Genomic DNA, 72,089 nt, shown 5'->3' on the forward strand with positions numbered 1-72,089 from the left:
GTGGTGCCCTATTTAAAGTGAATGCGGTTGTCTCTAATGCCTAACCCATAAACGATAGTTGTAATTCGATAAGAGACATCATGGTATGCACCATATCCAATAGGGTGCAGTTATGATGTTCGGACACACCATCACAATATGGTGTTCCAGGCGGTATTAGTCATGAAACAATTTCCACAATTTCTTAATTGTGTGCCAAACTCGTAACTCAGATATTCATCTCTATGATCATATCACAGACATTTTATCCTCTTGTCATGACGATCTTCAACTTCACTCTGAAATTACTTGAACCTTTCAATAATTCAGACTTGTGTTTCATCAAGTAAATATTCTCAGCATCTACTCAAATCATCTGTGAAGTAAGAACATAACGATATCCACTGCGTGCCTCAGCACTCATTGGACTGCACACATCAAATGTATTACTTCCAACAAGTTGCTCTCTTGTTCCATCTTACTGAAAACGAGGCCTTTCAGTCATCTTGCCCATGTGGTATGATTTGCATGTCTCAAGTGATTCAAAATCAAGTGAGTCCAAATGATCCATCTGTATGGACTTTCTTCATGCATATATACTAATAGACATGGTTCGCATGTCTCAATCTTTTCAAAAACGAGTGAGTCCAAAGATCCATCAACATGGAGCTTCTTCATGCGTTTTATACCAATATGACTCAAGTGGCAGTGCCACAAGTATGTGGTACTATCATTACTATCTTATATCTTTTGGCATGAACATGTGTATCACTACGATCGAGATTCAATAAACCATTCATTTTAGGTGCAAGACCATTGAAGGTATTATTCAAATAGATAGAGTAACCATTATTCTCCTTTAATGAATAACCGTATTGCGATAAACATAATCCAATCATGTCTATGCTTAACGCAAACACCAAATAACAATTTTCAGGTTTAACCCCAATCTCGATGGTAGAGGGAGCATGCGATGCTTGATCACATCAACCTTGAAAACACATATCGTCATCTCACCTTTAGCTAGTCTCCGTTTATTCCGCAGCTTTTATTTTGAGTTACTAACACTTAGCAACCGAACCGGTATCTAATACCCTGGTGCTACTAGGAGTACTAGTAAAGTACACATTAATATAATGTATATCCAATATACTTCTGTCGACCTTGCCAGCCTTCTCATCTACGAAGTATCTAGGGTAGTTCTGCTTCAGTGACCGTTCCCCTCATTTCAGAAGCACTTAGTCTCGGGTTTGGGTTCAACCTTGGGTTTCTTCACTAGAGCAGCAACTGATTTGCCGTTTCATGAAGTATCCCTTCTTGCCCTTGCCCTTCTAGAAACTAGTGGTTTTACTAACCATCAACAATTGATGCTCCTACTTGATTTCTACTTTCGCGGTGTCAAACATCGCGAGTTGCTCAAGGATCATCATGTCTATCCCTGATATGTTATAGTTCATCACGAAGCTCTAATAGCTTGGTGGCAGTGACTATGGAGAACCATCACTATCTCATCTGGAAGATTAACTCCCACTCAATTCAAGTGATTGTAGTACTCAGACAATCTGAGCACATGCTCAACGATTGAGCTTTTCTCCCTTAGTTTGCAGGCTTAAGAAACTTGTCAGAGGTCTCATACCTCTTGACGTGGGCACTAGTCTGAAATCCCAATTTCAGTCTTTGGAACATCTCATATGTTCTGCGACGTTTCAAAACCGTCTTTGGTGCCACAATTTTAAACCGTTCAACATTACGCACTGAACTATCACGTAGTCGTCAAAACGTGTATGTCAGATGTTCGCAACATCCACAAACGACGCTCGAGGTTCAGCACACCGAGCGGTGCATTAAGGACATAAGCCTTCTGTGCAGCAATGAGGACAATCATCAGTTTACGGACCCAGTCCGCATAATTGCTACTATCAACTTTCAACTAAATTTTCTCTAGGAACATATCTTAGTAGAACTAAAGCGTAAGCTACGACATTATTTGCAAAGACCTTTTGACTATGTTCATGATAATTAAGTTCATCTGATTATTCAATGAACTCCCACTTAGATAGACATCCCTCTAGTCATCTAAGTGATACATGATCCGAATCAACTAGGCCGTGTTCGATCATCACGTGAGACGGACTAGTCATCATCGGTGAACATCTCCATGTTGATCGTATCTACTATACGACTCATGTTCGACCTTTCGGTCTCTTGTGTTCCGAGGCCATGTCTGTACATGCTAGGCTCGTCAAGTCAACCTAAGTGTTTTGCTTGTGTTCTGAGGCCATGTCTGTACATGCTAGGCTCGTCAACACCCGTTGTATGCGAACGTTAGAATCTATCACACCCGATCATCACGTGGTGCTTCGAAACAACGAACCTTCGCAACGGTGCACAGTTAGGGGGAACACATCTCTTGAAATTTTAGTGAGGGATCATCTTATTTATGCTACCGTCGTTCTAAGCAAATAAGATGTAAACATGACAAACATCACATGCAAATCATAAAGTGACATGATATGGCCAATATCATCTTGCGCCTTTGATCTCCATCTTCGAGGCGCGGCATGATCACCTTCGTCACCGGCATGACACCATGATCTCCATCATCATGTCTTCATGAAGTTGTCTCGCCAACTATTACTTCTACTACTATGGCTAACGGTTAGCAATAAAGTAAAGTAATTACATGGCGTTTTCATTGACACGCAGGTCATACAATAAATTAAGACAACTCCTATGGCTCCTGCCGGTTGTCATACTCATCGACATGCAAGTCGTGATTCCTATTACAAGAACATGATCAATCTCATACATCACATATATAATTCATCACATCCTTTTGGCCATATCACATCACATAGCATACCCTGCAAAAACAAGTTAGACGTCTTCTAATTGTTGTTGCATGTTTTACGTGGCTGCTATGGGTTTCTAGCAAGAACGTTTCTTACCTACGCAAAAGCCACAACGGTGATATGCCAATTGCTATTTACCCTTCATAAGGATCCTTTTCATCGAATCTGATCCAACTAAAGTGGGAGAGACAGACACCCGCTAGCCACCTTATGCATCAAGTGCATGTCAGTCGGTGGAACCTGTCTCACGTAAGAGTACGTGTAAGGTCGGTCCGGGCCGCTTCATCCCACAATGCCGCCGAATCAAGATAAGACTAGTAACGGCAAGCAAATTGAACAAATCATCGCCCACAACTACTTTGTGTTCTACTCGTGCATAGAATCTACGCATAGACCTGGCTCATGATGCCACTGTTGGGGAACGTAGCAGAAATTCAAAATTTTCCTACGTGTCACCAAGATCAATCTAGGAGATGCTAGCAACGAGAGGGGAGGAGTGCATCTACATACCCTTGTAGATCGCGAGCGGAAGCGTTCAAGAGAACGGGGTTGATGGAGTCGTACTCGTCGTGATCCAAATCACCGATGATCCTAGCGCCGAACGGACGACACCTCCGCGTTCAACACACGTACGGAGCGGGGACGTCTCCTCCTTCTTGATCCAGCAAGGGGGGAGGAGAAGTTGATGGAGATCCAGCAGCACGACGGCGTGGTGGTGGAAGTAGCGGGATCCCGGCAGGGCTTCGCCAAGCGCAAGCGGGGAGGAAGAGGTGTCACGGGAGGGAAGGAGGCGCCAGGGCTTGGGGTGCTGCTCCCATGCGCCTCCCCACTATATATAGGGGTGGAGGGGCTGGTTTCTTGCCCTCCAAGTCCATTGGGGCGTTGGCAAAGGTGGGGGAAAGAAATCCCATCATTTCCCTTCCCCACCGATTGTTATCCCCCTTTTTTAGGGATCTTGATCTTATCCCTTCGGGATATGATCTTATTCCTTCTAAGGTGGGATCTTGGTGCGCCTTGACCAGGGGTGTGGGGCCTTGCCCCCACTACCCACGTTCATGTGGGTCCCCCCATGCAGGTGGGCCCCACTTCAGAACCTTCTAGATCCTTCCCGGTACAATACCGAAAAATCCCGAACATTTTCCGGTGGCCAAAATAGGACTTCCCATATATAAATCTTTACCTCCGGACCATTCCGGAACTCCTCGTGACGTCCGGGATCTCATCCGGGACTCCGAACAACTTTCGGTTAACCGCATACTAATATCTCTACAACTCTAGCGTCACCGAACCTTAAGTGTGTAGACCCTACGGGTTCGGGAGACATGCAGACATGGCCGAGACGACTCTCCGGTCAATAACCAACAGCGGGATCTAGATACCCATGTTGGCTCCCACATGTTCCACGATGATCTCATCGGATGAACCACGATGTCGAGGATTCAATCAATCCCGTATACTATTCCCTTTGTCAATCGGTACGTTACTTGCTCGAGATTCGATCGTCGGTATCCCAATACCTTGTTCAATCTCGTTACCGGCAAGTCACTTTACTCGTACCGTAATGCATGATCCCGTGACCAAACACTTGGTCACATTGAGCTCATTATGATGATGCATTACCGAGTGGGCCCAGAGATACCTCTCTGTCAAACGGAGTGACAAATCCCAGTCTTGATTCGTGCCAACCCAACAGACACTTTCGGAGATACCTGTAGTGCACCTTTATAGCCACCCAGTTACGTTGTGACGTTTGGTACACCCAAAGCATTCCTACGGTATCCGGGAGTTGCACAATCTCATGGTCTAAGGAAATGATACTTGACATTAGAAAAGCTCTAGCAAACGAACTACACGATCTTGTGCTATGCTTAGGATTGGGTCTTGTCAATCACATCATTCTCCTAATGATGTGATCGCGTTATCAATGACATCCAATGCCCATGGTCAGGAAACCATAACCATCTATTGATCAACGAGCTAGTCAACTAGAGGCTTACTAGGGACATGTTGTGGTCTATGTATTCACACATGTATTACGGTTTCCAGTTAATACAATTATAGCATGAACAACAGACAATTATCATGAACAAGGAAATACAATAATAACCATTTTATTATTGCCTCTAGGGCATATTTCCAACATAAATGCCATGTTAAAATGATTTATTTCATAACTAATTAACCGTAGCTCCGAATTTAATAAACTTTATATGTAAATGGGGTAGAAAAATGCCTAGCTTAACATGGTGCACTTCATTTTGCTGTTTAACAACATTAAAATTGTGTTTAGGGCAGAACAGTAGAAAATTCGAAATATGCATATGGGGATTTTCCGGAATTGTTGTTTGTTGTTCCGGCCTCATTTAAATTTGCCTAGATAGTTAGTTTACTTATGCTTCACCTCTTGCCATGTTAATCAACATTTCACATTGTTGAATACATAAATGAAAGAGAACTAAATAATTGATGTGGTGTTTCGTCAATATGCAACTTGTTACATATTGAGCTCCACTTAATTTGTAGTGTTGTTTGTTGCACTTTGCCATGCCATGCTCATTAAATCGGACATGCATCATACTTGATTGTGCATCATGCCATGTGTATGTGGTGGTTGTTTACTATGTTGTTTGTTTCTTTCCGGGTTGCTTCTCTCGTTAGCTTCGGTTTCGTTCCGGAGTTGTGAGGATTTGTTCGACTACATCCGTTTGTCTTCTTCATGGACCCGTTCTTCTTCCTAGCGGGATTTCAGGCAAGATGACCATACCCTCGAAATCACTTCTATCTTTGCTTGCTAGTTGTTCGCTCTATTGCTATGCCGCGCTACCTACCACTTGCTATATCATGCCTCCCATATTGCCATGTCAAGCCTCTAACCCACCTTTCCTAGCAAACCGTTGTTTGGCTATGTTACCGCTTTTTCTCAGCCCCTCTTATAGCGTTGCTAGTTGCAGGTGAAGATGAAGTTTGTTCAATGTTGGAACATGGATATCATGAACTTTGTTGGGATATCACAATATCTCTTATTTAATTAATGCATCTATATACTTGGTAAAGGGTGGAAGGCTCGGCCTTATGCCTGGTGTTTTGTTCCACTCTTGCCGTCCTAGTTTCCGTCATAACGGTGTTATGTTCCTTGATTTTGCGTTCCTTACGCGGTTGGGTGATTTATGGGACCCCCTTGACAGTTCGCTTTGAATAAAACTCCTCCAGCAAGGCCCAACCTTGGTTTTAACATTTGCCACCTAAGCCTTTTTCCCTTGGGTTCTGCAGACTCAAGGGTCATCTTTATTTACCCCCCCCCCCAGGCCAGTGCTCCTTCGAGTGCTGGTCCAAACCGAGCGATGTCCGGCATCCCCTGGGCAACCAGGGTCTATGCCAACCCGACGTCTTGCTCATCCGGTGTGCCCTGAGAACGAGATATGTGCAGCTCCTATCGGGATTTGTCGGCACATCGGGCGGCTTTGCTGGTCTTGTTTTACCATTGTCGAAATGTCTTGTAAACCGGGATTCCGAGACTGATCGGGTCTTCCCGGGAGAAGGAATATCCTTCGTTGACCATGAGAGCTTATAATGGGCTAAGTTGGGACACCCCTGCAGGGTATAAACTTTCGAGAGCCGTGCCCGCGGTTATGTGGCAGATGGGAATTTGTTAACGTCCGGTTGTAGAGAACTTGACACTTGACTTAAATTAAAATGCATCAACCGCGTGCGTAGCCGTGATGGTCTCTTTTTGGCGGAGTCCGGGAAGTGAACACGGTTTTTGGGTTATGTTTGACGTAAGTAGGAGTTCAGGATCACTTCTTGATCATTACTAGTTGACGACCGTTCCGTTGCTCCTCTTCTCGCTCTTATTTGCGTATGTTAGCCACCATATATGCTTAGTGCTTGCTGCAGCTCCACCTCACTACCTTTTCCTACCCATAAGCTTAAATAGTCTTGATCTCGCGGGTGTGAGATTGCTGAGTCCTTGTGGCTCACAGATACTTCCAAACAGTTGCAGGTGCCGATGATACCAGTGCAGAGGACGCAACCGAGCTCAAGTGGGAGTTCGACGAGGAACGTGGTCGTTACTATGTTTCTTTTCCTGATGATCAGTAGTGGAGCCCAGTTGGGACGATCGGGGATCTAGCAGTTGGGTTATCTTCTTTTCTTTTGGCTTTGACCGTAGTCGGTCTATGTGTGTACTCTGATTGATGTATGATTTATTTAAGTATTGTGTGAAGTGGCGATTGTAAGCCAACTCTCTTTATCCCATTCTTGTTCATTACATGGGATTGTGTGAAGATGACCCTTCTTGCGACAAAACCTACAATGCGGTTATGCCTCTAAGTCGTGCCTCGACACGTGGGAGATATAGCCGCATCGTGGGTGTTACAAGTTGGTAATCAGAGCCATCCCCGACTTAGGAGCCCCCTGCTTGATCGAATCGCTGACGTTGTTGAGTCTAGAACAAAAATGTTTTGAGTCTTAGGATTATATATATCGGAGAGTAGGATTCTTTTTACTCAGTCCCTTCGTCGCTCTGGTGAGGCCCCCTGACGTAGAAGTTTTGACTCTCCTCTCCTCAAATTTCAGGAATTTTTTTTAGGATCACGCGGGTATCTTGGAATCGTTCCGATGGTTTTGTGACGAGAACATTGTTCTTGGTGCCTCCTGACATTTAGGGGTTGTGGCAGTGTCCCGGGGAGTTGAGCTCCGAGGTGTTGTCGTCACAATTTTATCGTTGCAGTTCTGGAATACCTGAGTTTCGCCGACATCGAAAATCTCTTTTATGCAGTTGTTGGTGAGATCACCTCGACGCCACCCAGTACTGGGGCGGGAGTTCGGGAGTATTGCCATAACTCGTATAACGGATGCTTTTCGAAGGTTGAGGTACACGATTTCCGGAGTTTTCTTGGTTATGTGTTGACGGATGGATACAGCTGGATCTAGGGATTGTTAGTTTGGGTGATATATTTTGTGTCCCCTGTATCCCCAACACCTGATTGCATAACCAGAAAGTTTCGGGAGTTTATAGGTGGGAATTCAAGTAGCTCTTAGAATATCTTTCCGACAGATGCAGGATATGGGATTGGGTAAATCTCTATCATATGTATTTGTTCGAGCTTATTTCCTAAGCCAATCCTTTGTTTTGTTATAATTTGGGGTATTCGAGTTGCTTCGGTGTCAAGTGTTGATTCCCTACCTTATTCTAGGTGGTGTTTCTCATATTCCAATGTGGATACTAATCCTTCTTGATCATCGAGATTGCCATCTTAATTCTATTTCAACCCGGTGCGTTTCTCTTCGAGATGATCCCATCATTCTCCCCATCCGCAAGATCAATTATAAGTTTTCTCAATGGTGTTTATTCCATCTGCCCCAAGTTGCCTTTGTTTTTCCCGCCCTCCCACCCTCTTTCTTCAAGGACTCTTATATTTTAATCAAGTATCCATTTATTCATGTGAAGTCTCTTCACTCTTTTCAATCAATGTTCTGATCCGATGATTTCCCATGAAGATACTAACGAAGCTTCAAGTTTATCATTCTTCATTCTTTTCTTCTCCGGTGGATTCAATTCAAGTTTTTGGTGTTAATCACATTCCTTTCCTTGTTTCAAATGCTTTTCCATGCCGGTGCACCTCTTAATCGTTCATCTCTCTTTATTCATATCCGAAGTGATGAAGATATCTCAGAAGATTCACATTTCCATTCCCAATCCGTTCAAGCTATCTCGAGGTTGTTATCTCTTTTGAGCCATTTAATTCGACCGGCGCAATCTTTCTTTTAAATCATTCCAACGTTGTTTCTTTTGAGTGGGCCCTAACCCACAGGTCTTTTCCCAGGATCTTACCTGACTTTTCTAATTTTCCCGGAGCTTCTAAAATTCTTTTCAAAGTTTGACGTAAGAATGGGTTATCATCAGTCACATGTCTTTCTCCAAGATCTTTCAAATTATTTTCATCGTTGGTTCAACCTTTCTAATTTTCATTCCGGAGTGCCTAAAAATTCATGGTGGTGTTTCTTGTCATCATTCTCAACATTTGAAGACCGAAGAAGAATTTCTCCTAAATCTTGGTCCGTTCTCTTGAAGATTCATAGTTCTAGCTTATGCCATCCTCTCATAATTGTTTTCGATTGCGAGAATTCTTTTCATACCCATCCGGAGCATTTCATGAGTTGTTTCCATTTCTTTCCTCCGAAGGCCATCATTTCAGAAGATTTATTCATTCTCAACATCCAGCTCTCGTTCTCCAAATCATACCGGTGCATCATTCAAGTATTACCTAAACAGCTCGGGATCTCTGCGTTCACTTGTATCTAAATTCTCTCAAGCATCTTCGTTCATTTTCCAATTCTTCCCGGTGTTTCTTTATCTTCTCTTCGTTCATTTTCAATTCTTACGGTGGTTCGTTCAAGATTTCTCTTCCTTCGTTATCATATAGATTCATTTGTTCTTTCCAATCCTACCGGTGGTTCGTTGAAGACCTTCTCAAGTTTGCGCAATATCTATCTTAATCCTTTCTACGAGAGTAAGTAGTATGCCAAATCCATTGCTTGTCATCAATTTAATTGGTGAAGAATAAGCATCATGTAATTCTTATTCTTGTGTTATCGAGTAAATTCTATTCCTTATTCCGGAGGTTCATCAAAATTCTTGGTTTCAATTGCTTCATCTTTTCTTTCCGGAGTTTCAAAGTTTCCTCATTATATCGTCCTGAAGCTCCATCTAAATCATTGCAAGACTTCACCTTGTTCTTTCAACTTCTCTTTTCTTTCTATCATCCTTTTGTTTAACGGAGTTCTCCATGGAGGCTCTACATGGTGCTTCGTCAAGGATTCCTTTCATTCTTCAATTGTTCTTCAAGATTTCTCTTGGAACCAAGATCCGTCAAGCTATACTCTAAAATAAACATGGTGCTCAACACATGTTTGTCTTGAGGAGTTCAAGCATTCTTCATCTCGCATTCCGAAGTGCAATTCTTTCTACCTTATCTTTTGAGATGGTGTTATTTCATTCTTGATAATTTCCCTTCGCGTTTCATGATTCACAAGTTTTCAAGAGTGACATATTTAAATCCATCATTTTCTATTCGTTCAAGAGATCTTTTCAACCAATTAATCTTTTTGTTGGAGTTGTATTGGGTTATATTTCACCTATAGCCTTCCCTAAGGAATGTAGCTATTTGTGGTGTTTATCAATGATCAAATTTTCTCCTTCTCATCTTGGTGAAGAAGTTTTCTTCTCCTTGTTGATCTCAATCCAATCAACTGTTTCCGTAGTGGCAGAATTTCGCCTCTATCTTGAGAAGTTTTCTATAAGCCCACTACAAGCTTATTCGTTTCGTTGTTGGTTTTTCCAACAACTCCGTTCTATCCTTATTTTTAAGGATGCTCTCTCAAATTCACTTGAAGTAGAACATGTTGTTTTTCTTCTCCGTTCTTTTCATCCCATTCTTTCATTTCTTCCAGAGGCATTGTGATGCTACTCTCTTCGACTCATCATCTCGTTTTGCCAAGATCATGTTCTTTTCCTTGCTAATCCATTTAACCGGAGTGTGGTGTTCCCTTTTCAAGTTCTTTTCATCTTATCAAGTTTCCTTCTCCTTTTTCAACCGGAGTGCTGTCAAAATTATGTCATTCTTGTTCCTTGGCTATCTCGTTATACCGGTGTGGTTTCATATTCTTTTGGTTCGTTAAGCCCTTGTTTCATGTCTTTCAACCCACAAGGTTCTCATAATGTTCCTTGTTCCCCTTTTCTAACGGAGTGTTTGTAATCTCGTTCATCTCCGTTGTATTCTTTTCTCAAAAATTGTTTTAACCTCTCAAGGTTCTTTGGTTTCACTCATTTGTCAAAGAAGCAACTTAGCTTTACCTTTTCTCTTCCTCTTCCGTTTCTCTCCGGTGCCATCCTAGATCTCGGGACGAGATCCTCTTGTAGTGGTGGAGTGTTGTAACGCCCCGAGACCGACGCTCCAGACGCCTTCCACATATTTTCGTGTTCGCCGTGTGTTTTATTTTATTTGTTGCATTCATCATTGCATCATCCGCATTGCATCCGCATGTTTTCTTAAAACTCTTAGTTCGTTCGTAGTTTCCGCGTCTCTCCGTTGTCCGTTCCGAGACCAACTGTGTTTTCGATCCCCTTTTGTCAAACCACATAACCTCTCTCAGACCCCCTCACGTGCGCGTCCGAAACCTGCCCCGGACCTGACCCGCTCAGTCATCATCGTTTGATTCGGATCATCCCCAGATATCCCTCAAATATCTTTGTTTTCTTCATTGGACTCCCCAACCTATTTATCTCGACCGTTTGATTTTAATCGGAGGGTCCGATTAGCCCCTGACCAAAAATCCTTGCTATATATACTGCCTAACCCTAGATTCTAGGAGCCTTGTCCCATCAATCCCATCACGCCGCCGCCACTACTCCAGTCCCCTCTTCCTCGGGATCCCCTCCCGATCCAGCCCACCAACCAGCGCAAGGCACTTTTTCCCTCGATCCCGAATGGATCGTGTAACTGCTCGAGGCCCCGAGCAGGAGCGCTCGGCCTCGTCCCCTCGCGCCATCGCCGCCGGCAACCAGCGCTTGTAGCCTCCTCCCCGCCTTCGTCCGTCCAGCCACGCCGCCGGCGGACCCGCAGATGAGCGCCGTCCCTGCTCCTTTACCTTCCTCCTCTGCTCTTCTCTCTCCCTCACATCCCGATCCCTCTCTCTTCAGGTCAAACAGGAAGCCGTCATGGGCGCCCCCCTGCCGCGAGGAAACGATGGCCTCCGGCCCTCCTCCAGTCGTCTTCAACCCCAGGCGCCGCCGGTAACCTCACCCTTGCCTCGCGCTCCTCTTCTTCCTCGTTTTACTTGCGCCGCTCTCCGTGCCTCCTCTCTTTTCCCTGCTGCTCCTCTCTGAACTTACCCCGCCGTGGCCGCCTGTCTGCAGGTCGCCGATGCACCCGACGGGATGAAGCTGCCGGTGCCCCTGCTCCAGCCCTGTGTCACCTTCCCACGCACCGATCCCAACCCCACTGACCCGCACGGCCACCCCGCGCCACGCCCGTGCGCCGGTGTCCTCTGCATCGAAGCCCTGCTTCGGTTGCAGAGAAGAACGAGCGCCTCGACCCACCCTGCAATGTAGCCTCGCTAGACCATATCGACCACCCGGATCCGTGCCTCCGCCGCCCTTGCCCGTTCCGGTCGGATCCCGCCGGCTGGGCCCCCTCCCCGGCCACCGGTGCCCTCGCCGGAGACCACCTGCGCCGCCCGCCAAGTCCCCTGCTTCACCCGCTGCTGCCTGCTTCATTCACAGACGCACGCAGCCACACCGACCTAGCACATCCGTTGACCGCTTCGTCAACTCGGCCTCCCGTGCCAGGTCGCGAGGCCTAGCGCACCAGCCTCTGCACCGAACGGGCCTCAGCCCACTAGGTGAGGCCAACCCCAGCGCCCAGCCGCCCCTGTTGCGGCCCAGTTCTTGTTTTTTTCAGTTCAGCGATTTTATCTAATTTCCAGGAGACTGCAGATTTGTAGAAAAACCCTCCATGTTCATGCATCTAATAACTAATTAACCGTGCATCGGTTTAAAATGATTTAAATATGTAAAATGCTTAGAATTTTATCTAGTTTCACATTATGCCACTTTCATCCATGTTAAAAATCTTTAAACTTGCTGTTTGTTTAAATTTGTATAAATGCCATGTTAAAATGATTTATTTCATAACTAATTAACCGTAGCTCCGAATTTAATAAACTTTAGATGTAAATGGGGTAGAAAAATGCCTAGTTTAACATGGTGCACTTCATTTTGCTGTTTAACAACATTAAAATTGTGTTTAGGGCAGAACAGTAGAAAATTCGAAATATGCATATGGGGATTTTCCGGAATTGTTGTTTGTTGTTCCGGCCTCATTTAAACTTGCCTAGATAGTTAGTTTACTTGTGCTTCACCTCTTGCCATGTTAATCAACATTTCACATTGTTGAGTACATAAATGAAAGAGAACTAAATAATTGATGTGGTGTTTCATCAATATGCAACTTGTTACATATTGAGCTCCACTTAATTTGTAGTGTTGTTTGTTGCACTTTGCCATGCCATGCTCATTAAATCGGACATGCATCATACTTGATTGTGCATCATGCCATGTGTATGTGGTGGTTGTTTACTATGTTGTTGGTTTCTTTCCGGGTTGCTTCTCTCGTTAGCTTCGGTTTCGTTCCGGAGTTGTGAGGATTCGTTCGACTACATCCGTTTGTCTTCTTCATGGACCCGTTCTTCTTCCTAGCGGGATTTCAGGCAAGATGACCATACCCTCGAAATCACTTCTATCTTTGCTTGCTAGTTGTTCGCTCTATTGCTATGCCGCGCTACCTACCACTTGCTATATCATGCCTCCCACATTGCCATGTCAAGCCTCTAACCCACCTTTCCTAGCAAACCGTTGTTTGGCTATGTTACCGCTTTTGCTCAGCCCCTCTTATAGCGTTGCTAGTTGCAGGTGAAGATGAAGTTTGTTCCATGTTGGAACATGGATATCATGAACTTTGTTGGGATATCACAATATCTCTTATTTAATTAATGCATCTATATACTTGGTAAAGGGTGGAAGGCTCGGCCTTATGCCTGGTGTTTTGTTCCACTCTTGCCGCCATAGTTTCCGTCATACCGGTGTTATGTTCCTTGCTTTTGCGTTCCTTACGCGGTTGGGTGATTTATGGGACCCCCTTGACAATTCGCTTTGAATAAAACTCCTCCAGCAAGGCCCAACCTTGGTTTTAACATTTGCCACCTAAGCCTTTTTCCCTTGGGTTCTGTAGACTCAAGGGTCATCTTTATTTACCCCCCGGGCCAGTGCTCCTTCGAGTGCTGGTCCAAACCGAGTGATGTCCGGCGCCCCCTGGCCAACCAGGGTCTATGCCAACCCGACGTCTTGCTCATTCGGTGTGCCCTGAGAACGAGATATGTGCAGCTCCTATCGGGATTTGTCGGCACATCGGGCGGCTTTGCTGGTCTTGTTTTACCGTTGTCGAAATGTCTTGTAAACCGGGATTCCAAGACTAATCGGGTCTTCCCGGGAGAAGGAATATCCTTCGTTGACCGTGAGAGCTTATAATGGGCTAAGTTGGGACACCCCTGCAGGGTATAAACTTTCGAGAGCCGTGCCCGCGGTTATGTGGCAGATGGGAATTTGTTAACGTCCGGTTGTAGAGAACTTGACGCTTGACTTAAATTAAAATGCATCAACCGCGTGCGTAGCCGTGATGGTCTCTTTTCGGCGGAGTCCGGGAAGTGAACACGGTTTTTGGGTTATGTTTGACGTAAGTAGGAGTTCAGGATCACTTCTTGATCATTACTAGTTGACGTCCGTTCCGTTGCTCCTCTTCTCGCTCTTATTTGCGTATGTTAGCCACCATATATGCTTAGTGCTTGCTGCAGCTCCACCTCACTACCTTTTCCTACCCATAAGCTTAAATAGTCTTGATCTCGCGGGTGTGAGATTGCTGAGTCCTTGTGGCTCACAGATACTTCCAAACAGTTGCAGGTGCCGATGATACCAGTGCAGAGGACGCAACCGAGCTCAAGTGGGAGTTCGACGAGGAACGTGGTCGTTACTATGTTTCTTTTCCTGATGATCAGTAGTGGAGCCCAGTTGGGACGATCGGGGATCTAGCAGTTGGGTTATCTTCTTTTCTTTTGGCTTTGACCGTAGTCGGTCTATGTGTGTACTCTGATTGATGTATGATTTATTTAAGTATTGTGTGAAGTGGCGATTGTAAGCCAACTCTCTTTATCCCATTCTTGTTCATTACATGGGATTGTGTGAAGATGACCCTTCTTGCGACAAAACCTACAATGCGGTTATGCCTCTAAGTCGTGCCTCGACACGTGGGAGATATAGCCGCATCGTGGGTGTTACATCGAGGTCCTTGCCAGGAGCATGCTTTAGACGGGGCTCCTCTCCGACTCCGACGAGCCCGTCACGCTGGCGGACGATGTCATCGACGCACTCGCCGCCTCCTTCACCGCGCTGCGCATCTCCGACGCGCCTACGACCGACGAGTACCCAGTGAGGTACTTGACTTTTCCCACTCCCCCTTTCCCTTGGCGGCGGCGCTCTCACCGGGGAAATGGACCTCTGCGTGGACGTCTTCATCACCGACACCGGCGCCGCTTCCTCGTCCAGCGCGGCGCGGAAGGCCGCCGAAGCCAGGGCCGCAGCGGGGCGGGCCTGCCCGCCCAACCCACTGCGCCACGATGCAGAGCCTTCGCGTCCACATCGGCACCGACATCGACGCCTCCGACGTCGCCGAGGCCCGGACTCGCCTTGACGAGGACCGCCAGCGCCCACTGGACCTCACCGAGATGCTCGCTGCGACGTAGCGCTGCCTCGACTCCGCTCTGCTGGAGCGAAACGCCGCCTACGGCTTCACGCCGGACGCGCCCGAGCCGAGCCGTGTCGCCGACATGCGGGCCTGGGGCGGCGCGATCGGGCGCGCTTTCGGCGCCATCCCTCCCGTCTATGAGATTCCCGTGAAGAACATGCGCGCTGCCCGGGCGGCCGCGGTCGGCCTGGACCAGCTCACAGGCGAAGAGCTGCAGGATCGCCTCAAGAGGGTGAATGACCTCCTGGCTGCGGCCAACGCGCAGCAGGACCGCGTCAACCAACTCGCCAAGCCGGCTGGATCTGGCTCCGCCCGCGTCGCAGGACCCGGCGACATCCTGCACACGGCATCTTCACCACCTGGCGAGGCGCACTCCGGCCGCACCCGGACCCGGCGCAACCCAACCCCGACGACCGCCGGCGGCTTGGGCGACGAGCCGGTCACGGAGGTCTGACGCCGACTCGACCCTCTGCTTCAACCCGGCCGACGTCTTACTGAAGCCGACCCAGCCCCCCGCAGTGCGGTCACCGACCAGCTGGGCCCGCGCACCATCGACGACACCGTCGCCCGCCACCGCCTCGACCGACTCGCCCTCTCCCAGGAGCTGGAGGAGACCGGCCCCATCGGACCGGCGTGCTTCGGGCCGCGCATCCGGGGTGAGCCCTTTACTAAAGGGTTCACGCTCCCCCGCGACACCCCAAGTACAACGGCACCGTGAAGCCGAAGGACTGGCTCACCGACTACACCACCGCCATCGGCATCGCCGGCGGTAACCACCGCCTCGCCGTGCGCTACGCGCCTCTCATGCTCTAGGGGTCGGCCTGCACCTAGTTGAACAGTCTGCCGGCAGGCAGCATCAACGCGTGGGCCGACTTCGAGCAGGCCTGCGTGCGCAATTTCACCGACACTTAAAAGCGACCCGGCCGCCCCAGTCAGCTCGCCATGTGTGTGCAGGGGCCGACGGAGATCGGCCGCGAGTACCTCGCACGCTGGACCGAGCTCCGGAACAGCTGCGAGGGCGTCCACGAAGTCCAAGCGATCCAATACTTCGTCAACGGGTGCCGGGATGGCACTCTCCTCAAGCACAAGCTCTTACGCTCCGAGCCGGCCACCATGGCCGTGCTCATGGTGACGGCGGACAAGTACGCCAACCCGACTCCGCCATGAAGATCCAGGAGGCGCTGGACGAAGCCGGCAAAGCAAAGCCGGTTCTCCCCCTGAAGCCGGCCGGCGAAGGCAGCCGGTAGCAGCACAATCAGTAGAACAACAAGCGCAAGGCCGATCAGCCGGCCCAGCACTACGACAACCGGCTCGTCGCGGCCGCCGAGCAGGCGCCCACGACCGATCCGGCTGCCAAGCGCTGGTAGACCGGCAAGACGACGTGGCAGCCCACCATGAGTTTCGAGGAGATGCTCGACGCTCCCTGCAAGCACCACATCGGCGCAAGGCCTTCGACGCACACGCTTCGGCAGTGCGCCATCACCAAGCGCCTCATGAGGGGCGACATCCCGCCTCCTCCGGTCCCGGCTCCAGGAGCGGGACAGCCGCCTCCACCTCCATCGCCGCCACCAGCTGGCGGCGCGATGCGCGACGACGCCTACCCGACCCAGAATGCGACCTACGTCGTCTTCACCAGCCTCGGCGACAACAAGCGCAGCGAGCACCTCCTTCGGCAGGAGGTGAACACCGTCGTCCCGGCCAAGCCGAAGTACATGCACTGGTCGAAGCACCTGGTCACCTGGACTCGGGAGGACCACCCGGTCGTCATGCCAAACCCGGGTGGTTACGCCCTCGTCCTCAACCCAACCATCGTCGCACCTCGGCGCACGTGCAAGTTCTCCCGGGTTCTCATCGACGGCGGCAGCAGCATCAACATCCTCTATCGTGACACCATGACCAAGCTCGGCCTCGAGGCCAAAGACCTGGAGCCAACCCGTACGATCTTCCACGACATCGTTACCGGCCTCTCCTGTTCCCCGATCGGCCGGATCCGGCTTGACGTCCTGTTCGGCGACAGCAACCACTTCCGACGCGGTCCGATCTGGTTCGAGGTGGTGGACCTGTCCAGCGCGTACCACGCGCTGTTGGGCCGGCCCGCGCTCACCAAGTTCATGACGGTCCCCCACTACGCCTACCTGAAGATGAAGCTGCCGGGTCTGAAGGGCCTCATCACCATCACCGGCAACTACCGCAAGTCCCTGGAGTGCGCCCGAGATGGCGCCAAACTGGCCGAGTCGCTGGTCGTAGCCGAGGAGCAGCGCCAACTCGACCGAATCGTCGCCTTGGCCCAAGAGGCGTCGGCCGCGCCGATCCCGGCCGAGGAGCCGGCCGACGAGGCCTCGTTCAAGCCCTCCAAGGAGACCAAGAAAGTGAAGTTGAACCCAGAAGACCCCAGCTGCAGCAAGTACGTTGTCATGGGCACCCGCCTCAACAGCAAATAGGAAGGCGAGCTCGTCGACTTCCTCTGTGAGAATCGGGATATTTTTGCATGGACCCCAAAGGACATGTCGGGTATCCCGAGGAAGTACGCCAAGCACAAAATCTACGTCCGCAAGGACGCCAAGCCTATCCGTCAACCCCTGCGATGTTTTTCCGAAGAGAAGAGAAGAACCATTGGTGAAGAGGTCGCCAAGCTCTTGGCGGCCGGCTTCATCATGGAAGTGTTTCACCCTGAGTGGCTGGCCAACCCAGTCCTCGTCCTGAAGAAGAACAAGACCAGGCGCATGTGTATCGACTACACCAGCCTGAACAAGGCCTGCCCCAAAGACCCGTTCGCCCTCCCGCGGATCGACCAAGTCATCGAATCCACTGCCGGGTGTGAGCTCCTGTCCTTCTTGGATGCTTACTCCGGCTATCATCGACCCGGCCGACGCCCTGAAGACATCCTTCATCACGCCCTTTGGGGCGTATTGCTACATCACCACGTCGTTCGGCTTGAAGAACGCCGGCGCCACCTTCCAGCGCTGCATGCAGAAATGCTTGCTGCCGTAACTCGGCCACAATATCCACGTCTATGTGGACGACATCGTGGTGAAGACCAAGCAGCACCTCACGCTCCTCGACGACCTGAAGGAAACCTTCGCCAACCTGCGCGAGTACAAGGTCAAGCTCAACCCGGAGAAGTGCGTTTTCGGTGTCCCGGCCGGAAAGCTACTCGGCTTCCTCGTCTCGGAGCACGGCATTGAGGAAAACCTGAAGAAAATCAAGGCCATCGAGCGCATGCACAAGCCGGCTCGGCTGCGCGATGTCCAAAAGTTCACCGACTGCTTGGCCTCCGTCAGCCAGTTTCTCAGCCGGCTGGGCGAGAGGGTCTTGCCCCTGTATCAGCTGATGAAGAAGACGACGCCATTCGAATGGAACAACCAGGCGGACGAGGCTTTCCGGGATCTCAAGCGCATGCTCTCCACCGCACCAGTCCTGGCCGCACCGGCCGAGAAGGAGCCGCTGTTGCTCTATATCGCCGCGACCTCGCGGTCGGTTAGCACAGTGATGGTGGTTGAGCGACCAGAGAAGGGCAAGGTCCAAGCCGTCCAGCGTCCCGTCTACTACCTGAGTGAGGTGCTCTTCGCCTCGAAGCAGAACTACCCGCACTACCAGAAGATGTGTTACGGCGTGTACTTCACCAACAAGAAACTGAAGCAGTACTTCTAAGAGCACGTTGTTACCGTGGTCAGCACGGCCCCTCTCGGCGAAATCATCGGGTGCCGGGATGCCTCTGGCCGGGTCGCCAAGTGGGCGCTCGAGCTAGCCGGCCACACCATCCTCTATGAGCCCCGCACTACGATCAAGTCCCAAGCTCTGGCCGACTTCCTCGTCGACTGACCGAGACCCAGTACCTGTCGCCACCGCCGGACTGGACGCACTCACGCATGCACTTTGACGGCTCGAAGATGCGTCTCGGCCTAGGGGCCGGAATTGTGCTGTCTTCTCCGAAGGGCGACCGACTCAAGTACGCACTGCAGATCCACTTCGCCACCTCCACCAACGTCGCCAAGTACGAAGCCCTTGTGCACGGCCTCTGGCTTGCCACGGAATTCGGCATCCAGCACATCCTGTGCTATGGCGACTCGGACCTGGTGGTGCAGCAGTGCTCCGGCGAGTGGGACGCCCACGACTCCAACATGGCGAGCTACCACTTCCTCGTCCAGAAGCTGTCCGGATTCTTCGCAGGCTGCGAGTTCCTCCACGTCCTGAGCGCAGAAAATGAGGCGGCCGACGCGCTCGCCAAGATTGCCTCGTCCTGGCAGTCCATCCCGTCCGGTGTCTCCCTCGAGCACCTGCACAAGCCGTCCGTCAAGCCGTCTCCGGACTCCGAGTCCATCCACGTCCCACCCGACCCGGCCGCGCCTCAACCTGGCCCGGGGACTGCTCCGCCCGACCCGACCGCGCCTCAACCCGGCCCGGGGACTGCTCCACCCAACCCGGCCGCGCCTCAACCCGGCCCGGGGATTGTCGAACCCGGCCCGGGGACTGCCAAAACCGACCCGGGGGCTGCTGAACCCGGCTCGGGGGCTGCCGCCCCAGAACCCGCCATGGTGGCCGTCTTCACCGTGGTGACGGCACCATCATGGGCTCTGCCCATCTCAGAGTTCCTGGAGAACGGGGTCCTCCCCATGGACGAGACTGAAGCTCGGCAGGTGCAGCGCCGAGCGTCCGCCTACAGCATCATCAACAACGAGCTCGTCAAGCGTAGCTCCACCGGCGTATTCCAGCGCGGCATCGAGCAAGACAAGGGCATTGAGATCCTCCTCTACATACACCAGGGCGAGTGCGGGCACCACGCCGCCTTGCGGTCCCTGGTGGCCAAGGCTTTCCGCCATGGTTTCTACAGGCCCACGGCCCTCGACGACGTAGAGTCTCTCATCCTCAAGTGCGAGGGATGCCAGCGCTTCGGCAAGCGCGGCCACCAGCCGGCGTCGGCACTCTGGACCATCCCGATCGCCTGGCCCTTCGTGGTCTGGGGAATCGACATGGTGGGGCCCTTCAAGACCGCTCGAGGCGGCATGACGTATCTGCTGGTGGCGGTGGACAAGTTCACCAAATGGATCGAAGAAAGGCCAATCAAGAAGCTGGACGGGCCAACGACCGTCCGGTTCGTCAAGGACATCGCGGTGCGCTATGGCATGCCAAACAACATCATCACGGACAACGTCACCAACTTCGTCAAGGGCGCGCTCGCGCAGTACTGCTCCATCTCCGGCATCTGCCTCGACCTGGCTTCCGTTGCACATTCGTAGTCCAACGGCCAGGTCGAGCGGGCCAACGGTCTCATCCTATCCGGCATCAAGCCGTGACTCGTCGAGCCGCTCATCTGTTTGCCCGGCAGCTGGCTTGACGAGTTGCCGGTCGTCCTCTGGAGTCTCCGAACAACATCGAACCGGTCGTCCGGGTTCACCCCATTCTTCCTCGTCAACGGAGCAGAAGCCGTCATCCCGACCGACGTCGAGTTCGACTCACCACGCGTCACGATGTACACTGAAGCCGAGGCCAAAGAAGCCCGCGAAGACAGTGTCGACCTGCTCGAAGAAGCACGTCTCCTAGCGCTCAGCCGCTCAATCATCTACCAGCAAGGCCTGAGGCACTACCACAGCAAGAAGATCAAGCCTCTCGCTTTTCTGGAAGGAGACCTCGTCCTCCGACTCGTCCAAGAGCAGACCGGCCAACACAAGCTGTCCTCCCCATGGGAGGGCCCCTTCATCGTCAGCAAGACTCTGTGTGATCGCAACGCCTACTACCTCATCGACGCCCGCAAGTCAAACAAACGCAAGAGAGACACCACCGGCGAAGAGACAATCCGGCCGTGGAACGCAGAGCTCCTCCGCCCATTTTACAGTTAGTCATGTACAAGTATGTATCGCTGCCTTTGGTAATCGCATGAAAACTATGGGGTCCCCGAACGACGCTCGGGGGCTGCCCTTTTCGACCAAGCTTTTTCCGTCTCTCGCATTCACGCATTATCTATCTCTGCGTCAAACCCGGCCACCGGTCTGACTCGCTCGACCCGGGGGCTCGGGGGCTGGCCGGCTTGGCCACTACCCGCCGCCTTTCCTTAGCAGTTCCTGACGCACTGGGATCGCCGCGGCCTTCCACTTCGCCCTAAGCCACAGAACCGGCTTCGACTGTCGGCTGGCAAGCGCGCAAGGCCAGAGCACCAGCTCGCCAAAAACACTAAGTCAAGGGCTGCCGGGTTACCCAACCCGGCCACGCCACCTTAGCTGCTGCACGACCGGCTGCTCGCCAAACTGGCTTCGCCGGATTGCCGGCAGCCGGCCCAGTGGGTGTTTCGCTCGCGCTCAACATTTCGAGCGCCCAAGTACTGCGCACTTCTCTCAAAGGCCATACCCCTTGTCACGGACCGGAGCCTTGGCCGTCAGACTCACAGGGGGGAGCCCAAGGGGGGAAACCACAAGAAGACGGCTCGACGGACGGAAAGCAAAGGCACAGGCACCCGCGAGGTTCATGCATACCGCCGGGTTGATCGACCCGGCCTCGTCACTTGTAACACTGCCGCACGACCGGCTGCTCACCAACCGGTTTCGACCGGATTCCTGCCAGCCGGCCCAGTGGGTGTTTCGCTTGCGCTCAATGTTTCGATAGCTCAAGTATTGCGCGCTCCTCTCAAAGGACGAACTCCTTGTCACGGACCGGAGCCTCGGCCGTCAGACTCGCGGGAGGGAAGCCCGAGAGAGGAAAGTCGCAAGAAAACAGCTCGAAAGACAAAAAGCAAGAGCGCAAACATTCACGAAATTTATACTTCACCAGTTCAAATTTAAAACAGCCCCAAGGCCAGAATTCATTACACCCGGATACCCCCAGTGGGTGGGTGGACCTGCTACCTAACAGATTTTTTTACTAAGTTAAAAAAAAGGCAGCTTCAGGCATTTCCCCCGGTGGCCTCCGGGTTTGCCGAGGTGCCAGTGTCTCCCTCCTCGGCGCCCACGTCGCGGTAGACGTCCGTATCCTCGGAGCTGTCCTCCGGGTCGTCCAGAAGCAGGCCGTAGTTGTCGGCAGGCACAACTCTGCCATCTTCCGCCCGCTGCGGCCAAAACTCGGCATGGAAGGTGAACCCGGCGATGTAGCTGGCCCGAGCGGCGATCCGGCCGGCCTCCGCCTGCAACTGGCTCTCCGAGCCGGCTCGCTGGCCCATCAACGCGTCCAGCGACAAGTCCAGATGCCAAGACATGGCAAACCGGAGCGCCATCTCGGCACCGGCGCGGGCGGCGGAAACGCGTTAGTAATGGAGCCGATCCGGCCCCGCCTCCAACCACTGCGCCAGCCGCGTGAAGCTGTTTGGCGCGACGGAACCCGGCCAGAGGGCCGCCATCATCGCCACGCCGGCCTCAGAAAGCTGCCCCATCTGCTCGCTCAAGACTCGCAGACGGGCCTCGGCGGCAACCACAATCTTCGGGAAGGTCCAGGCCACCCGCGGATCAGTCCCGGAGCCGACGATCCCCTGTGGGTCGCGCTGAAAGCGGACCGACTCCTCCGCCAGCTGGCGCGTCTTCGGGAAGGCCCCTGTCAAGAAGAAAAGCAAGTCATAAGAAAATTCACAAAGGACAAAAAGCCGGGGTCCCAGCCCGGCAAAACCCAAGGAAAGCACTTACTGGAGAAGGACTCTTCCAGGTGCTGCGCTTCGAGCAACGTACCACGCCGCTCCAGGGCAAGGGTGCGGTCGCGCTCTTGCAGCGCCTTCTCCAGGTCAGCGACCTTGGCAAGGGCCGCCTTCAGCTCGGCGTCCTTGACCTCGGTCGTCCTCTCGGCCTCCTCGCGGCGACGGGTTCCCCCCTGCCGGGTCTCCTCCGCCGCGGCCACCAGCCCCTTCAGGCGCTCCACCTCGGCCTGGAGCTCGCCCTTATCGTCGGCCATCTTGCCGCGTTGCTGGTCGACCTCGGCAAGGGCCCGCTGCGCCTCTACAACCTTGGCGGCTTCCGCCCTAAGGCGCTCCACCTCGGCCTCAAGATGACTCTTGTCGCCCGCCAGTTGCTCCTGCAGCCGGCTGGCTTCGTCTAGTGCCCGCCGGGCTCCCGTTGCCTCCACCCTCGCCTTCGCCGCCTCGGCCCCAAGCCGGCTGGCGTCGGCAACAAGCCGGTCTTAGTGGGAGCCGACCCGAATCAGCCGGGTCCTCTAGGACAGCACCTCGGCTGAAGAAGAAAGGTTCAGAAACAAAGTACTATTTTAAGATTCGACCAAACTGCTATGCAGTTGGCCTAAATCTCGGGGGACTACACCCAGTGGGTGCGCTAGCGCGCCCCCACTAAAAGAAAACACACAAGAAAATACCTGCCGCAGCGCGGAGCTCCTCCTCCTTGGCGGCAAGCTGCTCCTTGAGCCGCCGGTGCGCCTCCAGGAGCCGGTTGAAGACGCTGACTCGGTAGGAGTCCAGTTGCTGCAGAAGGCAACAATCAATACAAGACATCAGTTTAAGATTCGACCCAACTGCTATGCAGTTGGCCCGAATCTCGGGGGCTACACCCAGTGGGTTCGCTGGCGCACCCCCACGAAGAAGAAAAGCAAGGAAAACTTACAAACACGGCGCGCTCCAGCTCCTGCGTCGCCTCCACCTCGGCATGGGCAAAGGCCTGGATCCGGTCCGTCCGCCCTCGCAGGCGTCGAGTCACGGCGGCCATCGCCGCCTCCTCCTTGGTCGGAGGTCCGAAGAAGACCTCGCCGGTCCCGCTTCGCGTCGGCTGCGTCCCGGTGGCCCGACGACCCCCCGACCTGAGCACCAGGGCGTGCTCCCCGCTGGCCTCGCCCCCTGCGGTCGGCGCCCTCTCTAGCGCCCCCGCCGGCACCATCACGACCGGAGCGGCCTGCGGCTCCACCACCAACGGCGCTTCGCCCGTTAGCACCTGGGGCGTTCCCTCCGGTGCCATCCGCGGCGCCTCCTCCAAGACGGCGTCGCCGCCGCCTCCGTCGGCCCCCGCCCGCTCGACCACATCGGTCCGCGGCGGGATGTCGTCCCCAACGACCATGACCTCCCGGTCGAGGTCCATCACATCCGCATGACCGCCTTGGCCATGCTCCCCCTCCGACGACGGCACGAAGACCACCGCCACCGCCATCGTCCCCGCCGGCATCTCCGGCCACGCCGGCTCCTCACCGGCTCGCGCCCACGCCGCCGCGGCGCTAACCCAGGCCTGGGTCGACGCCGCCTCCAGCTCCGCCTCGGCCCGGTTTCGGTCCCGCCAGGCCAGGCCTTCAGTGTCGGCCGGGTCCAGGCCAAGATCCAGATCCGCCCGCTCCTCCTCCTCCTCCTCGTCCCGGCCGACGGTGTCGGATCGGCTCTTCTGGAACGCAGCACCGTCGCTGCATGCCGCGTCTGCCGCCACCAGCACCAGCGAGATCGGTGACCTGAAACCCAAGGCAAACTAAATACAAGCCAAGCAGAGCCGCTCGGCCACTCGGTTCAAGCAAAAAAGAAGCTAACCCCGGCACCACCGGAATGACGGGCCTTGCCACCCTCTCCCGCGGAGCACTGCGCCTCCTCTTGGCGGACGGCTTTGCGCCCCCGTCGGGTCCGCCGCGCGCTTCACGGCCGGGGCCCACGGCGTGACGTTGTCCTTCCCGTGCGGACGGCTCGCTGCCGGCGCCCCTCGAGACGACCCGGCTCTGGCTGCGTCGCCGCCTCCTCCACCTGGCGCCACTGCGACGGTAACTCGCGTCAGCCTCTCAAGACCGTCCCGTGGCCGGCGACTCAAGAAGTGAACGCAAGACTTACCGGCTCGGCGCCCTGCGCCCGCCCCCTCCCCTCCGCCGTGGGCCTCGGGGTCCTCCGAGGCGACGCACACCACCTGCGTCCGCGCCCGGTCGTAAGGATGCCCAATGGCGTTCAGGAGCACCTCCTGCATCGCGTCAGGGTGAATAAGAAGATGAGCAGCAGCAAAATATGGAGACCAAGGACTCACCGTCGGTGCCGGGTTCACGCGGCTGTACGGGGGTTTCCCGAACTGCCAGTCATCCCGCGATGTCGTTAACCCGGCGCGCGACCTAGTCCGCCCCCAGCCGCAAGTTCGCCATGCAGTTGGGGTCCTGAAGGCTGGTCATCTGACCGATGAGGTGGTTGCGCTGCTGCAGCGGCAGCACCCGTCGAACGATGAAGGCGGTGATGAGGTCGGTGCCGGTGAGCTCCTCCCGCTCCTTCATCACCGACACCCGCTCGCACAGGTTGAGCACCTCCTGCGACGGGTGCTTGGGGTAGTACGCCCAGTTCTATTTCCCCCTCGGCGGCGAGTTGACGAAGGGCGGCAAGTTGATGCGGTCCGCGCCGAGGTTGCGGACGTAGAAGAATGAATTTTTCCACTTCTTGGCAGAATCCTCCAGCGGCATCTTCGGGCAGTCAGCGCCCGACCGCTTGGAGATGATGGCGGCCCCACACTCGGACATCTCTGCGGACCTCGGCCCCTGCTGCTTCAAGGAGAAGAAGCGTACCCAGAGGTCGATCGAAGGCTCGACCCCCAGGTACCCCTCGCAGCGGGTGACGAAGCCCGACAACTGCACGATGGCGCCGGCGCCAAGATGATGGGGCTGGAGCCCGAAGAACTCCAGGAAGTCGCGGAAGAAGCCACTCGCGGGAAGCCCGAACCCGCGCTTGAAGTGCGGGAAGAAGACCATGCGCTCCGTGCTCTCGGGCCGCGGCTCCCGCTCTCCCCGCGACAGGGACACGGCGACCTCCGTCTCCCTCGGCAGGCACCTGGTGGTGCGAAGATAGGCGACATCATCGAGGGTGACGGTCGAGCCCATCCACGAGCCCGACGGCAGCGCCATCGACAAAGATACGAGAGAAGAAAGAAGAAGGTGGCTACAAAGCTCTGCTCAAAGCAACAGGCGTCGCGTGTGCGGCGGTCGCAAGAAGCAGATGAGGGAAGACGAAGGCAGGGGGCGCGAGCAAGAATGATTTCTGCCGCCCCCTCCTCGCCCCAATTTATAAGCCGTGGTTTGAAACGTGGGGGAGTGGGATCGTTTGCGCCCGCCTCTCCCACTTCCCCGCAATAACTGCGCACGTACGCGCGCAATAACTGCCTCGAGAATGGCAACCGACTTGCGGACGCCGCAATAAATCCGCGCGCATGGGCCGAGGGCGTGCGGCCGCGGGCCCCAGCGCATCGCCCCGTCCCATCGCGCGCGTGGCCTGTCAGGCCCCTTCGGCTCCCAGGCAGCACGTGGCGCCCGCACGAAGCCCAAAGATTGCCTCATAGATTCGGTGGACTCCTCGGTTTCCCGCCGCTGCCAGGATGCCGCGATCCGGCTTCCGGAAGCCGGCACACAGTGGGTGTTGCCGGACCCGGCGGTCACAAAATTCGCCTCCTTCAAAGGGGGAAACTGCGAAGGCCCTCCCATCCGAAGACGGCGGACCTTCACAGCTTCGGGGACTACTGTCGGGGGGATGAAACCCGGGCAGGCAACGGAACCCGGATCCTTTTCAAAAACGACGGGGCTGGCATCGCCCCTCAAGCTGACTCACGCTCGGCCGGGTCACTCGACCCGGCCAAGCCCCTAGACCCGGCATAATCCTTGACCCGGCCGGACTCCTCAACTCGGCCCCAACAACCAGTTCAAGACGGCCGAATCCGGAGCACCAAGACTTCCCCAACAGGCCAGCTCCACCCTTGGCGTGTTCTCCAACCCGGCCACGGGTCAGCTCCTGTCCCATCCCGGCCGTACGATGGGACGAGTCTCCACCTACCGATGATGAAGACAACAGTGCCCCGCCCATGCCTCTAGTCAGCCGGGGTGTGGCAACAGTGCCCCCCTGACCAGGGCTGGCGTGGCCACAGTGCAACCATCGTCATCCATGACGCCAGCAAGCGGCGACCTAATGGAGCGCCATTGTAGCCGACTCAACCCGGCCACTCCCTGACGATCGACAAGACGGCCAACCGTACCCCCGTACCCGGCGGGCCCCATGCCCGGAGAACCCGGCGAGCCCTGACCCCCAGCGGGTCCCAACGCCGGCTTCTCGGACAATGAGAACCCGGCCCCACGGCCTTGTAACATTACCATTGTACCCCTGGGGGGTTGACCTATAAAACCCCCCGGGAGCCCTCACGCATACAGAAAACTCTCTCACTCGCACAGGCGATCACTCACCCATACACACGTAGCAAGCAACACCCAAGGAGAGGGAGCAGCCTAAGCTTTGGCTCGCCTTCCTTCTTCCCCCATACAGCTCTAGGAGCAACTCTGTACTGATATACGTCAACTACACTCGGCAGGACTAGGGGTGTTATCTCTCCGGAGAGCCCCGAACCTGGGTATGTCTTGCATCCCGTGCTCGCTCATGCCGACCTCGCCTTTGAAGATCACCAGTGCCCTCGAGCCTCCTCCTATCTTCAGCCATCCCTTGGCATCTGCCGCGCGCCCACCATGACACGTCTCGTGGCCAAGGGTTATACCCAAAAGGAAGGTGAAGACTTCTTTGATACTTACTCACCTGTGGCTCGACTGACCACTATTCGAGTACTACTTTCTCTAGCGGCCTCACATGGTCTTCTCGTTCATCAAATGAATGTGAAGACTGCTATCCTAAATGGAGAGTTGGATGAGGAAATTTACATGGAACAACCAGATGGGTTTGTAGTAGATGGTCAGGAAGGAAAAGTGTGCAAGTTGTTGAAGTCTTTGTATGGACTTAAGCAAGCACCCAAGCAGTGGCATGAGAAGTTTGAAAGAATTTTAACAACTGCAGGCTTTGTTGTAAATGAAGCTGATAAATGTGTGTACTATCGCCATGGTGGGGGCGAGGGAGTTATCCTTTGCTTGTATGTTGACGACATTCTGATTTTCAGAACAAATCTAAATGTTATTAAGGAGGTCAAGGATTTCCTATCTCGTTGTTTTGAGATGAAGGATTTAGGAGTGGCTAATGTCATTTTGAACATCAAGTTATTGAGAGACGATGATGGTGGGATTACATTGCTTCAATCTCACTATGTGGAAAAGATCTTGAGTCGCTTTGGCTATAGTGACTGCAAGCCCTCTCCAACACCATATGATGCGAGTGTGTTGCTTCGAAAGAATCGAAGAATTGCTAGAGATCAATTGAAATATTCTCAGATTATTGTCTCGCTTATGTACTTAGCCAGTGCTACAAGACCTGACATCTCTTTTGCTATTAGCAAACTGAGTCGGTTTGTCTTAAAACCAGGAGATGTGCATTGGAAAGTTCTAGAGAGAGTTTTGCGTTATTTGAAAGGTACTTCAAATTATGGAATTCACTACACTGTGTACCCAAAGGTACTGGAAGGGTATAGTGACTCAAACTGGATCTCAGATGCTGATGAGATAAAGGCCACGAGCGGATATGTATTCACTCATGGAGGTGGCGCTGTTTCTTGGAAGTCTTGCAAGCAGACCATATTAACGAGGTCAACAATGGAAGCAGAACTCACAACACTAGATACAGCTACAGTCGAAGCAGATTGGCTTCATTGGCTCTTGAATGACTTGCCAGTTGTTGAGAAACCTATACCGGGTATCCTTATGAACTGCGACAATCAAACAGTGATCACGAAAGTGAGTAGCTCAAAGGATAACATGAAGTCGTCAAGGCACGTTCAGAGAAGGTTAAAGTCTGTCAGGAAAATGAAAAACTCCGGAGTTATTGCATTGGATTATATCCAAACGCCTAAAACTCTGGCAGATCCTTTTACTAAGGGTCTATCACGTAATATGATAGATGATGCATCGAGGGAGATGGGTATGAGACCCACAATATGAGTAGTTCACAGTGGTAACCTAGTCTATGTGATCGGAGATCCCGTGAATTAGACGTGGAAGACAAGCTGTTGATCAACTGAGAGGAGAGTATCCTTACTATTAACAATACCACTCCATGAAGATGCAATACTCTCCTAATCTGCATGGCAGGTTGATGTATATCTTAATGTGCTCTAAGTGGCTCATTGAAGCAGAGATGTCGTCCTGTAGAACATCTTTTGAAGAACGCACCTATATGAGTCTGATTATTAAATGTCACAATCTATGAGAGTAGGGTTCTCTCTAGTAAACTCATGAAAGGTCTCGGAGTATGACGCATAAGCTCCACCCGCGGGGAAGACCCACGGTAGCCACGTATCGGTCAAGGCTTTATGTGAAGCTAGATTCGCAGAAAACTTGCAGTTCAAGGCCCAGTCCACGATTCAAGTTGCTTACTAGTGTAGCATAGAGTTCTAGGTGGAAGTTCAACTTAACAGTCTTCACTGCAGTACCGATATATAAAACAGTGTTTTGGAACCAAAGGCAAATTTTGTGTGCCTCTGGGATCTGGTGGGGGATTGCTAGAATATTGTCTATTTTGGGCCAAGCCCAATAGCAATTTCAGAAATTCCTAATAAATCGTAAAGGCCCACGCAGCCCATTCGTGCAAGGCAAGAGGTGGAACTAAAATTTAGTCCCACATTGCTAGTTTAGAGGGAGTTGGACCTCTTTATAAGGAAGACTCTTTCCCCACATGTATGAGGATGAGAACAAGAGGGACATCCACGCGCGCTCCTCCTCCGCCGCCCGCCTCGGCACGACGCGTCGTGGGTTGTGGGAATGAGCTGAGCCGATGTCTAAATTTTTGCCATGCACAACGGGTATACGAAAGGTCACGCGGAAGCTGAAACGTTTTTGCTGTAGTGAAGATTGAATACGAACGGTGCACCTCTTCGCCTGCTGCCTGTTCGTTTCGTCTCCCTCATTCCCTTCAGCTCCCGGCGCAGCCTCTCGCCTCCTTCTCTTGCACCTATAAAAGGGAGGCCGCTCCTCCCAGAGAGACGCACCAGAACTTCTTCTTCCTCTCGCCACAAGTTCCTGAGCACTGCGCTGCTGCTATGTTCTTCCCCATCCCGGCTTGCGGCGTGCACCGCAGGTCGGGACAGTAGGCCTTCAAAATCGCACCTCTTTGAGTCCTGTACGGGAGAAGGGTGATAAGGTTTTTGGGGAGCGCTTCGCGCGACTACTGACTTTTTCGTCACGGACGCCCCGGACTCCGACTACTTCCCCGACGACGACTTCTTCCCCGACGTCGACAACCTCCTCGACGACATGGCTGGCGAGGACACCGACCCCAAGTCGCGCTTCTGCTGCTGCTGTCCCGTACGTGTTCTTCCTCTTTCTATTAGAGGCCCTTGCTACTGTTCCTTGTTCTAGTGTTTGCCCTAGATATGTTAGGCTCTATTTTATATATGCAACTTGCTATACTGTCTGCTCTATATATGTTTAGTTACAGTTCATATAAGAAGATACTGTTTACCTTCTCTTTGTCAAATCGCATGACTTGTTTTATCACTATTATACTAGTCGTGCTTTATCTAGTATTTCTGTTAATAAAATCATTCGGTAAGTTGCTCATATTTTCAACAAAAATGTCGGCCGGAAGAGAAGGGGGAGTGGACTGTGCTTTGTTTTGACTTGCCTTCTTCAGACACAGCAGTCAGAACCCAGAAGCTTCTACCCTACCTCTCATCCTATCTTCACTACTACAACGAACCTTCTTCAGACACAGCAGTCAGAACCCAGAAGCTTCCACCTCTCATCCTATCTTCACTGCAACGAGCAGAATGGCATCTTTGGAGACCAGATGGGCCGACGAATTCAACACCTGTATCCATGGTTTGTCTCCTGCTGCTGCTTCACGCCAACACGTAGGAATGGGAAGAATTCTGAAAGACGTATTTAAATTGGGAGCTTGTCTAAGCTCTGTCCGGTGTCGCGCTGCACATGGAGTGTCATGCTGAGGAGATACACCATAAACAATTAACGGGAGCATCTGAACTGAAATGTTCGCATATACAGTATGGCCAGAGGTTCCTGATCATGGTTATACTCCATGGAAATCATTAGTTCATGTTTCCATCATACTCTTGTTGTTTTGGGGGTTGCACAAGTATTCTCTCGCTCCATGATTTCTTCCCCATAAATGAGAGAATCCAACATGTATTTTCGAGGCCATCGTATTCCAGCATTGCATAGTATTTAGACCTCCCATCATGAATGCATTGAACATTCCTTAACCGTCGAAACATATGCTACTTCCTTCGGTAAGTTGTACTAAAGCAGCGTCAATTAATAATTTAATATGGATAAGAGGGAGTAGCATAGTTTCGCTGCTAGTTTCTACTCCCCATCCTCTAATATTCGCGCCGGAAATAGGAAGAGGGCTAGACGATAATTCCAACTATGGCTGGTCAGACACAAACCTCACAACTTCCCCACGGAGAAAAAGAAAAAATGTCGCAATGTCATTCCCTCTGTATGTAGAAATGATATTGTTTATAGCAATGAAACCTCCGCTCCCATGCAGGTTATTTACTGTTGTACGCACTGACTTCATCTGTGATTTTGCACCGCAACAAATAGAGTACCGACCGTTATTTACGACAGTGCGTATGTGGTTAGAGTGGATGACCAGGGAGTTTATTACCCAACATGAGTGACAACATAATCCCTGGATCAGACCACCACCTCCATCGAAATATGCATAGTGCCGATCTTATATGACTTTACTCTTGTCATTGTGTCCTTATTTTGAGTTGTCAGATTGTTGATTTTGGCTTTGTGCATTCTTATTTTGCGTTACTTTGTATAGCTTGATGCTATTAATAAAAAAGAAAAATAACATTTTCATAATTTCCTAGTATAGGTTCAGCCCAACTTTCAACAACCTCATTCCAAACTGAGATTTGTCCATATCTCCCCACCAATGATACCACTCGGAGTAGGGCGTGGCTAGAAATCAGTCAGCTGCAAATTTTGTTTGAGGTCAGTCGATTCTTGAACCGTTGGATGCGAAATCAATGGCACACGATCTTTCTTCAACCTCCCGACACATCTCCTTCCTTGAGCCGCCAGCCACCACTAGCCTAACCGTCGGCCCCGCCGCCCACCCGCGCCGCCTCGCCACCCCGCCCTCCCCGAAACCACTCCCCACCGCCGGTCCTCCGCTGCCCCGGCCATCCCTCTATGGCCCCCTTGCTGAGCTTTTTCTCCGGCAAATGCCCACACCACCGCCCCACCGCCGCCCCCACCACCGCCGTCCACCACCGCCACCACCCTGAACCCTAAGATAGATACTGGGGTGGTGACGGCGAGCCCCTTCCTTCTCTCCGGCGAGGCCCTCCCTTCTCCTTCCTTCTTTCAAAATTCGAATTCAAATCGGCTGACTGATGTGTAGCTAAACTACTCGGAGTACATCGGTAAGCAACACATTGTACACTTTCTCGGAGATGCAGCAGCAACGTCATGCTCCCTTTGAGTTTAGTTTTGTACCCAATCCAGAAACGGTAATTGGTTATGGTTCCTAGGTGCATATGCATCCATTGTCTAAATACACATTTTAAAAAGTTGAAAAATTCCGAACAAAAATCCTGCGTGTATATCCGGACATTCTATGTGCGTGCACAAAGTTTTCGATGAAAAACGAGGTTTTTGTGGTTTGTGTAAAAAAGACAATTGCTGATGCTTCATTATAACTATTCACGAGGCATTTCTTTATTTTTTTACACAAGCCACAAAAAACGTCGTTTTTCATCGAAACTTTGTGCACGAACATAGAATGTCCGGATATACCCGCGGGATTTTTGTTTCGAATTTTTCAACTTTTCAAAATGTGTGTTTAGACAATGGGTGCATATGCACCTAGGAGCCAAAACACCGCTAATTGGCTATGGCTCCTAGGTGCATATGCACCCATTGTCTAAATACACATTTTGAAAAGTTGAAAAATTCCGAACAAAAATCCCGCGTGTATATCCGAACATTCTATGTGCGTGCACAAAGTTTTCGATGATACCTTCAAACGGCATTTCCCCCAGCAGCCATGTCAGAGCTCCAGGTCTGCAAGCTGGGGTTTCAGATCACCTTCCAAGAACCTGCCCCCAAAACCATGTCAACAAACTGCGGAACACAAGGCCCTGCACCTGCATGCTGCTCCGTCCAAGACCTCCCCTTCTCTTCTCCCTGGATGCAGCTGTAAGCTGACTTGCCCGCATGCTGACTTTTTCTGCAACATTCAGAGAGATTCTCCATCCAGAATTCCAGATGTCAGTTGCTCATCGCACCCACGCCCAATGATTCCTAGAACAGCAGAACTCACCACCCTCCAATCATTTTCTAAGAGCCACCAGCCACGCGACTGACATTTCCCCCCAGCAAATCAAGATCCGTAAAGAGTGGGCGCGCGCATGCACGCGAGTCACAAATATCAAACTGAACTGAACCGGAGAACGGCACAGCCAGGCCGTCTCCTATATAAGAGCCCCTCCTGGCCGTCATCTTCTGCACATCAACACCAAGGCAAGCACCAAGTCTACTCCTCCGCAGCTAGCTCTAGCTTTAGCTTCTTCCATCTCCTACATACAGATCCATTCCGTGGATCGATCTCTCCAACGATGCCTCGGCTGCTCCTCTTGTGCCTGGTGTCTAGCCATTTCGCGGTGACCGCCGTCATGGCGCGGCAGTTCCCCGTCTTCCTCGTCGACGGCGGCGCCATGGCAGCAGACGCTCCGTCTGCTTCTGCTTCCGACGCTTCGCGTCTGCATAGGCACTCCCTTTTGGAGTCCAGGTTCGCAGGGTCGCCGATGGGCTCGTCTGACCACGGACTACGGCACGGCCCCTTCGACAGGCACTTCGCCGGGGGCAAGATCATACTCGGCGGCCTCGCGGTGGCGATCATCGCCGCGGTCTTCTGCTACATCCGCATCACCAGGGCCAAGAAGATCGTCGAGCCAAAAACTTAGACTTCTTTCTCTTCCCTGGTTAATATCATACCTTGAACACTTCTTTTTCGTCTTTCTTTGTAGCGAGGACATGACATGGGGGAAAAAACAAATGTAACCCACGTAGATTTGTTGTAACATGCAAAGAACAGTTAATTACTGGCGATGACTGATGACACAGCGTGATTCGTCTCCTTTCTTGCAGGTCCAGTGTGCTGTATAGGCCTTGCTTTAAATCCTTTTTCATACCCTGATGTCTGGAATCATGGTGTGCTTGAATTAAATGCATGAGTGAATGATGCATGTCAAGTTATTATCATTGCATGGTTAAGTAGTAGTAGTACTCTTTGGGTTGAGTACTTTATAAAGGGCCTATAGTTGGACGGTGATGAGTTGCCGTCCTAGTAGAACCTAAAAGATATGTTGCTTCTGATCTAGAAGTTAATGCAGGCATGTGATCTTTTTATCAGTTGCCCCTGAAAAATTAGCTATCTATTAGAAAACCCTAAACTTCAGCTAAACCCGGTTTAAATATTAATACTAGTAATTTGAACTCCGTTTATCAGAAGCATTTGGAGTATTTGTCTAAGAAACTAGCAAATCAGATTTGTGTCTGCTATTATCTAACTTTGCTCCATTATAGGCAGATAGCACCACTTAATTATCAGTAAAAGAAAAGAGGGCGCTCTTCTAAGAAACTAAATGTCTCTAAACATAAAGTTGGTTCATCATGAGAGGCATGTTCTGGAATAGCAGAGGTCTTGGTGACTTGGCTAAACACAAACACATTGCCGATTGTGTAAAGGATCATTTGTTGGACTTTGTGGCTATCACTGAGTCAGGTAAACGTGATTTTCCAACACATGTCTTGGACCACTTTTCATGTGGTTTTGATTACGAATGGCACGTCTTACCGCCGACCGGGAGGTCCGGGGGAATATTGCTAGGTATTAACTCTACATACTTGCAACTATTGTCCACGACAAAGGGGGAGCATCATATTAAATTCCACCTTCGAAATAAGTCCGACAACTTCATCTGGAGTCTGGTGGCTATATATGGTGCCGCTCAAGAGGAGTTTAAGTCTGCATTTCTAAAAGAGCTGGTTAATACCTGTCGAAACAATCCTCATCCCATGTTAATCGGGGGGGATTTCAACATCCTTCGATATCAGCAGGAAAAAAACAACGATCGGTTTGACACTAGGTGGCCTTTCCTCTTTAATGCTGTTATTGACAGCCTCGATCTGAGAGAAATCACAATGTCTGGTCGTCAGTATACCTGGGCCAACAACCGTTCGGTGCCGACCTTTGAAAAACTGGACCGGGTGCTAGTTACCACTGACTGGGAATACAAATATCCCCTAGCATTGGTTCGGGCACTTGAAAGAATTGAGGCCTTATCGGATCACGCTCCGTTGCTAATCAATTTTGGACAACCAATCCCGAGTTCGAATCGCCACCAGTTTAAATTTGAACTGGGATGGTTCACTAGAGAGGGATTTCAGGAGCTAGTTAAGAAAGTGTGGGCACGCCAGCCCCGCGGTAACACACCCATCCAAAGATGGAATAATCGAATCCGCTCCCTGCGTCGATTCCTTCGAGGATGGGCCAAGCATACTGCTGGAATTTATAAAAAAGAAAAATTGCGTTTGTCTACCCTAATTGATTCCCTTGATAAAATAGCGGAGGTGAGGCCTCTGTCTGCTGTTGAGATCGAGCAAAAAAGCAATCTTAACGAGCAGATTGCCCACCTACTACGTGAGGAAGATATTAAATGGTACCAACGTAGCAAGGCGGATTCGTTAGTGCTAGGTGATGATAATACGAAATACTTTCAGATGCTTGCCAATGGCAGACATAGAAAGAAGCGTATATTCGCCCTTGACCAGGAGGAAGGCCGAATAGAGGGGGACGTACCACTTAGAAATTTTATCACTAAGTTTTACAAATACCTTTTTGGGCCTTCAGCCGAGACTAATTTTCATCTAGATGAATCCGTTACTCATGACATCACTCAAGTTACGGAAGCGGAAAATGAATTCCTAACCTCTCCTTTTTCTGAGGAGGAAATTCGAACCGCTGTGTTTCAGATGGAACACAACAAGGCACCGGGACCGGATGGCTTTCCCGCAGAGTTCTATCAATGCTTTTGGGACGTCATTAAGGCAGACTTGGTTCAGTTGTTTAACCAACTGCATTTCGAGGACCTTGACATTTCTCGTTTAAACTTTGGGGAAATTATCCTACTGCCTAAGATTAAGGAGGCTAGTCGTATTCAACAATATCGACCGATTTGCCTTCTCAATGTAAGTTTTAAAATTTTTACGAAGGTAGCGACTAATCGGTTGAACGGTGTAGCTGACCATGTCGTAAAACCCACACAAACAGCATTTATGCAAGGTCGCAACATTTTAGATGGAGTGGTCGTCCTGCACGAAACTGTACATGAACTGCACCGGAAAAAAATGAACGGTGTCATTCTTAAAATTGATTTTGAGAAAGCCTATGACAAAGTTAAGTGGCCCTTCTTGTTGCAAACCTTACGCATGAAAGGGTTTTCACCAAAATGGTGCCGCTGGGTAGAGAGCTTTGTCTCTGGCGGTAGTGTGGCCATAAAAGTTAATGAAGACGTTGGCAACTATTTTCAGACAAGGAAGGGGCTTCGCCAAGGCGACCCCGCGTCTCCTATTCTGTTTAACATTGTGGCCGACATGCTAGCTACCCTAGTGGAGCGGGCCAAGCTGGATGGTCAAATTAGCGGGGTCATCCCACATCTAGTAGAAGATGGTCTATCCATTCTACAATATGCCGATGACACGATTCTTTTTATGGATCATGATCTTGATAAAGCAAGAAGTCTCAAGCTGCTCTTATGTGCCTTTGAGGAACTTTCTGGTCTCAAAATTAATTTTCATAAGAGTGAACTTTTTTGCTTTGGAGATGCTGCAGAATCTGCACCCGAGTATGCCGACATTTTTGGATGCCAGCTCGGGCAGTTTCCGATTAGGTATCTGGGTATCCCCATACACTATCGGCGTTTAACTATCGCTGAGTGGAGGCATGTGGAAGAGAGACTTGAGAAACGTTTAGCCAGTTGGAAGGCCAAACTCTTGTCTTATGGGGGGCGATTGATCTTGATCAATTCTGTCCTAAGCAACATGGTTTTATACATGTTGTCATTCTTCCACCTGCCGAAAGGGGTTCTACAGCGTCTAGATTACTTTAGATCCAGATTTTTTTGGCAGTGTGATAACGAAACCAAGAAATATAGACTGGCTAGGTGGAGCGTATTATGCAGACCTAAAAGCCAAGGGGGCCTGGGAATCCAAGACCTTGAGATTAAAAATATCGCTCTTCTCAGCAAGTGGGTCTATAAATTACTCACTGAGAATGGAGTATGGCAGGAAATCATTCGCAACAAGTATGTGGGATCCAATGCCATTTCTCAAATTCATTGGAAACCTGGGGATTCACATTTTTGGAGTGGTGTCATGAAGGCCAAGGAATTCTTTTTCCAATTTGGGACCTTCTTGGTTAGGGACGGTGCTCAGGTTCGTTTCTGGGAAGATACCTGGCTAGGGAACACTCCCCTAATGGTGCAATATCCGAGCTTGTACCGGATCGTCCGACATAAATTTGTCACGATCAAACAAGTATTAGGACAGGAAAACCCCGATATTTCTTTCCGTAGGGATCTTTTGGGCACTCGTCTGACAGCATGGAATGAATTACTCACTCGCCTGGAGGACATTCAACTGTCAGATGATCCGGACACTTTTCGATGGAACTTGCATCAGAATGGCAAATTTTCGGTCAAATCCATGTATGATGCAATGGTTCATTGTGATGTTCCTGTAGATAACAGGAAATTATGGAAGCTAAAAATTCCCCTAAGAGTGAAGATTTTCCTCTGGTTTCTTAACAAAGGAGTCATCCTAACTAGAGATAATCTGGCACGACGAAACTGGCATGGCTCCAAGACATGTGTCTTTTGCCAACATGACGAGTCTATCAAACACCTATTTTTTGAGTGCAAGTTCGCTCGGGCAGTTTGGGCTACGGTCCAAGTAGCTTCGAATTTATATCCACCACGTAGTGCACGGAATATGTTCGGCAACTGGTTACGGGGTATAGATAAACAATTTTCTGCACATATTCTTGTGGGAGCGGCGGCCTTATGCTGGGCAATGTGGCTTACCAGGAATGATGTGGTTTTTAACAATAAATGTGTCTCATCTCCTATGCAGGTTATTCATGTTTGTACACGATGGCTCCGTACTTGGTCTATCCTGCAGAAGCCGGAAGACAGGGACATTTTTATGATGGCGTCTACACGGCTGGAGCGTACGGCCAGGGAGGTTTTCTACCCCCATGGATGGCGGTGTGATTTACGGATAGGATCTACCGCTCCTTAGGCTGGACACGATTTATTGCTTGGCATTGTATCAAATTATTTTATTTTTAGGGTGCTCTGGATTTTTTGGCTGTGTGCATCTAGCTATGCAGAGGCCGGGCTTTCTTTTGACATGATTGTATCATCTCGATATATCTATTCAATGAAATGTCCTTTATCGAAAAAGGAAAAGGTGGCACCAGAGTTGCAGGATCTGGATGGAGTACCACACATCGATCTGTTCAGCTACAACATGTGCAATAATTCTAGACCAAAACTGCTCTACGTACGATGATTTTCCCATCCGACCCGTACGACCAGAGAGCAACGATCTCTAACTACTATGGCCCACAAACTGAATTATGTATGATTTGGCTCTAATCGTACAGTGTTGGACAGGCAGTCTGTCGTACGTATAGCAAGGTCGATTCTAGACAACTAACCCACCTAGCTAGTTCTGCTTTCTGGTAACGAGGAGAAGATGGACTGACTCGATCAAAATGCTAGCACGGTTGCTTTTTAGTATCTTCTTAACCATCATTAATTCAACATTAGCCTTTCAGTTGGGTCAATAGGTCGACCTTTGTCGAGGCCGGCGAGTAGCACCCCAATTTGATTCGCAGTGATATTCCAACGTGCTTTACGCCGTGTTAGAGAGTTAGGCCCAACTCAATTTGTGGTTGTTGAACTGCACGTCTCACAATGAAATAATAGGGGGAAATTACAAAATTAACGCTTAGTGACAAGTTTAACATGAAATGATCCTAGTCGAAAACTCTTTCATGATTTGACCATTTTTACCACCGCCGGTGAAGGTTGAGTACATGGGCTAACATCATAGTCAAACCTTCTTCGGAAGTGGCGGTCGGGGGCGATTTAGAAATTTTTGGCTATTTTAGGAAATTTCTTGGCGAATTCAAGAAGGTTCCATAATTTTTCTCTCTATATATTCTATTGAATTTTCAGTTTTCTTCCGAGTTTTCATTTCCTTTTGTCTGTTTATTTTTTCTTTACCTTTTATATTTATAATTCGTGAACGTTTTACATTTTCTTTAATAACTTTCTATTCATTTTGCAAATTGGCGAACTTTTTCAAATTCATGAACACTTTATAAGACTTGTGAAGAATTTTTAAATTCTTGAACATTTTTTTCATATTCATGTACCTTTTTTCCAATTCATGCACATTTTAAGAGCATTTTCAAATTTGTGAGTATCTTTTGGGAATATGTTTTAATTTCATGAAATATTTTTCAAATTGGTGAAAATATTTTAAATTCGTAGACAATTTTCTTAATTCATGATTTTTTAAAATGTGCAGACATTTTCTCGCGAATATTTAAAAATGCTTAAAGAAATGAAAACCAATAATATAAAACGAACAAAATAAAAACCATTCACACTTTTTTAGTACACACATGCACACTCGTGTTAGTAAACAGATGTACTTTAAAAAAAAGAGCAGATCAGGTGCTAGGTCAGTGAATGAGGGCGTAGGGATTTTATGGGCCGGTCCAAATTGAGCGATGTCAAGCTAATGAGTGTGAGCAACGCCGCGTTGGGCTAACAAACCAGACCGGCCCAATAACAAGCTATAAGAACGTAGCCACCAATATTACACGCATGCTTCAAAATATCGGATATCGGGTTCGTATCGGTTTGGCTTCGACATATCGGATATCAGATATCGGGTGATATACAGACGATATGTAGATATATCGGAGAAACCAAGTCTAGTTTCTTTTCATTATTCTTGTTCAAAACATTTACTTTTAGTAAAAGAAAATGTATGGTCTCAATGCTTTAACATAACACTTTTAGATTCCTAGTTTAGTAACTTGTTGATATAGAAACTAATAAGGAAGGACTCACAAAATCCTTACTCTATGATTAAAAAAATACAATATATATGCATTTGTACAAAACATTGTGCATGACTTTGATAATATATAATGAAGTTGTAAATGCATAATGTTATTTCACCGCTTTCTAAAAAAAATTGTTGTCATCTACGTATCGTTCTATATCGGTGGACATACCGGACTAGATTTAAAAGCTTGTTACACGGGCTTTGAGGTTTTATAGTTAGCTCTTGTTACTTCCTAGCGGCAGCTCCTGAGTTTGATTCTTGGCATCGATAAGGAAATGAAGAAACTTAACCAGCGAACCACCCGAAGTTAGCGATAGAACCAAATGAATCGCCGCTGAGTTCACTCATTCTGTTTTCATTTTAACTTGAATAATTTCCAACGTGACAAAAATATGTTCGAGTGCGAATATTTAAAAATGCTTAAAGAAATAAAAACCAATAATATAAAACGAACAAAATAAAAACCATTCACACTTTTTTAGTACACACATGCACACTTGTGTTAGTAAACAGATGTACTTTAAAAAAAAGAGCAGATCAGGTGCTAGGTCAGTGAATGAGGGCGTAGGGATTTTATGGACCGGTCCAAATGGAGCGATGTCAAGCTAATGAGTGTGAGCAACGCCGCGTTGGGCTAACAAACCAGACCGGCCCAATAACAAGCTATAAGAACGTAGCCACCAATATTACACGCATGCTTCAAAATATCGGATATCGGGTTCGTATCGGTTTGGCTTCGACATATCGGATATCGGATATCGGGTGATATATCAGACGATATGTAGATATATCGGAGAAACCAAGTCTAGTTTCTTTTCATTATTCTTGTTCAAATCATTTGCTTTTAGTAAAAGAAAATGTATGATCTCAATGCTTTAACATAACACTTTTAGATTCCTAGTTTAGTAACTTGTTGATATAGAAACTAATAAGGAAGGACTCACAAAATCCTTACTCTATGATTAAAAAAATACAATATATATGCATTTGTACAAAACATTGTGCATGACTTTGATAATATATAATAAAGTTGTAAATGCATAATGTTATTTCACCGCTTTCTAAAAAAAAATTGTTGTCATCTACGTATCATTCTATATCGGTGGACATATCGGACTAGATTTAAAAGCTTGTTACACGGGCTTTGAGGTTTTATAGTTAGCTCTTGTTACTTCCTAGCGGCAGCTCCTGAGTTTGATTCTTGGCATCGATAAGGAAATGAAGAAACTTAACCAGCGAACCACCCGAAGTTAGCGATAGAACCAAACGAATCGCCACTGAGTTCGCTCATTCTGTTTTCATTTTAACTTGAATAATTTCCAACGTGACAAAAATATGTTCGAGTGCCAGGACTCGAGCTCTGGTCATGCTCGGCTTAGAGCAAAGCCTATTGACCAACTAGGCTAGGCAATGTTCATCTCTAAGTCCGGGACGCCCAAACCTCTCATTTCCTTTGGTCTACAAACATCTGATGTTTTTTAAACTATGATGATTTTTATAGCAAATGCGGAAACTATACGCCCTAATGCATAAAAATCGAAACTATGACCCCGTCGACCTTCTGTTGGCTGAAGAGGGACCTTTCGGCCTACCGTTGGCCAAAGTAGGTTCTTCAGCCTCCCGTTGGCCGAAGAGCACTCTTCGGCTTCCCGTTGGCCGAAAAGTGTCAGGGGCACAAAACGTAATTAAGATGGCCTCAAATGAAAAAGTTATCAACATGAAAAATCTTCGTCTCGTTGAAACGGTTGATCTTGATATAAAAATCGTCTTAATCCGACGTCGTATGCAACTTGTAGAGCCCAAACAAGGTCAGGGGCAGAAGCTGCAGAGTTACTTCGGACAGACCAAATGGATGTTAGAAAATTTGTCACGGGACACCCGGTGCACTCGGTGAGATCGTGTGGAATACAGAAGAGTACACAAGTTTGGTCACGTTCACTTGGTGGGACCGAACCAAACCACTCGGAGGCTCCGAAAAATTGCCAAAGATTTTTGGATAATATTTTTAGTCCTTTTATTGTACGGGAAGTCCAGCCGCCTCATAAATCGATGTGGGCATTGTTCGTCTGCACCGGGATGACACATGCCGGCATTGAAGAAATGTCTCTGTTGCGATGGCAGGAATTGAGACCAAAATTTTCGGCGGTGGCGTCATCCACCATGCAAAGTAGAGGCAATGGTCACCTCTCAGGCCCGTCACCGTGTACCCTCGACGCCGGGGGTGATGCACATAAAAACGTCACCGTGTACCCTCGATGTTGGGGTGGTGCACCGTAGCTCACGCTGAAGGAGACCCGGACGGAAACGTGGTACGCAAGCAGTCTTCCCGGTGCAGACGAACAATTTTTCGGATCAAAAATCCTAACTTTAATTCGGACAGGAATCTTTGGCAATTTTTCGAATCCATTCGGAGCCTCCGAGTGGTTTGGTTCAGTCTCACCGAGTGAACGTGACCAAACTTGTGTACTTTTCTATATTCCACATGGTCTCACCGAGTGCACCGGGTGTCCCGTGACAAATTTTCTGACATCCATTCGGTCTGTCCGAAATAACTCTGCAGCTTCTGCCCCTGACCTTGTTTTGGCTCTACAGGTTGCATACGACCTCGGATTAAGACGATTTTTATATCAAAATCAACCGTTTCGACGAGACGAAGATTTTGCATGTTGATAACTTTTTCATTTATGGTCATCTTAATTGTGTTTTGTGCCCCTGACACTCTTCGGCCAACGGGAAGCCGAAGATACTATCTTCGGCCCAGCTGGGCACTCTTCAGCCAACGGGAGGCTGAAGAGCCCACTTCGGCCAACGGGAGGCTGAAGAGCCCACTTCGGCCAACGGTAGGCCGAAAAGTCCCTCTTCGGCCAACAAAAGGCCGACGGGGTTATAGTTTCGATTTTTATCCATTAGGGCGTATAGTTTCCGAATTTGCTATAAAAACTATCATGGTGGTTGAAACATTGAGAAGGTACCTCCAACTCAATCCCAATTAAGTAACATCATTAACCCAACAAAATTAATTATAAGTATCACGGTGATGAGATTCAAATGATAATCCAAGTACTAGATACTCAAGTTGTCCATAACCGGGGACACGGCTAACCATGATTAGTTTGTACACTCTGCAGAGGTTTGCGCACTTTTCCCCACAAGACTCGATCGCCTCCGCTTGATTCTCGCACTACATGATGTTTGAGAAATGGATGACCGAGACACAGTCTTTCAGAAACAATCACTCTCTACCCTGGATGGACCGGTACACCTACTTTCCCCTACATCTGCTATTCCACCTCTTCAAGAGATCCTGTAACCTACTCAGCTATGCTAGAGCCCATAATAGCTTGTGGCTGCACACGGAAGTTTCTAGCATGAAAAATCTCATGATCCCTTTGAGCCTGGGTGGCGGACCTTATACATACAGACAACACTGGGTTCTCCAGGTGCCTCAATCCACCCAGATGTGAGTTTTAGTTGCCACCTTAAGTAAACCATTATTAACAATCTCACATCTGTCATGAATATCACTCAAACCCAATCCACGTCTATGAGCATAGCATGGCAATAATAAAAGCAACGTAGAAGTAACTCCCAAGGGTTTGATAAATAAAACAGGTAATAGGTACTACCTCAACTACTTCCCAATACCCTCAGTTTAATTAGATCCTAATCATGCAATGTTTGAGGGAAAAGATCTAATGCAATAAAAACTGGGTATGAACGGGGTATGATCAAAGTGTTACTTGCCTTGCTGATGATCCGCAAAACCTAGCGATTCGAAGTAACAAGCGGCACACTCCAGGTACTCTATCGCCAACAAACAAGCATACAATCAGTACTCATCTAATGCACAGGTAAAACTCGAATAAAAGATCCAACCAGAAAGTTCAACTTAAGAACTCCGGTTTGCAAAAAAAATCAATTCGAAAGAAGCAACGAAAGTCAAACGGCGAAAGAAAGAAACTTCGTTTGCTAATCTGGATCTAGGTCAAATTTTAACGTAGCAAAAACTTGTTTGAGTAGGTTAAACGGAAAGAGAATTTCAAGACGAAACTCTAGGCGCTTGAATCGCCTGATTCCGATAAACGAGCGAGAAGTTAAACAGAGTCGAAAATTCGATCAGAAATCGAATCTGAGAAAATAACGAGAAAATCCGCCGAAAAAGAAAAACGGACGAACGGTTAAATAACGGACGTTCGTTAACAGAGAAAAACCGACGAACGCGTTCGTTAAAACGAACGGTTCGGTGAACGCTCGCGAAATAAGAAAACCAATAAAAACCGATCTAGGGTTTTTTTTAAACAAAAGGGTTTTTTTTTACAAAAAAACCGGTCAACGAGGGGAAAACGGCCGGCGGCAGTACCTCGTCGGGCGGGCTCCGGCGAGGGGCTCCGGCGGGGCGGGGCTCGGCGGCGGGGTGCGGGGCTCGGGGAGGCGGCGAAGGCGGCGAGGGGCGGCGGCTCCGGGCTCCCGGCGGCGGCGGCGGCGATGATGTGGGCGGTGATGTCGGCGGCGGCGGCGGGGTGAGGAGAGAAGAGAGGGGGGTATTTAAGGAGGGGGGAGCGGCGGCGGTGCTTGGGGAAGGGGGCACCCGAGGCGGCGGCGGCTTCGTGCCCGGAACGGACTCCGGCGGCGGCGGCTTCGTGCGGGAGGAGGAGAGGCCGTCGGCTGGGCCTTTGGCCCAGTCGGCGCGGGCGCGTTTTTTTTAAGGTTCTGCGGAAAATATTGCGTAGAAAAATAAATAAAAATCAGAAAAATATGAAATAAATTTTCCCCGTCTAGTTAGAAAATCTAGAATAGGGTGAACATTTTTAAAAATCAAAAAATAAATATTTTTGAAAACATGCAATATTTTTAATGCAATAAAAATTGCAAATAAAATCCAAATAAATTTCAAATAATGATTTTAACATTTTTCCTCCAGTATTTCAATTGTTTTGGAGAATTCATATTTTCTCCTCTCGTTTATTTAAAATGAAATATTTTTTCGGAGAGAAAAATAATTAAAACCACAATCCTCGTTGGAAAAATTAATTGAAAAAAAATTCGGGAAAATCCCCAACTCTCTCCGAGGGTCCTTGAGTTGCTTAGGATTTATCGAGGATTTGTAAAAATGCAATGAAAACATGATATGCAAAGATGATCTATGTATAACATTCCAAATTAGAAATTTGGGATGTTACAAACCTACCCCCCTTAAGATGAATCTCGCCCTCGAGATTCGGGTTGGCTAGAAAACAGGTGGGAGTGGTTTTTCCGTAGATCCTCCTCTCGCTCCCAGGTGGCTTCATCCTCCGTGTGGTGACTCCACTGGACTTTGCAAAACTTGATAACCTTGCTGTGGGTAACTCGGCTGGCATACTCGAGAATCTTAACTGGTTTCTCCTCATAAGTCAAATCACTTTCCAACTGAATCGCTTCTAGTGGCACAGTATCTCTTAGTGGTATCTCAGCCATCTCTGCATGGCACTTCTTCAACTGCGAAACATGAAATACATCATGTACTCCAGACAATCCTTCGGGCAATTCCAGCTTGTAGGCAACTTCTCCCATACGTTCCATCACTCTGTATGGTCCGATAAAACGAGGCGCTAACTTTCCTTTAACTCCAAAGCGCTTCACTCCTCGAAGTGGCGATACTCGAAGATACACTCTGTCTCCGACTTCGTGAACTGTCTCCTTGCGTTTAGAATCAGCATAACTCTTCTGCCTGGACTGGGCTACCTTGAGCCTATCGCGAATCAACCTTACTTTCTGTTCAGACTCCTTAATCAAATCTGGTCCAAACAACTGACGGTCTCCAACTTCGTCCCACAGCAACGGTGTTCTACACCTCCTTCCGTACAAAGCTTCAAAAGGAGCCATCTTCAAACTGGTTTGATAACTGTTGTTATACGAAAACTCCGCATATGGCAAGTTGTCGTCCCAACTAGATCCATAATCTAGTGCACATGCTCTCAACATGTCCTCCAAAATCTGGTTGACTCTCTCGGTCTGTCCATCTGTCTGCGGGTGAAATGCTGTACTAAATTCCAGCCTGGTTCCCAATGTTTCATGTAACCGCTTCCAAAACTTCGAGGTAAATTGGGTTCCTCTGTCTGATACAATGGTCCTCGGAACTCCATGCAAACATATGATCCTGGTCATGTATATCTTTGCCAACTTAGCACTGGTGTAAGTGGTCTTTACTGGAATGAAATGAGCCACTTTCGTCAAACGGTCGACTACAACCCATATCGAGTCATAGCCTGAACGAGTCCTGGGTAATCCCGTGATAAAATCCATGCCTATTTTATCCCACTTCCATTAGGGTATCTGCAATGGCTGTAGCAATCCTGCTGGCTTCTGATGCTCTGCCTTCACTCTCTGACATACATCACAAACTGCTACATACTCCGCAATATCCTTCTTCATTCCGGTCCACCAGAAAGTATTCTTCAAATCCAAATACATCTTGGTATTCCCTGGGTGAATCGAGTACGGTGAATCATGGGCTTCTTGCAAAATCAACTTCCTGATCTCCGGATCATTTGGCACATATACGCGGTCCTCAAACCACAAGGTATCGTGCTCATCCTCACGAAATCCCTTGGCTTTTCCTTTGCTCATCTTCTCCTTTATCTCCTCAATCTCCTTGTCTGTCTTCTGAGCTTCTCTGATCTTTTCCATCAAGGTAGACTGAATCTCCAATGTCGCTAAATAGCCTCTTGGGACTATCTCCAAACATAGCTCGCGAAGGTCCTCGGCTAACTCCTGAGGTAACTCTCCTGTCATGAGGGTGTTGACATGACTCTTGCGGCTCAACGCGTCTGCTACTACGTTAGCCTTTCCGAGGTGATAATGCAATCTCATATCATAATCTTTAATGAGCTCCAACCATCTTCTCTGTCTGAGATTTAATTCCTTCTGCGTGAAAATGTACTTCAAACTCTTGTGATCCGTGTACACTTCACAATGGTTTCCGATGAGAAAATGTCTCCATGTCTTCAATGCATGCACCACTGCTGCTAATTCCAAATCATGCGTAGCATAATTCTTCTCATGGGGTTTAAGTTGTCGTGAAGCATACGACACAACTCTTCCTTCCTGCATAAGCACTGCTCCCAGTCCTCGACGAGAAGCGTCGCAATAAACTTCATAGTCCTTGCGTTGATCTGGCAGAATCAACACTGGTGATGTAACCAATCGTTTCTTAAACTCTTGGAAACTAGCTTCACATTCCTCAGTCCAATTGAATTTGGTGTCCTTCTTCAACAGCTCAGTCATGGGCTTAGCAATCCTTGAGAAATTCTCGATAAATCTCCGGTAGTATCCTGCAAGTCCAAGAAAACTCCGGATTTCTCCAACTGTCGTGGGTGATTCCCAACTTGTCACTGTGTCAACCTTGGCAGGGTCTACTGCTATTCCTTCTCCAGAAATAACATGTCCAAGGAATCCAACTTCCTTCAGCCAAAACTCACATTTGCTGAACTTGGCATATAACTGATGTTCTCTGAGCTTCTCAAGTACCAATCGCAAATGCTCCTCATGCTCTTCTTCATCCTTGGAAAAGATTAAAATATCATCAATGAACACCACGACGAACTTATCCAGAAATTCCATAAACACTTTGTTCATCAGGTTCATGAAATAGGCCGGTGCGTTAGTCAGTCCAAATGACATAACGGTATACTCATACAATCCATATCTGGTGGTAAATGCCGTCTTGGGTATATCCTGCTCCCGAATTTTTAACTGATGGTATCCTGATCGTATATCGATCTTGGAAAATACTTTAGCTCCTTGCAAGCGGTCAAACAAATCATTAATCATCGGCAGTGGGTACTTGTTTTTGATGGTCACTTCATTCAATCCTCGGTAATCAACAACCATCCTTAGTGATCCATCTTTCTTCTCCACTAGAAGTACTGGTGATCCCCAAGGTGACGAGCTTGGGCGAATATAGCCTTTATCCATTAACTCCTTGATCTGCTTCTTAATTTCCTCCAAATCCTTTGCGGGCATCCGGTACGGTCTCTTAGATATTGGCCCTGTGGCTGGCAAAAGTTCAATCAAGAACTCAATGTCTCTATCCGGTGGCATGCCTGGCAACTCTTCTGGAAATACATCCGGATAATCCTTCACCACTGGTACTTCCTCCTGTACAACTCCTGATAAGGAATTCACTTGAGTCCTCTTCGGCATATGCCGGGATACATACTTGATCCTTTTTCCTTCCGGGGTGGTAAGCAAAATCGTTTTGCTGGCACAATCGATGGTTCCTCCATACAACGATAGCCAATCCATTCCCAAAATCACATCCAAACCTTGCGATTCCAAAACAATGAGGTCTGAGGGGAAAACATGCCTACCAATGGCCAACGGTATCTGAAAACATCCTTGGGTGGCCATATACTCTGCTCCTGGCGAGGTTACTAACATGGGGCTTTTGAGAACTTGGGTGGACATCTTAAACTTGTTTACGAATCCCCTTGATATGTATGAATGCGATGCACCGGTATCGAAAAGAACAGTTGCAGTAAATGACTTAACCAAAAACGTACCTATTACTGCATCAGGCTGAGCTTCAATCTCCTCCACGCTCACGTGGTTCACATGTCCTTTGTTGAACGGGTTCGGCTTCTTCCCAGAGCTTCCATTTCCATTTTGGGCTTCGGGACAATCGGTAGCGTAATGTCCCGTCTTCTGGCATTTGAAGCAGGTAATGTGACTTAGATCTCTTTTGGTTGGGGTAGATGGGTTGGTGCGGTTCTGTCCGTTTCCTCCTCCATTCCCATTACCACTCTTGGAGCCATTATGGTTGTGCGAACTACCTCCTCCATGGGTATGCTGAAACTGTCCTCCCGGCTTCGGGGTAAATCGTGGCTTCTGCTGGGCTCCAGAATTGTACTTCCCTTGTCCATACTTCCTCTTGCGTTTTTCAATCTGCTGTTGCTTCCCTTCAATCATGAGAGCTCTATCTACCAGCTCCTGGTAGTTGTTGAAAGTTGCTACCATCAACTGCATACTCAGCTCATCATTCAATCCTTCCAGAAACTTCTCCTGCTTGGCTGCATCCGTAGCAACGTCATCTGGTGCATAACGTGCTAACTTACTGAAATCCTCCACATACTGGCCTACGGTGCGTCCTCCTTGGCGTAGGTTGCGAAACTCACGCTTCTTCATAGCCATAGCTCCTGCTGAAACATGAGCTGTACGGAAAGCTTGCTGAAACTGGTCCCATGTGACAGTGTCAATAGGGTGCGTGGCTGTATAATTCTCCCACCATGATGCTGCGGGTCCATCAAGCTGATGTGCGGAAAAACGCACTCTTTCCGCATATGTGCATCCTGCAGTGGTCAACTCCCTTCCAACTTTGCGGAGCCAATCATCTGCAACAATCGGCTCGGTGCTACTGGAAAACACCGGCGGGTTTAGCCTTAAGAAACGGGCTAAGTGATCAACAGGTGGTGGTGGCGGTGGGTTGTTGTTGTTGTTGTTGCCTTGGTTCTGCACTAACACTTGCATTAGGGCATTATGTTGCTGAATCAACTGGGTGATCTCCGGCGGGAAAACAAATCCGGTGTCGCGTCTCGGAGGCATTTGATAGGTTTAGAAAAGATGAGAATTAAGAATAGAATGAGGTCTAGAGAGAAAACACTACCCATATGCTCATGAGACAAATTCAATCAATATCACTCAATCAATCCAAACAAGGCAAAACAATCGATCTAACTAGCGTTACAAAGTGCTTGAGCTATACTACTAAATGGGGGAAAAACTACTACGAATATGGTGGTCTACTAAAAATTCTGATCCGTTGAAGACTCCATGATGTCTGCTCCAGCTTCATCAATCCATTCATCTTCACTGGGTTCCGAGTCGGTGTCGTCGATGATGATGTAGTTATCCGGACAAGTGCATTCGTCGACTTCTGCTTTTGGCACTGGATTTCCCACGAATGCTCCAATCTTATTCTCCAGGTCGTCAATCTTCCCTACTAGCGCGTTGATTTCCTCCAAATAATCTTCGCGGGTAGCCTTGAGTTCTTCTTGGAGTTCCTTGATCTTCGTGAATGCCTTCTTCAGTTCTTCCTTGTCCGTGCACATCTGATTCTCCTGGCGTCGAATATGTTGGTTCTGCTCCTGAATGAAAGCTGCAATCGATCCATCCTTCTTGGTCTTGATCATCTCCCATTGCTCTCGACGTCCACAAATTTGATAAATCGTATCCTTAAGCTCCTGGTGATAGACTTCTCCAATGCGTCCCATGGCGATATGTGCGGCCATGCTCTTCCCTAAACTCCAAGTTGGTGCTTCGAAAACCAATCTCATGGCACTAAACATCCTCCCTGGAATGATAACTTGAATCTTCCAGCTCTCTTCTTCAGGTAATGTGGCGTTGTAGGTTCCGGTGACGCTTGGTATTCCTATGTTCAAGTACTTGGTGACTTCCTTCAAGTGTCGACCAAACGACGTGTCTCCATCTGGTTGCATGAACTTGCTCCTTGCATTCGCCATTCCTAAAAGAGTAGAAGTGGAGAGGGGTCAGAAATGAGAAGAGAGAAGTTTTTCTAGGGCTTAAGCTTAGTGGTCGTGTCCTACAGTCAGCGTGTGCTCTGATACCAACTTTGTAGCGACCAGACATCAAATGGCCTGTGCTGCTGTGCACCAGTGTCATCCCTGGATCAGTAATGCTGACACGCACAGTACAAATGGAGGATTTATAACAGAGTAGCAATCACACACTTATTACATCGAATATCTCCAAAGAGATTAAGTATGATAAACATGGCTTAAGGCCATCTAACAACGATAACAGCGGAAGACTTAGAAGATAAGTGAGTCCATCAACTCCAGCGGCATCACTGAGTATAAGACCACGACCTAAGGCACCTTACTCGTCGTCTGAAAAGTCTGCAACATGAAACGTTGCAGCCCGAAAACGGGTCAGCACATAGAATATGCTGGCAATGTAACACATAGAGAACAATGAACAATGACAATGCTATACTATATGCATATATGGCTGGTGGAAGGCTCTATGGTTACAGTTTTGCGAAAAGCCAATTTTATCCTACTGCAAAGGAATAAATTTTGTTTAACTATCATGGTGGTTGAAACATTGAGAAGGTACCTCCAACTCAATCCCAATTAAGTAACATCATTAACCCAACAAAATTAATTATAAGTATCACGGTGATGAGATTCAAATGATAATCCAAGTACTAGATACTCAAGTTGTCCATAACCGGGGACACGGCTAACCATGATTAGTTTGTACACTCTGCAGAGGTTTGCGCACTTTTCCCCACAAGACTCGATCGCCTCCGCTTGATTCTCGCACTACATGATGTTTGAGAAACGGATGACCGAGACACAGTCTTTCAGAAACAATCACTCTCTACCCTGGATGGACCGGTACACCTACTTTCCCCTACATCTGCTATTCCACCTCTTCAAGAGATCCTGTAACCTACTCAGCTATGCTAGAGCCCATAATAGCTTGTGGCTGCACACGGAAGTTTCTAGCATGAAAAATCTCATGATCCCTTTGAGCCTGGGTGGCGGACCTTATACATACAGACAACACTGGGTTCTCCAGGTGCCTCAATCCACCCAGATGTGAGTTTTAGTTGCCACCTTAAGTAAACCATTATTAACAATCTCACATCTGTCATGAATATCACTCAAACCCAATCCACGTCTATGAGCATAGCATGGCAATAATAAAAGCAACGTAGAAGTAACTCCCAAGGGTTTGATAAATAAAACAGGTAATAGGTACTACCTCAACTACTTCCCAATACCCTCAGTTTAATTAGATCCTAATCATGCAATGTTTGAGGGAAAAGATCTAATGCAATAAAAACTGGGTATGAACGGGGTATGATCAAAGTGTTACTTGCCTTGCTGATGATCCGCAAAACCTAGCGATTCGAAGTAACAAGCGGCACACTCCAGGTACTCTATCGCCAACAAACAAGCATACAATCAGTACTCATCTAATGCACAGGTAAAACTCGAATAAAAGATCCAACCAGAAAGTTCAACTTGAGAACTCCGGTTTGCAAAAAAAATCAATTCGAAAGAAGCAACGAAAGTCAAACGGCGAAAGAAAGAAACTTCGTTTGCTAATCTGGATCTAGGTCAAATTTTAACGTAGCAAAAACTTGTTTGAGTAGGTTAAACGGAAAGAGAATTTCAAGACGAAACTCTAGGCGCTTGAATCGCCTGATTCCGATAAACGAGCGAGAAGTTAAACAGAGTCGAAAATTCGATCAGAAATCGAATCTGAGAAAATAACGAGAAAATCCGCCGAAAAAGAAAAACGGACGAACGGTTAAATAACGGACGTTCGTTAACAGAGAAAAACCGACGAACGCGTTCGTTAAAACGAACGGTTCGGTGAACGCTCGCGAAATAAGAAAACCAAAAAAACCGATCTAGGGTTTTTTTTTAAACAAAAGGGTTTTTTTTTTACAAAAAACCGGTCAACGAGGGGAAAACGGCCGGCGGCAGTACCTCGTCGGGCGGGCTCCGGCGGGGCGGGGCTCGGCGGCGGGGTGCGGGGTTTGGGGAGGCGGCGAAGGCGGCGAGGGGCGGCGGCTCCGGGCTCCCGGCGGCGGCGGCGGCGATGATGTGGGCGGTGATGTCGGCGGCGGCGGCGGGGTGAGGAGAGAAGAGAGGGGGGTATTTAAGGAGGGGGGAGCGGCGGCGGTGCTTGGGGAAGGGGGCACCCGAGGCGGCGGCGGCTTCGTGCCCGGAACGGACTCCGGCGGCGGCGGCTTCGTGCGGGAGGAGGAGAGGCCGCGGGCGGGCCGTCGGCTGGGCCTTTGGCCCAGTCGGCGCGGGCGCGTTTTTTTTTAAGGTTCCGCGGAAAATATTGCGTAGAAAAATAAATAAAAATCAGAAAAATATGAAATAAATTTTCCCCGTCTAGTTAGAAAATCTAGAATAGGGTGAACATTTTTAAAATCAAAAACTAAATATTTTTGAAAACATGCAATAAAAATTGCAAATAAAATCCAAATAAATTTCAAATAATGATTTTAACATTTTTCCTCCAGTATTTCAATTGTTTTGGAGAAGCCATATTTTCTCCTCTCGTTTATTTAAAATGAAATATTTTTTCGGAGAGAAAAATAATTAAAACCACAATCCTCGTTGGAAAAATTAATTGAAAAAAAATTCGGGAAAATCCCCAACTCTCTCCGAGGGTCCTTGAGTTGCTTAGGATTTATCGAGGATTTGTCAAAATGCAATGAAAACATGATATGCAAAGATGATCTATGTATAACATTCCAAATTAGAAATTTGGGATGTTACAAGGTTAGTCCCAAAAAATGATATAAAGTTGCTATAAAATGATTGTAAATCACCTAAGAATGATAATATATTGGCATGAATACTTCATAAATTACAGATACCTTGGAGACGTATCAGCATCCCCAAGCTTAATTCCTGCTCGTCCTCGAGTAGGCAAATGATAAAAGAAATAATTTATGAAGTGTGAATGCTAGCAAAGTGCATAAGTTTGATCAATGACAGTTTCAATCACTTTTCCTAGCATTATAACATCAATTCTTTCTCATAAAATTTCTCATGTTGTAGTGGCAACCAATTCACATGTTAAGGTTTAAAGAATGAACTCTCTTGAAACCCAACAACCTATGTTCTTAGTCACCAAGAAATTGCAATTCAACTTATTCAACATAGTCTAAGTAAGAGCTCCACATACGCAACCATCATATAGTCTGCTATGATTGCTAACACTCATCGCGTACACATGAGCAAAACGTTTCAACCGGACACATAGAAAGATAGGGGCTTATTGTTTTGCCTCCCAACGTATTCACCTCAAGGGTGATGTCAACAATAATAACTCATGCTACCCATATTCAACTGGACATATGTGCCTAGATCTTTCCTGTGACGCCTGGATAATTAAGCTACAGCAACCCTCTGCTAATGATGTCACGTCACTTCGATTACCGTTGCTAATCTCGCGTTAGTTCGAAACCGATTCAAACTCAAATTCAAAATCAAGCAAACAATAAAAGTTTTCAAATGTTAAAACCAAAATGTTCTGGATGTGATAAATAATGCGTAAGTAATATTGGTGGAGAAACAACCTTTTTATAAAATGTTTGACTGACCTAGACTAATTAAAAATAGTGGCTAAAATAATAATTTAATTGCTTTTGAAGTTATGAAAGTATTAAACTAATTATATTTTGACTACAAACTAGGTTTGGCAGTGGCCTATATTGTTGATACTAATTTAGGTGCTAACTTGGTATTTCATAAAACTAAAATAAAAGAAACTATAAATGAAAACAGAAGAGAATAAATAAAAGAAAAGGAAAAAACAAAACAAACAGAAAAGGAAAAGAAACCCCCCTCGGCCCAACTGGGCCTTGGCCCAGCCAGGCCGGCCCACGCCACTGGCCTACTTAGGCCTCCCCCCACTCCAACGTAACCCTAGCCCACTACCCCACCACTCGCCCCCACCCCCCACGATCCCCTCTCCCGATCCAGATCTGGAAGAGGGCCACGACCCCGTCCCCGACGCCAACGGCGCCCCGACCGTCGTGCCCGTCGCCGCCCCATCGCGCCTGCATCCTCCTCCGCGACGCCACCACGCCGGTGCCGCACCTCCCGGCCTCCTTCCTCTCCTTCGTGCACCGCGTTGTCTTCCCCGAGCTCCGCGCGCGCCCCATCCGTGGCCGCCCCGACTCCGTCGCCGGAGGCCACCTCGCTGGTTCGCCAGCGCCGTCGACCTCCCCTGTGTCGCCGTCATCCCCGACCTCCTCCCCGCGCCCACTGCCCCGTACCCTGCCACTCCCCCTGTGAGCTCCTCCCCCTCGCTGTTTTCCTCGCTCACACACGGCGCCCGCGCTGTCCCCGCCACGGTCACCGCCCCCCCTCCTGGCTCAAGCGCGCGCGCACCGCACCAGGCGACCCTGCGCCCGCCCACGGTGGCCTGCTGTCGCCGCCCTACACGCCCGGCGACGGCCGCGCCCCTGCCTCCGTACGCCTCCGTCGCCCCGTCTGCTTTCGCCCCTGGCCCCCTTGCGGTTCCCGCAGTGGCTGCCGCCGCTCGCCGTCCCACCTCCGCCCCCTGGTCGCGCTCCGGCGAACACTCGCCGCGCCCTGGGTCTGCCTTCGGGCGCCCACGCCCGAGCGCCTCCGCCCGGCTCCGCCCGATTAGCCACACCCGCTATGGCCCCTCTAGGCCACTGACAGGGGGGCCCCACCCCCCAAAACGTTTAAAAAAGGAATTAAAAAAATAAAATATCAATTAATTAACTTAATTAATTGAGTTTAATTAACCTAATCAATTAACTAAACTAATTAAACCTGCTTAGTTAGTCTTAGACAATGACAGTGGGACCCCCATGTCAGTTTGACTAGGTCAACTGACTAGTTGACTACTGACATCACCCTGACATCATGCTGACGTCATAATTGCATTTTCTAATTAAATTAATTCTGTTAATTCTAAAAATGAATTAAATATTTAAAAATTAATATAAAATAATCCGTAGCTCGGATGAAAAACTTTGTACATGAAAGTTGCTCAGAACAACGAGACGAATCCGGATACGCAGCCCGTTCGTCCGCCACACATCCCTAGCATATCAAACACGCAACTTTCCCCCTCCGGTTCATCTGTCCGGAAACGCGAAACACCGGGAATACTTTCCCGGATGTTTCCCCCCTTCGCCGGTACCACCTCCTACCGCGTTAGGGCACACCTAGCCCTGCGCATTGACATGTCTTCCATCGTCATGCTTATGTTTGCATTATATTCATTGTTTCTTCCCCCTCTTCTCTCCGGTAGACTACGAGACCGACGTCGCTGCTGGTGCCCCGACTGACTACGTTGTTGACGACCCCTACTCGCCAGAGCAACCAGGCAAGCCCCCCCTTGATCACCAGATATCGCCTATTCTTCTCTATACAGCTTGCATTAGAGTAGTGTAGCATGTTACTGCTTTCCGTTAATCCTATCCTGATGCATAGCCTGTCATTGTTGCTATAGTTGTTACCCTTACCTGCTATCCTACTGCTTAGTATAGGATGCTAGTGTTCCATCAGTGGCCCTACACTCTTGTCCGTCTGCCATGCTATACTACTGGGCCGTGATCACTTCGGGAGGTGAGCACGGGCATATACTATATACTTTATATACATGACACATGTGGTGACTAAAGTCGGGTCAGCTCGTTGAGTACCCGCAAGTGATTCTGATGAGGGGGCTGAAAGGACAGGTGGCTCCATCCCGGTAGAGGTGGGCCTGGGTTCCTGACGGCCCCCGACTGTTACTTTATGGCGGAGCGACAGGTCAGGTTGAGACCACCTAGGAGAGAGGTGGGCCTGGCCCTGGTCGGCGTTCGCGGATACTTAACACGCTTAACGAGATCGTGGTATTTGATCTGAGTCTGGCCATTTGGTCTATACGCACTAACCAACTATGCGGGAACAGTTATGGGCACTCGACGTCGTGGTATCAGCCGAAGCTCTTCTTGACATCAGCGACGGAGCGGCGCGCGCCGGATTGGACTGGAACGCCTGCTAGGCTAGGTCTGCTTCCGGCCACGTACGCAACATGCAGGTGTGCAATGGGCGATCGGCCCAGACCCCTGCGCGCATAGGATTTAGACCGGCGTGCTGACCTCTCTGTTGAGCCTAGGTGGGGCTGCGACGTGTTGATCTTCCGCGGCCGGGCATGACTCAGAAAAGTGTGTCCGGCCAAATGGGATCGAGCGTGTTGGGTTATGTGGTGCACCCCTGCAGGGAAGTTTATCTATTCGAATAGCCGTGTCCCTTGGTAAAAGGACGACCCGGAGTTGTACCTTGACCTTATGACAACTAGAACTGGATACTTAATAAAACACACCCTTCCAAGTGCCAGATACAACCCGGTGATCGCTCTCTAACAGCGCGACGAGGAGGGGATCGCCGGGTAGGATTATGCTATGCGATGCTACTTGGTGAACTTACCATCTACTCTCTTCTACATGCTGCAAGATGGAGGTGGCCAGAAGCGTAGTCTTCGACAGGACTAGCTATCCCCCCCTTATTATGGCATTCTGCAGTTCAGTCCACCGATATGGTCCTTTACACATATACCCATGCATACGTAGTGTAGCTCCTTGCTTGCGAGTACTTTGGATGAGTACTCACGGTTGCTTTTCTCCCTCTTTTCCCCTTTCTATACCTGGTTGTCGCAACCAGATGCTGGAGTCCAGGAGCTAGAGATCCCGAGGATGATTCTACATGGAGTTCGGCTTCAAGGAGTAGTTAGGAGGTCCCAGGCAGGAGGCCTTGCCTTTTCGATCGTTGCTACTTTTGTGCTAGCCTTCTTAAGGCAAACTTGTTTAACTTATGTCTGTACTCAGATATTGTTGCTTCCGCTGACTCGTCTATGATCGAGCAATTGTATTCGAGCCCTCGAGGCCCCTGGCTTGTATTATGATGCTTGTATGACTTATTTATGTTGTAGAGTTGTGTTGTGATATTTTCCTGTGAGTCCCTGATCTTGATCGTACACATTTGCATGCATGATTAGTGTATGATTGAACCGGGGGCGTCACAAGTTGGTATCAGAGCCAACTGCCTGTAGGAATCCCCCTTTCCACACTCCTTGGCCGAAGTCGAGTCTAGACATTGCGAAACTTTTTACTAACATGGCTGTGTGTCTTACGGGCCACGTCGCCATTGGGTGGTACTAGGATCTTTTACTCCTCGACCTTTACTCTGGGACTCTGAACTCTCTCCTATTCGGGTTAAGTGAACTTTGCTAAATCTAACATTAGGATCTCGTTATCACTTTCACCCGGAGAGCCCCTTCAGTCCAGATGATTGCCGACTGCACCAGAAGATTTCGAAGATACTCTCCGATATTCTCTCGAGACCTTGTGCCCATTGCTTTTGCATTTCTCTACCACCGAAATATCCCTAAGGATAAATACTTACACCTGTCGTGCTTACTTTTATTCCCAGTCGATCTTGTTATTACAAGATACCCCGAGAATACTTTGTGCCTACTGCCTTGCAATTCTTTGCCACCTGAATACCCCTACGAATAATTTCTCGCACTTATCGAGTATCCGCTCATCCCTAGTTGATTCAAGTAATTCACAAAAGTCTTTGAAATACTATTTGAACTTCCGAAAATCCTGAGCTGCCTATTGCTCTTGAAATTCTTGCTTGCTTGCATTATGGTTAATCCCATAAGTCTCGTAATCTTATTGTCATTCCTTGTCATTATCATTTTGAGTCTGTTGATTCAAAATATTGCGAATGCTCACAATCCTCAATCAGATCCTAGAATTCTTCCTTCTGGCTCAAACGTCATTTTAAACATGAGCTGGTATCGACCAATCAAATTGCCATCGATTGTACCCCTAAGGCTATTCAACTTATCCATCCTTAATCAGAGCGTTTGCTTCTGATCCCTTGATTTGGAAATCATAATTCCTTTGCATTTGAGCTTTGAGTTAGCCAGTTGTTTCTATAATCTGATCCCCTTGCATTCTTTCTTCCTCTACTTGAGTACCGATGCTCACATCAGATCCCTTGTGGACCACCAGATCCTTTGTTGGATTTTATCCGACAGCGTCCTTCATATTCAATAAGCCTGTGAGCCTTTCCTCGGATACATAATGCCTTTGGTAAATTGTATCCTCTGCTTTGTCAACCATGCTCTACTTTTGAGCTTGTGTTATTTACTCCTGAAGTTTGTGGTATATCTTTCTACGATGCCCCGATGGGTTGAACCTATGCCTTCCTTAATCTATGTGAACCCGAAAGATTTCGCGGGACATACTTATCTGGTATTGCACCAGGTAAAACTTTCGACAACTAATGTCATTATCAAAATACGAGAGGCGAATGGAAGGTTATGCATTGAAGAAGTGGGAGTCGACCTTGAACCTTTGTGTTCATGCCCATGGACACGATGTAGATCCTATCATGGAAGCTTCTTGTAATAATAACTATTTCCTTGATATAATATCCATTGGTATCAGTGAATTGATCCTTTGCAATTGTGGTTCCGACCATATGTTCTTCTTTGATCCCATTTCTTGGGCAAGTTTAAGTACTTGTCTTCTGCAGATCATTTTACGTGTCCACCCTCTACTCTGCTCTACCGTCGAGTATTACACTATGGCATCTCGAGAATATCATGGAACTGCATAACTTCTTATGGGTTCTCCACCAACTGTTCCGATTCCAATTTTCCTGGGTTCTGGGTTGTTGTCAACTGAGAACACCAAATAGTGAACCGAGTCCGCACTACGGTTCAACAACTTTTAGAAATCTTCTTTACTTATGGGTTTGTAGCCGATCACGTCATTCCTAGCCTGTTTGTCTATATCATTATCGTGATGATTTTAACTATGCTACCTGGTCCTTATTCCCGGAGCACCACTTCCGATGATGAGCTAAGCTTACGTCAATTTTCCTCGTCGTATCATTTAGCCTTGAACAAGAAGCTTGATTTCGAGTTTGTGTCGTACCCCTGGTTCCAATAACCTTTCGCTTCATCATTCCTTTGACTTGATGTCATCGCCGATCGATTACCTCTTCATAAATTCTCGCTACAAATGTGTCGTGAACATCATCAACATTCTGAGGTCTTCCAAGATATCTATCGAATTCTGGATGAGAAATACCATCCTTGCCCTCGATGATTTGTTTTATCATCGACCATTTTATTACCTTCCATTCAACACAAACTTGTTCGTGTTTTGTGTTGTACCTTGATTTCCTTGCTATCCAACTTATGTTAAGTTCTACCGCGGAGTATTACCATCTTTGATGTCAAGAATGTTGTGAGGATTGCTCCACCTCTTAAGAATTCTTGCTATAATGATACTTCTCACCATCACCATTCTTTCTTGGTCCTCTGTTGATTCCAACCGGGGTACCCACAAGTGAACGGTGTTGTTTGGATTCTGCACTTCTAGCAACCCTATTGCTTTGAAGTTAATGATCGATAATTCATTCTTAGCCTATCGGTTGCTGAACCACCATTCTAACATTGATCATGCTACCTAACCCCATATTTCGGGTGCACCTTTCAACCAATGTTTAATTGTGTATGTTTTCCTCGAGCATACATCATTATACCATTTGATCTGACAAATGTTATCACCTTGTTCACATAGTTGTGGAAATCCATCTTTTGTTAATCTCGATGAATTGTCGCTGATTCCATCAGCCACCTCCTCATCCTCTCATTGGTTTACTGATGGACTCTTGTTTCGGAACTCGCTTCCATAGTTCATTTCCCGAGAATCTTACAATGTCATCTCGTCAAATTGTGCCGCACCTTTTCTTCTCAGGCATCCTAAGTCTGAGGTATCCTGACACCAATCAGAACTAAATCTCGGTCAGATATGATGGTTGGAACATATTTCCAAGAGTTATAACATTGGTCTTTATATGACCCGGTAAGGTGATGTCATGCCTAGCACACCTGGCCGGAGGACCTATTGTTATAGTTTCCTTTTTGGCAAGGTTAGTCATTCTTCCGTGAGGGAATTGTAAGACTTATTCTATAGGTTGTTCCTGATGGATCCTTTTTGTTTCCAAAGTCTGATCTTCACCTGTTGACCATGTCAATGCTATCTCGAAGCATGTCTGTGGTACTCCGATTTTCAACAAGAACACTTATCCCAATGCTAATTGTTTCTTGCTCAATTATCCAAACACCGTTGTATGGGTAATGTCCTGAAAATTTCTCTCCCCCTACCTAGAGGGTTTTCTACATTATATCCTGTCACGGATATCATGCCCCGCTTGTCCTTGGGAAGGATATACCCTTGAAATAGGTGTTTAAACACATTTTCCTTTCCATTGTTCTGTTTACTCTGATAATCATATTTTCCTTTCCATTGTTTTGTTTAACCTTTCTTGTAATCTGACTTAGCTGAGCAGAGTTAATTCCCTGCTTAGTTGAGCACCTCGTTGTACCACTCTCAGTAGACCATGTTACTTTTGTTGATGACATTTCGGTAGCCACTGATGGATGAGAACTTTGCCTATTGGTCCGCCTCGTTTCAACGAGCAGGAAAATGGTTCTCTTCGTCCCTCGCCCTTGGTACCAACGTGTTGCCGACATAACTGACAGGGTACTCTCTGACATGCCTTGCTATCATGACCGTGCAAGATGTCACTGCTCCTATAAAAAAACCACATGGTGGGCCCATAACCCACAGTTCCACAGGATCGAAACCTGACTCTCTTGTACACCCCCTATTCCCAAGGTTATTCCTCATGCTTGGCTTCGTATGTAATTCACGTGCCACCTTTCGTGAGATCATCATTTTTGGTATCAGACACAATACTTATTCCCGTTCCTCTGAACCCTTCAGGCATCGAATGATTGCCTGCCCGCTCGAAACTTCCCCACGATACCTCCTTACTTTGCTCTCGATATTGTCTTAAATTTCCATTAGAGTTACTTTCTGCCACCTTCCCCGATGTTATCAACCAGATAGTCAACCGTTCAGAGGTCTGTTATTCCGAAGTTACCCCTTGTCCTTCGTAAGTACGATGGAGTTCCCGAAGAAAGGATGCCAGCTTCATCATGATGACCTTGAGCAGGAAAAATGAAGACATCAACGTAATGGATCAACTTCTTCGAGAAGAGCAACCAGGAACGAGAAGATCCGTTAGGATTTCGTAACTAGACTTTTCCCCCTTACTCCCGCTCCTAAATCTCGCGACGAGATTTCTTGTAGTGGAGGAGAATTGTGACGCCCGGATAATTAAGCTACAGCAACCCTCTGCTAATGATGTCACGTCACTTCGATTACCGTTGCTAATCTCGCGTTAGTTCGAAACCGATTCAAATTCAAATTCAAAATCAAGCTAACAATAAAAGTTTTCAAATGTTAAAACCAAAATGTTCTGGATGTGATAAATAATGCGTAAGTAATATTGGTGGAGAAACAACCTTTTTATAAAATGTTTGACTGCCCTAGACTAATTAAAAATAGTGGCTAAAATAATAATTTAATTGCTTTTGAAGTTATGAAAGTATTAAACTAATTATATTTTGACTACAAACTAGGTTTGGCAGTGGCCTATATTGTTGATACTAATTTAGGTGCTAACTTGGTATTTCATAAAACTAAAATAAAAGAAACTATAAATGAAAACAGAAGAGAATAAATAGAAGAAAAGGAAAAAAACAAACAGAAAAGGAAAAGAAACCCCCCTCGGCCCAACTGGGCCTTGGCCCAGCCAGGCCGGCCCACGCCACTGGCCTACTTAGGCCTCGCCCCACTCCAACGTAACCCTAGCCCACTACCCCACCACTCGCCCCCACCCCCGCGATCCCCTCTCCCCGATCCGGATCTGGAAGAGGGCCACGACCCCGTCCCCGACGCCAACGGCGCCCCGACCGTCGCGCCCGTCGCCGCCCCATCGCACCTCCATCCTCCTCCGCGACGCCACCTCGCCAGTGCCGCACCTCCCGGCCTCCTTCCTCTCCTTCGTGCACCGCGTTGTCTTCCCCGAGCTCCGCGCGCGCCCCATCCGTGGCCGCCCCGACCCCGTCACCGGAGGCCACCTCGCTGGTTCGCCAGCATCGTCGACCTCCCCTGCGTCGCCGTCGTTCCCGACCTCCTCCCCGCGCCCACTTCCCCGTACCCTGCCACTCCCCCTGTGAGCTCCTCCCCCTCGCTCACACACGGCGCCCGCGCTGTCCCCGCCACGGTCACCGCCCCCCCCCCCCTCCTGGCTCAAGCGCGCGCGCACCGCACCAGGCGACCCTGCGCCCGCCCACGGTGGCCTGCTGTCACCGCCCTACACGCCCGGCGACGGCCGCGCCCCTGCCTCCGGACGCCTCCGTCGCCTCGTCCGCTTTCGCCCCTGCCCCCCTTGCGGTTCCCGCAGTGGCTGCCGCCGCTCGCCGTCCCACCTCCACCCCCTGGTCGCGCTCCGGCAAACACTCGCCGCGCCCTAGGTCTGCCTTCGGGCGCCCACGCCCGAGCGCCTCCGCCCGGCTCCGCCCGATTAGCCACACCCGCTATGGCCCCTCTAGGCCACTGACAGGGGGGCCCCGCCCCCCAAAACGTTTAAAAAAAGGAATTAAAAAATAAAAATATCAATTAATTAATTAATTAACTTAATTAATTGAGTTTAATTAACCTAATCAATTAACTAAACTAATTAAACCTGCTTAGTTAGTCTTAGACAATGACAGTGGGACCCCCATGTCAGTTTGACTAGGTCAACTGACTAGTTGACTACTGACATCACCCTGACATCATGCTGACGTCATAATTGCATTTTCTAATTAAATTAATTCTGTTAATTCTAAAAATGAATTAAATATTTAAAAATTAATATAAAATAATCCGTAGCTCGGATGAAAAACTTTGTACATGAAAGTTGCTCAGAACAACGAGACGAATCCGGATACGCAGCCCGTTCGTCCGCCACACATCCCTAGCATATCAAACACGCAACTTTCCCCCTCCGGTTCATCTGTCCGGAAACGCGAAACACCGGGAATACTTTCCCGGATGTTTCCCCCCTTCGCCGGTACCACCTCCTACCGCGTTAGGGCACACCTAGCCCTGCGCATTGACATGTCTTCCATCGTCATGCTTATGTTTGCATTATATTCATTGTTTCTTCCCCCTCTTCTCTCCGGTAGACTACGAGACCGACGTCGCTGCTGGTGCCCCGACTGACTACGTTGTTGACGACCCCTACTCGCCAGAGCAACCAGGCAAGCCCCCCCTTGATCACCAGATATCGCCTATTCTTCTCTATACAGCTTGCATTAGAGTAGTGTAGCATGTTACTGCTTTCCGTTAATCCTATCCTGATGCATAGCCTGTCATTGTTGCTATAGTTGTTACCCTTACCTGCTATCCTACTGCTTAGTATAGGATGCTAGTGTTCCATCAGTGGCCCTACACTCTTGTCCGTCTGCCATGCTATACTACTGGGCCGTGATCACTTCGGGAGGTGATCACGGGCATATACTATATACTTTATATACATGACACATGTGGTGACTAAAGTCGGGTCGGCTCGTTGAGTACCCACAAGTGATTCTGATGAGGGGGCTGAAAGGACAGGTGGCTCCATCCCGGTAGAGGTGGGCCTGGGTTCCTGACGGCCCCCGACTGTTACTTTATGGCGGAGCGACAGGTCAGGTTGAGACCACCTAGGAGAGAGGTGGGCCTGGCCCTGGTCGGCGTTCGCGGATACTTAACACGCTTAACGAGATCGTGGTATTTGATCTGAGTCTGGCCATTTGGTCTATACGCACTAACCAACTACGCGGGAACAGTTATGGGCACTCGACGTCGTGGTATCAGCCGAAGCTCTTCTTGACATCAGCGACGGAGCGGCGCGCGCCGGATTGGACTGGAACGCCTGCTAGGCTAGGTCTGCTTCCGGCCACGTACGCAACATGCAGGTGTGCAATGGGCGATCGGCCCAGACCCCTGCGTGCATAGGATTTAGACCGGCGTGCTGACCTCTCTGTTGAGCCTAGGTGGGGCTGCGACGTGTTGATCTTCCGCGGCCGGGCATGACTCAGAAAAGTGTGTCCGGCCAAATGGGATCGAGCGTGTTGGGTTATGTGGTGCACCCCTGCAGGGAAGTTTATCTATTCGAATAGCCGTGTCCCTTGGTAAAAGGACGACCCGGAGTTGTACCTTGACCTTATGACAACTAGAACTGGATACTTAATAAAACACACCCTTCCAAGTGCCAGATACAACCCGGTGATCGCTCTCTAACAGCGCGACGAGGAGGGGATCGCCGGGTAGGATTATGCTATGCGATGCTACTTGGTGAACTTACCATCTACTCTCTTCTACATGATGCAAGATGGAGGTGGCCAGAAGCGTAGTCTTCGACAGGACTAGCTATCCCCCCCTTATTATGGCATTCTGCAGTTCAGTCCACCGATATGGTCCTTTACACATATACCCATGCAACGTAGTGTAGCTCCTTGCTTGCGAGTACTTTGGATGAGTACTCACGGTTGCTTTTCTCCCTCTTTTCCCCTTTCTATACCTGGTTGTCGCAACCAGATGCTGGAGTCCAGGAGCTAGAGATCCCGAGGATGATTCTACATGGAGTTCGGCTTCAAGGAGTAGTTAGGAGGTCCCAGGCAGGAGGCCTTGCCTTTTCGATCGTTGCTACTTTTGTGCTAGCCTTCTTAAGGCAAACTTGTTTAACTTATGTCTGTACTCAGATATTGTTGCTTCCGCTGACTCGTCTATGATCGAGCAATTGTATTCGAGCCCTCGAGGCCCCTGGCTTGTATTATGATGCTTGTATGACTTATTTATGTTTTAGAGTTGTGTTGTGATATTTTCCCGTGAGTCCCTGATCTTGATCATACACATTTGCGTGCATGATTAGTGTACGATTGAATCGGGGGCGTCACATTTCCTCACCACATGATGCTTGCCAAAGGATAAAAATAAAAAGGAATAGAGAGAATAACTTTGACTCTTGCATGAAAGTAAATACATAAAAGTAAAAGATAGGCCCTTCGCAGAGGGAAGTAGGGATTTGTAGAGGTGCCAGAGCTCAAAGCGAAAATTGAGAGATAAAAACATTTTGAGAGGTATACTTTTCCCACCAACGAAAACGACTTAGAGCTCCCAACACTTTCCATGCTAGATATATCATAGGCGGTTCCCAAATAGAAAATAAAGTTTATTCCTTTTTCCACCATACTTTCACTTTCCATGGCTAGCCGTATCCACGGGTGCCCTCCATACCAACACTTTCCAATGAATTTATTATTTGACAACATAAAGTAAATTCATTTTTCATTTCGGGACTGGGCATCCCTAATACCTTTGCCTTACTCTCATGCAATGACAAGTGAATAAACACTCATCGTGAGAATAACACATCTAGCATGGAAAATATTGGCCACCCCTCACCGCCCCGCGAGTGGTACGAGCACACAAAAGAGAAATTTATTTTTGAAAATTAGAGATGGCACATACACATTTGCTTAGAACGGCACGGAAATACCGCATATAGGTAGGTATGGTGGATTCTTGAAAATAAGATTTGGGTTTAAGGGTTTTTGGATCCACAAGTAGTATCTCTACTTGGTGCGGAGCAAAAAGATGGGGGGCAAGTACTACATGTTGAAGGATCTATGAAAATATGACTTCTACGTGAATGAACAAACATAAACCATTACGTTGTCTTCCTTGTCCAACGTCAACAATTTTGGCATATAATATTTTGATGGGGGCTCACAATCACAAAAGATTTCCATGATAGTGTATTTGCATGTGAAAGTTCTCTTCCTTATACTAATTATTCGTGAATTGCTTGTATGACCAATATTGTGATTGTCAAACCTCAAAAGATTTCACTTTCTAAACCCAATGTGAAGCTACCACTAGGCATGATATGATTTAAACTTCATGATATTCAATTTATTCAACAATTTACTCATAGGATTTAAGTGAAGCACAAGAGTAAATGACAAACTACTCCAAAAAGATATAAGTGAAGATCATGCGAGTAGTTAAGTAAATAGGTAGCTATTTGAGGACTCTCTCTTATTAAAAACTTTCAGATCTAAGTAATTTATTAAAACAGAAAGCAAAACAAAACAAAATTACATTCCAAGGATGGCACACATCATGTGAAGAAGCAAAAACTTAGGCTCAACCGATACTAACCGATAATTGTTGAAGGAAAAAGGTGGGATGCCTACTGGGGCATCCCCAAGCTTAGATGCTTGAGACTTCTTGAAATATCATCTTGGGATGCCTTGGGCATCCCCAAGCTTGAGCTTTTGTGTCTCCTTAATTCCTTTTATATCACGGTTTTCCTAAATCTCAAAAGCTTCATCCACACAAAACTCAACAAGAACTCGTGAGATAAGTTAGTATGAGCCAATGCAAAAGCTTTATCATTCTCTACGGTAGCAAATCACAAAAATCATTATTTGACATTTTATACTAAATTCCTCTGCATATTTAATACTCCTATCCTCAAATAGAATCATTAAACAAGCAAACATATGCAAACAATGCAAACATAACAGCAATTTGCCAAAACAGTACAGTCTGTAAAGAATGCAAGATTCATCATACTTCACTAACTCCAAAAATTATGAAAATCTACCAAACTGTAGAGAATTTATCAGAGCTTAATTTGAAAAAAGTTTCAACATTTTATCACATTCTGACTTTTCTAGAGAATTTTTGCAACAGCGGTAAACTTTCTGTTTTCAAACAGCAACATGTAGACTTGTAAAATAAGCATGGTAAAGGCTATCCTTGACATTTTTATTGAAATGAAAGATGCAAAAAATTATTATAAATAACAGAAAGCAAATCCTAACAAAATAAATTGACGCTCCAAGTAAAACACATATCATGTGACGAGTGAAAACACAACTCCAAGTGAGGTTACCGATAATGTTGGAGACGAAAGAGGGGATGCCTTCCGGGGCATCCCCAAGCTTAGTTGCTTGGATCTTCCTTGGATATTAACTTGGGGGTGCCTTGTGCATCCCCAAACTTAGTGTCTTGTCACTCCTTATTCTCCTCATGTCGACATCTCACCCAAAACTTGAAAACTTCAATCACACAAAACTTAATGGAACTTTGTGAGATAGGTTAGTATGATAAAGAGCAAGCCATTTCACTTTGGTAATGTCAAAGACAAGATTCATAATTGTTTCCACACAATGCCTACTGTAGCATATCATTTCCATAATTTATATTGAGTAATATAAGCCATAGAAACTAGAAAACAAGCAAACTATGCATTGAAAACAGAATCTGTCAAAAACAGAACAGTCTGTAGTAATCTAGACTCAAACCATACTTATGCTACTCCAAAAATTAGGAAACAAACTGGACCACGTGAGCCATTTGTATATTAATCTTCTGCAAAAAGAATCAACTTAAAAGCACTCTTCTCTTAAAAATAAGAATTATTTTTGTGAGCGTAAAAGTTTCTGTTTTTCAGCAAGATCAACTCAACTATCACCCAACATGATCCTAGAGGCTTTACTTGGCACTTTATTGAAACAAAAGCAACAAAACATGATTACTACAGTAGAAAAATCATATGAACACACAAAAATAGTAGGTAAAAGTGTTGGGTTGTCTCCCAACAAGCGCTTTTCTTTAATGCCTTTTAGCTAGGCATGATGATTCAATGATGCTCACATAAAAGATAAGAATTGAAACACAAAGAGAACATCATGAATCATAAGTTCCTCTCTCATAATAATTTTCAGTAGCATCATGAATAGATTCATCAATATAACCATTACATAAAGCATTCTCTTCATGATCCATAGGCATATAAAATTCATTACTCTCTATGGCATACATGTCATCATAATAATCATCATAGAAAGCAACTTTATTGCCATAGTCAATTGAAACCTCTTCCAAAATAGTGGATCTATCACTAAATAAAGTCATGACCTCTCCAAATCCACTTTCATCAATATTGTAATAAGATTCAACACCCTCAAAATAGTGGGAGTACTACTACCTAGAGTTGACACTCTTCCAAACCCACTTTTATCAATGTAATCATCATAAATAGGAGGCATGCTATCATCAAAAAAAGTTTGATAATTTAAAGTAGGGGGACTAAAAAGATCATATTCATTAAACATAGCCTCCCCAAGCTTGGGACAAACATTAATTGCAGCAAATAAATTCACAAACATGTCATTCTCATCAAACATAGCATCCCCAAGCTTGTGGCTTGGCATATCATAAGCATAATCATTCTCATCATTAATAGTATGAATGGCACCAACAGTATAACAATTGCTATCATCATAATTTCCCAGTTGGTGCCAAAAAGATTTCCAATATTATAAGAAGTATCATTATCTTCCCAATCATAATCATGACAACAAGCAATAGGCATAACAAAATCATCATCAAGTGTATCATCTTCAAAAATTATTTTTGATTCATTTTCATGAGGCTCAACAATAATAGGAGCAACATTATTTGGGAGAGATACCTTTTTACCTCTCTTCTTTCTTCTTTTCTTCTTCTTCACCACATCATGTGTGGGTTTATTTAATATTTTCAAGCTTCTTATTGATGAGATTTCTTGGATAGGAATCTCTTCCTCGTTACCTGATTCATCATAATAAACACTAGGAGGGTTTTGGGAAACATTTTCCCTTTCATTAGTACTCTCTTCATATTCTATTTGTTTTCTTGACTTTAGATAGTTGGCAATATAAGGATTCTCAATGCAATTCACCGCACAAAACATATAAATTTCCTCTAGATCAAAATCAAGAAATTTATCAAGATTAAATTTTGGAATATCCTTAGTTATACATTTCATTTCTTCATACCCCAAAAGAAGACTAAGCTCTTTATGATGCTCAAGGGTAATCAAGTTATCGCAATTTTGGACACTATTTGATCATGAAAGAATCTGCATTGAAGATTTAAATGACCATGTTCATTGCAAAGTTCACAAGGATGGCCAAAAAAATTACATCTTTCAGCACAATCATCTAGCCTCTCTTGCAAACTTTTTGTTTCTAAATATTTATGCTTCTTACAAAATCTATCTTCCCTTTTTGGTGTGCAAAGGCACTCCCAATTCACTCCACAAAAAGTGACATGCTTATAAGAAACATTTTTGTCATGACTTGTGCAATCATCATTAGCATTTTGGATATTCAAAGAATTCATACTAACAACATTGCTATCATGCTCATCATTCAAATATTTTGTGCCAAGCATTTTATTGACTTCTTCTAACAACTGAGCACAATTTTCCGATCCATCATTTTCAAGAAAGATATTACAAAGATGACCAATAATATTATGCAACCTCAATTCCATATTTTTTTGTAGTTTTCTTTAATAAACCAAAATAGTGATAAAACAAGAAACTAAAAGATTCAATTGCAAGATCTAAAGATATACCTTCAAGCACTCACCTCCCCGGCAACGGCGCCAGAAAAGAGCATCGTTGACGGGATGTGAATGCCGCTTACCTAGCCTCCCCGGCAACGGCGCCAGAAAAGAGCTTGATGTCTACTACGCAACTTTATTCTTGTAGACTTGTGTTGGGCCTCCAAGCGCAGAGTTTTGTAGGACAGTAGCAATTTTCCCTCAAGTGGATGACCTAAGGTTTATCAATCCATGGGAGGTGTAGGATGAAGATGGTCTCTCCCAAACGACCCTGCAACCAAATACAAGAAATCTCTTGTGTCCCCAACACACCCGATACAATGGCAAATTGTATAGGTGCACTAGTTTGGGGAAGAGATGATGATAAAAGTGTAATATTGATGGTAGAAATATATTTTTATAATCTGAATAAATAAAAACAGCAAGGTAGCAATGAGTAAATGGGCACAAAACGGTATTGCAATGCTTAAAAATGAGGCCTAGGGTCCGTACTTTCTCTAGTGCAATCTCCCAACAGTGCTAACATAGTTGGATCATATGATTATCCCTCAAAGTGCAGCAAAGAATCACTCCCGAGTTCCTATTAGCGGAGAACAAAAGATAGAAGTTGCTTGTAGGATATGAGACCACCTCAAAGCTATTCTTTCCGATCAATCTATCCTAGAGTTCGTACTAGAATAATGCAAGCTATTCTTCCCGATTGATCTAATCAAGAGTTCATACTAGAATAACACCAAAGAAAATTCATATTCATAATACTCAGTCCACACAAAGAACTACAAGGTGACCCCAAAGTTTCTATCGGAAAAGATAATAAAAACGTGCATCAACTCCTATGCATAGATTACCCCAATATCATCGTGGGAATCCACGGGTTGAATGCCATAACACATATCAAGTGAATCAATATGATACCCCATTTGTCACCTCAAGTATTCATATTGCAAGACATACATCATGTGTTCTCATCTCTGAATATTCAATCTGACAAGACAAAACTTCAAAGGGTAAAGATTCAATTCATCATAACAAGAGTATAGAGGGGAGAAACATCATATGATCCATCTATATTAACAAAGCCCATGATAGGAATCACGAGAGAGAGAGAGAGAGAGAGAGATTAAACACATAGCTACTGGTACAAACCCTCAACCTCGGGGGTGGACTACTCCCTCCTCATCGTGGTGGCCGCCGGGATGATGAAGATGGCCACCGGAGATTCCCCCTTCGGACAGGGTGCCGGAAAGGGTCTAGATTGGTTTTCGGTGGCTACAGAGCCTTGCGGCGGTGGAACTTCTGATCTAGGGTAACCCTGATGGGTTTCGAAATATTTGGGAATTTATAGTGCAAAGAAGGGGTGCGGGAGGCCACCGAGGTGGGCACAACCCACCTGGGCGCGCCAGGGGGGCCTGGCACGCCCTGGTGGGTTGTGCCCCCCTCGGGGCACCCCCCAGATGCTTCTTTGGCCCATCGGGAGTCTTCTGGCCCATAAAAAATCTCCATGGAGTTTCGCGGTGTTTGGACTTCATTTGATATTGATTTCCTACGATGTAAAAAACAAGCAAAAAAACAGCAACTCGCACTGGGCACTAGGTTAGGTTAGTCCCAAAAAATGATATAAAGTTGCTATAAAATGATTGTAAAACACCCAAGAATGATAATATATTGGCATGTATACTTCATAAATTATAGATACGTTGGAGACATATCAGTGACTCGCTCTCCATCATCCTCGGACCCAAAGAGTTCCCCTCCGATGATTCTTGGGGAAGATCGCGGGCCGGACTACACCATTCAAAACGTTAATACCATAATCATCAAAACCGGACTTATGTACGGCATCTTCGGATACTTACGATTCGGCTAGGGGCTTCGGCCTGGGGCGCCATTTGGGGATGGCCTTGGTGTCCGAATCCGAGCCGTATGGGAGGGATATTTTCCCCTTTTGGGCGCCTCCGCCTTTGGATCTTCGGAGGCCGCCCTCTTCTTCTTCCCCTTCGGGGAAAGGTCGCTGTC

The 72,089-nt window shown here is 47.9% G+C and overlaps 2 protein-coding genes across 2 annotated transcripts; both read left to right on the forward strand.

The window, feature by feature from the left end:
• The first annotated feature begins 19,077 nt into the window (after positions 1 to 19,077).
• Positions 19,078 to 21,024, forward strand: LOC109763204 (uncharacterized). The gene is made up of 4 exons (XM_045233057.1): positions 19,078 to 19,627; positions 19,775 to 20,195; positions 20,244 to 20,420; positions 20,514 to 21,024. The coding sequence occupies exons 1-4, from the start codon at positions 19,078 to 19,080 to the stop codon at positions 21,022 to 21,024; spliced, it is 1,659 nt and encodes a 552-aa protein (XP_045088992.1).
• A 12,325-nt stretch (positions 21,025 to 33,349) lies between these two features.
• Positions 33,350 to 36,623, forward strand: LOC109763209 (uncharacterized). The gene has a single exon (XM_020322063.4). The coding sequence runs from the start codon at positions 33,352 to 33,354 to the stop codon at positions 33,904 to 33,906; it is 555 nt and encodes a 184-aa protein (XP_020177652.2). The 5' UTR covers positions 33,350 to 33,351; the 3' UTR covers positions 33,907 to 36,623.
• The last annotated feature ends 35,466 nt before the right edge of the window (positions 36,624 to 72,089 follow it).

The sequence above is a fragment of the Aegilops tauschii genome, chromosome 2 (assembly GCF_002575655.3).
Source record: "Aegilops tauschii subsp. strangulata cultivar AL8/78 chromosome 2, Aet v6.0, whole genome shotgun sequence".
NCBI lineage: Eukaryota > Viridiplantae > Streptophyta > Magnoliopsida > Poales > Poaceae > Aegilops > Aegilops tauschii.

Excerpts from the sequence above, each read along its gene's own strand:
- LOC109763204 (XM_045233057.1), top strand. The coding sequence starts at position 19,078 with ATGCGTCTCGGCCTAGGGGCCGGAATTGTGCTGTCTTCTCCGAAGGGC. Across the intron at positions 19,628-19,774 it reads CCCGGCCGCGCCTCAACCCG|AGTTCCTGGAGAACGGGGTC; the intron begins GCCCGGGGATTG and ends TGCCCATCTCAG. Across the intron at positions 20,196-20,243 it reads ACCGCTCGAGGCGGCATGAC|GCCAATCAAGAAGCTGGACG; the intron begins GTATCTGCTGGT and ends GATCGAAGAAAG.
- LOC109763209 (XM_020322063.4), top strand. The coding sequence starts at position 33,352 with ATGCACGCGAGTCACAAATATCAAACTGAACTGAACCGGAGAACGGCA.